Source organism: Pinus tabuliformis, chromosome 4_2, assembly GCF_031772625.1.
Source record: "Pinus tabuliformis cultivar Carrire ecotype Pingquan chromosome 4_2, CPIR1, whole genome shotgun sequence".
NCBI classification, from domain to species: domain Eukaryota; kingdom Viridiplantae; phylum Streptophyta; class Pinopsida; order Pinales; family Pinaceae; genus Pinus; species Pinus tabuliformis.
Window position 1 is genome coordinate 844,616,913 of NC_142304.1, and position 61,925 is coordinate 844,678,837.

Below are 61,925 nucleotides of genomic sequence, written 5' to 3' on the forward strand. Positions count from 1 at the left end.
GAAGATATGGAGGTCTCACCGCAAACACTAGAATCGACTCCGCCCCCGTCAGTTACGGAAGGAATATTGATTCCGGAAGTGTTATCGGGAAAACTAGTGTCTATTCAGAACTGCTAGTCCCACTAAGACGGGTAGCTATCTTAGAAACAAACAAACTAAAGTCACTTGTGTTTTCCTTTACGAGAAATAGATGAGAAAGAAGTAGAGAGTACCAACCTTAATCTTTTGCTTAGCTCCTTGCTTGTTTCCTTTCCCCTTTGACAAAATCTCGCCACTCCTTCCTTACTTGTCCCGCTTCAAAGAGAACCTGTAGAGTCAAAGCAGCATAATACCATCAAAGCATAGAGATCTATCACTGTAAACAACATAGGATCAGATATATATTGACCATACAAATGCATATAACAACACAATATTCAGAGATATACAAGAATATGGAGGAAAACTCAAATAGCTTTATTGATATAAGTAGTAGAAGAGAGAATTACAACCACTTGGTCTGACCCAGTGTCATTCTCCCAGCATGAAAGCCCTCTTCACCTCATACAAAGCAAGATCACCCAACAATGTCTTCAAAGAGAAACCAACAACACTTCCTTGCAAATTACAAAATTCCAGCCCCTGGATCTCTTGGATGAGGGATCCATATATAGATGTTTACAAGAGAGTGAGTCAACTTCTGGGATTTTTATTAGTGTCATTTCACTGATAGTTCTTGGTTCCACATGGAGATTTCAGATCTCTTACTCATCCCTGGGTGAACTTAGAGAGGCAAGTGTCAAATGAGCAGTTTCTAGAAGATTCTCTGGGTTTCCACCTAGCAAACTGCTTGTGCCATTTGTCTGCTCTCGCGCATCGCACCCTATAGAAGGGTTTTCCAGTATGCATCGCACTTTTTGCACGTGGCAGGTGAGATGCATCACACCTTTAGCACTGGGCAGCCTGTATGGTCCTGCTTTGACCAGTTTTGAGTAGTTTTTCATGGAGAACTTCTGGGATATGATGTAATCAACTGACCTTGCTCCTTTAGGTATGAAACAACACTTTTAGGGACTTAGAAGCCCTTGGTTTATGGACATGTATGATTGGGGTTGCAGTGCCCAAATATGTCTATAACAGTTGCCCCCTAAAGTATGAGGTCGTAAATCCTTTTTGATGTCGGGTGAAATGCTTTATAATGAGGATCCAAGGTTTTTCGAACTGGAAGGTGACCTGTAATAAGATACAATACAATACATTATCTTCATAATATTTTTCATGATCTAGCTGAGGCGGGCATTCCCATGCTCAGCTTTGATAAATTCATTTTCATGTACATAGGACAGACAATCGTCTGTGTGCAGACTGATGATTCTGGTAGAGCCATCATCCCTTAGTTTGGATGATTATCTGTGCAGCAATGATGTACATTTGATGTCTTTATTTTCCTGAATATATCGTAGCCTGGATGGATGAAACTAGATCCGGGGTCTTCAAAACTCGTTCAATCTTTGCCTGAAAGTACAAGTCGGTCCATGTGAAAAGATGTTCTGATGTCGAACATGGAAAGACATCGCCTGATTACCAGCCAATGATGTAAGCTATTAACAGGCGCGAGAGGAATCACCGATGATGATGATGACCCTCAAGGTACTGCAGTACAATTCACGTGGTGTGAATACATGAGTTGATGTCGAACACCACGCAAAATCTTTCGATCGAAGGCCATTAATGTAAACCTGTCGCCGGAAGTGAGAAACTTGCCATTGAGGCATGCAAGCTTCAAAGTACTGAAAGGGTTGTTCCTAGGTCGGCTTCTTGGATAATGAGTTGATGTCGACAAGAAGTGACCCGTCGTAGGAGGGCATTAATGAATCCCACATCTACGACACGGAACAGAGCAAATGATTTTGTAGAGGTGAAAACGGTCTGATGATACAAGGTTCAGGGTGGCGGTCATGAAAGAATGAAGCGTGAAGGTATTGCAGTGGATGAGACACAAACTGGGTAGGTGAATTCTCTGAGCGACTTCTCTTCAACATATCGGCGACACTGAAATGGATTGGTAGCATTAACCCCAAAAGTGGATGGTACGGTGGACCAATGGTGATATGACCGGTGAACGGATTAACCCAACCCGACTCAATCATGGTGATGGAGTGAAAGTGTCATGTTCAAGAGCGACCTGCTACCAATGAAGTTTCTTCGAGTTTTCTTCCCAATTTTCCCCAGTCATTTCTAACCAGTACCTCTTTATTTTTGTCAAGCTTGAGGAGGATAACATATGCTTGTTCTATAATTTGCCCTTCGAGCAAACCCGTCGCTATGTTTTAATGAGCCTAGCGACAGTGAAACTCGCTCTTATCTGAATGGACAAGTTTGTCGCTATTATTTTAACGAGTTTAATGACAAGGATAACTCGGTTCTTTTCAATTTTAGAGAGTCTGAAAACAGACGGAAAGGAGACTCCAATATTCCTTTTCGTAGTATAATCCCTTAAGTCCGAAAAAGTATAAAACAATGCGAAAGGGATGACTTTTCGATAGTTTTAACGAGCCGAACAAGACAAACGCTCGATCTTTTTGTGTAATAATCCCTCAGGTCCAAAAAGATTAAAATCTAGAGGAGGGATGGCACTTCCAATCACTTTAACGAGCTGGAGAGGCCAATTGCTCGGCAATCTTTTCATATTTTACGAGTCAGATGAAAAGAGCTTAAAGGAGACTCGTTTTTTGAGGAACGAGTGATGTTTTCAGATAGCAGCTAGTTCCAGGTAATGTTTGGAACTTTTCAATCACAACAGTGTAAAGAAGGTGGCTAATAGGATCACTCGTCGCAGTTGTTCCTCAAAAGGGGTAAACAATCAAATGGAGGCGTATGATCGGCTAAAAAAGAGTGGAGGTGATGGTAAGAACACGACCAAGGCTCAAAAGCTGATAACAATTCGATCTCAATGTTTATTTACCGGAGGTGGGTTCATTTTTTAATGAGCTTAAACTCTGGTGGAACATATGGTCAGTGCTAGGTTTAATTTTTAACGAGCTTGAACTTCACGTAAAACTACTCGTGCCAGTCGTATAATAAGGATGTCTCATTGATAGGTTCATTTTTTAGGGTGCTTGCCCCATTCGAAACTTTGCTCTGAAGCCTTTCGTATGCGAGCTAGGAACGACCAACTACTGTCCTAGGGGTTAAAGAACTACTAAGGTTAGGTAGGATAGCTTCTCGGTGGGAAACATCTCTTTTACTATGCCATTTCTGTTGGTCCTGGCAAAGGTGAATGGTTGATCAGACCAATCACCTAACTTAAGCAGTTGAAGTTATCAAAACTATGGGGTTAGATTTACGATGGTCGCTTTTCACTTGCGTACAAAAAAGTTTGCATGCCCCCAGGTATAGCGAAGTAGAGTTTCCCAGGTTACCCCTCAATTTGCAGACAAAATATTTGTTTTATCGAGAAAGGCCTATCTTTTCCAGGTTACCCTTCAATTTGCAAACAAAACATTTGTTCTATCGGGAAAGGCCTACCTTCTAACAGAGGTATCTTATTCCGGTCTAATCCCATTTTCCTAAATGGACGGGTGTGTCAGACCAATCATATATCCTCTGCGGAAACCTACCCTATACCTGAAGTTTTCCTGCCAAAGCAGACCAGGGTGCATGCCCCCTGGGTTTCAATCACAACCACCGAATCACTCGCGTTCATCAGGTGGACAGACTGGAGATTGATGAGACATTCCTTGCACAAAAAGACCTGTTAGGGATGGCATTTGACTATTAGCTATGTGTGAACCGGGGAATGAAAGCTGGTCTACGAGCTGGACCACTCTGCCTTCATGCGGAAAACACATTACTCGAAAGAGTGAGGAGACGATGGCTCCCATGCTATAAATGTAGTCACGCCCAAGGAGTAGATTGTAATCTAAAGGTCCTTGGACTACCATTACGTTCAGATAAACGGTTTTCCTTCTCAAAGTTATAGGAAAACTTGGAAGGATCCCTAATGGTCGACTGGTTCCTTTATCGAAGCCTGTCAGATATCACATCTCAGGCAAAAGCGATGGCGAACCAAGCACTTTCCAAGCAGTCGAGGAAAGGATACTCACAGAAGCCCCTTCATCTATGATGGTACCAACCATGACCATTCTGTAAGTTTGTACTATGATTCGGAACGGTACATTAGACGGTAAACGGGGTCTGCTTAGTAGGTTCCAATCAAAGGAGATGACTAGGTTGCTTGGAGGTGGGACCGAATAAATGGCCGTATACAACTCTGACGAACTTCGTTCCTGCGGTAAAGGAATGGGGAGATTGCCCCCATGTTCATCAGAGTTCGTGTTTATGTAAAATAATTTGAACGGTGTCGTCCTCATTCTTTATGGTGACTGTGTCATCTGAAGGTAACTCCTCTGAAGACAAGATGGGGTCAACTGCCATCTCGACCTATTGACTTTGGTCCGATGTGGACTCATAGGGTTCATCTTCAATGATAGGCACTTCGACCGACAACAAAGGTGTGTCAGTTGGATTTTCAACTAGCAATGGACTCGAGTTTCTTGTACCCAGGAGGAAGTCGCTGCGGCGACGCAGGATGATTATCCAAGACTCTTTTAGCTTCGTCCAGGAAGGGACAACGGTGGAGGGCATGATCGCCTTCACACAGTCTGTAGGGAAATTTAGATTTTCCTTTCTGTCCGGTGACTTCGTTTTCACTAGTTGACAGTGTACTCTCAACATGATCGTCAGAGGTTGACGACACCAGGTTGTGCAAGCGGGGAGACCAGTCCCTTAGGATCTGTGGGATGCAAGGACAATCTCAGTGATAGTGGTCTCCTTTGCAGATGACACATGGAGATTTAGGTTTGGACGGTGCAGTGTGTGGATTTTCGCTAGACGATGTACGGTTGCCCCTTTTTGCTGTTGGCTCCTTTTTCTTCTTCTCCTTCCCCTTCTTCTTCTTCTCAGTTACTTGGTTTTTAGTTTTACTATCTTCACCAAGCGAAGAGGAAGAAGGAGAGGGAGAGACAAACGAAGTAGAAGGTTGGGGGGGAACTCTAGTATCATCTAGTTGCTGATTTGATTGCTCAGGAATCACGGTGTTTTGAATGACAGAGGTCGAGAAAAGCCATACCGGCAAGCCAATTGTCAGTCCTGGAAGGGACAATGTGGCCATATGAGGTGCACCAACATCTCCCCAAGAGGAGAAAGGACTAGGATTTCCCCCAAGGGGAAATCCTTGGTTGGTGGACTCCATTTTCTCAACCCAAGATCAACAAGGGAACAGTGACGTTATTCCGTTTAAAATAAATTTTAGACGCTTTGACACAACTTGCTTTTTCACTTTTTAAGAGTCGAGAAAAAGCTAAAGATGACTCTAGTCGCCTTCGATTTTTAATGAGCCTGAAGTGACAAGTGCTCAGATGGACCTTTTCTTTTAAGGACTCTGAAAAGGAACGAAAGAGACTACTCTGGAAATCTAGACAGAGGGATTACCAAACCAATCGCAAAACTGCAGAATACTTTTTACGGTACGGCAGTCAATCTTCCCGAATGTTGTGTTCAGTGCATTACGATCGATAGGGCGACAGACACGGCTTCCTAAGGATAAAGGATATAGCATATTGTGGTCTCCCAATATATACTCGACGGTACCTGGGAGCACAAGTCCGTACTGGCACTTGTCGTCTCAAAGAGGAGGAATCACCCAACCTAGGATGAAAGCGACAGTTACCAGTCTTTACGACGCCGGAATACGTCTCTAGCCTAGACTTCTAGATGTTGTGCGTTAAGTTCCAAAGCGTTTTTATGTTCATTGAATTTATTTTATAGTTGATCTTTCTTAAGAAGTTTTCCTTTAAGGTTCACCACGTGATGTAGCTATACAACTCCTAAATATGCAATCTAAGATGATAAACAGTCGTTTACTCTTCTTTTTTGCAATGAAAATCCTGGCTACTAAGGAAAGAAAAACGAAATCCTTTCAACATAGAGCAGAGAGCACACACTAGATGCACTGTCCTAAATCACAATCAACAAGTAGTCTAAATGCAAATGCACATGCATGTATTTGTTTTCCGCTTTCTTAATGTGTGAATGACAAAAAGAATGCTAAATACAAATTTGAATTATCTCTTCTTTCAAAGCAACAGTACTAACGATTTTCTTTTCAAAAAACGACAGGAAGGCAAGACGACACTTTGCGATTTTGAATTGAAAACTGCTTTCGACACTTGAAATACTTATAAATTCAGATCAAATACAAGAGTAACAGTGTAATTGACTATCAAAAAGAGAAGTATTCTTTTCTTTGACTGAAAACGACACTTGCGACACTTTCAAATCAAAAGACGACAGTTCGATTAAGCTACTATTTTGTAAATGAGAACTATGAATGGCGAAAAATACATAAAAACATTCACAAATCTTTGTACAATGGAGGTTGGATGATGCAAAGAAAGGGGGTTTCAACAATGGTCTACTGATCATAGACAGCAAAACTCCTGAATAAAACTAAAGACAGTGAAGAAAAAACCAAAATCTAGAGGCAGATCTAGTCTTGCTGATCATCACACCTGTAACACAGGGAAATAGGGATGCATCTCACCTACTGCACATGGGAAGTGCGATGCATCCAGTCTGCCTAAAGGAGAGGGTGTGATGGACCAGGAACGAGGCTTTAGCTTGGTTTTTTTTCATAGTTTGCAGTTTAGTTCAGGGATTTAGGCCGAGAAAATGATAGTCAGTAACTACAAAGTATAGGGCTGATCTAATGAGGTTACTCAAGCTACCTCTAGGGCACTTAGGATGTTTGCAAGTCAATTGTTCAGTTCATAAACAAACCCGGAGATTGACTGAAGCAGCGTTGATCTACTTTGCACTTGCATAGCAAATGCAGTTCGAAGGCTAGCTGGCTTGACTTCAAGCTCCGTCTGTGGTTTATGAATCAAACAAATAGAGACAAGCAACCAAAATAATCGCTCCCCAGTGGAGTCGCCATTTTGTTATCGGGAAAACTAGTGTCTATTCAGAACTGCTAGTCCCACTAAGACGGGTAGCTATCTTAGAAACAAAAAAACTAAAGTCACTTGTGTTTTCCTTTATGAGAGATAGATGAGAAAGAAGCAAAGAGTACCAACCTCAATGTTTCGCTTAGCTCCTTGCTTGTTTCCTTTCCCCTTTGACATAATCTCGCCACTCTTTCCTTACTTTTCCCGCTTCAAAGAGAACCTGTAGAGTCAAAGCAACATAATACCATCAAAGCATAGAGATCTATCACTGTAAACAACATAGGATCAGATATATATTGACCATATAAATGCATATAACAACACAATATTCAGAGATATACAAGAATATGGAGGAAAACTCAAATAGCTTTATTGATATAAGTAGTAGAACAGAGAATTACAACCACTTGGTCTGACCCAACATCATTCTCCTAGCATGAAAGCCCTCTTCACCTCATACAAAGCAAGATCACCCAACAATGTCTTCAAAGAGAAACCGACAACACTTCCTTGCAAATTACAAAATTCCAGCCCCTGGATCTCTTGGATGAGGGATCCATATATAGATGTTTACAAGAGAGTGAGTCAGCTTCTGGGATTTTGATTAGTGTCATTTCACTGATAGTTCTTAGTTCCACATGGAGATTTCAGATCTCTTACTCATCCCTAGGCGAACTTAGAGAGGCAAGTGTCAAATGAGCAGTTTCTAGAAGATTCTCTGGGTTTCCACCTAGCAAACTGCTTGTGCCATTTGTCTGCTCTCTCTCATCGCACCCTATAGAAGGGCTTTCCAATATGCATCACAATTTTTACACGTGGCAGGTGAGATGCATCGCACCTTTACCACTGGGCAGCCTGCATGGTCCTGCTTTGACCAGTTCTAAGTAGTTTTTCATGGATAACTTCTGGGAGATGATGTAATCAGCTAACCTTGCTCCTTTAGGGTATGAAACAATACTTTTAGGGACTTAGAAGCCCTTGGCTTATGGACATGTATGATTGGGGTTGCAGTGCCCAAATATGTCTATAACAGGAAGAAGGCCCGGAGTTACCTTTCCTACCCATCCCCTCCCCGTCAGACCTGAATTCATGGTCGCAGGCCTTCCCGGCAGCAACAAATACCCAAGGCGGAGCGGGTGTTTCTGGAGTAGGACCGAGCAATTTGGGACAAACAGCACAAGGATTGCTGCCTGAACAAGTCGGAATCCTTGGGACTACCCCTTTTTATACAGCATTCCAACCAGTTGGCTCAGCCCCTCCTTTAGGATGCTTCATAGGCATTCCCGAACAGGATCAAGCTTCGGAAGGGAATCGGTCTGATTCTGAGGACATTGGCCTCGAAGAAGGAGAGCAAGCGGCCAAGGCGCGGCCAAAGCAACCAAAAAAATCAAGGAATTCAAAAATCAGAGAAAGGGACAGGAGGTTAATCTTTGGAGAAGGAATCTCAATGGCACAAGCGGCCCTCATGGAGAGCACGGTGTTAGTTGGAAGGGTGAGAGGCCGAAATTACTCCCCGATGCGCCTTCGAAAGTGGACAACAGAAATTTGGGGGAACCTTCTCATACAGCTTCTAGGAATCCTCTCGCTCTCCAGGGGTTGGTTTGCACTGATTTTTGCTCATCCGGACTAGGTAGACTGGGTTCTCATGCGCTATTGGCACATTGAGATGACACCAGTGCTATTGAAGCGATGGACGCCAATGTTTGACCTAGAAAAGGAAAACCATGGAGCAGGGCCAATCTGGGTCCGATTGCCTGCTCTCCCGTTACAATTTTGGGGGGAAGAGATCTTCAAGGTAATAGGAGATGATTTGGGTGTCTATCTAGATCATGATAGAACCTACCAAGACACAGGCTGCCTAGCATTGGCACGTATTCTAGTGCACCTAGATACCAGAGAAGGTCTGGTAGAGAGCTACCTGCTTCAGATGGGAGACATTACTCGGAGGCAAATATTAGATTATGAAGGCATTCCCTTCCGCTGCCGCAAATGTCATGAAGTGGGGCATTTATATAAAGATTGTCCAAGAATCTCTGGACAGAATCAGATCCAGGCCAAAGCGTTGGTCTCAGCCTCCACTCAAACTATGGATTCAGATTTCGTCTCTCCAGTGGAACTCCATGAAAGTTCGCCACCCTCTTACCAGACTCTGCAGCAGGCTGCAGCTCACCAATCTGCAAAGGCATCGGATCGTCCCCTTCCAGAACCTGGGACACGGCTTTCGCGGGTACTCCTCCTTCCACTCTTCCTCATATTTCTCATTCTATTGAAGGTTCAGTACATTTATCTTCTTCTTCATTGAACTGTGTAGTCTCTCAATCTGAAGTAAATAAATTATGTTCCTCGGTATGTCCTATTCCTGCTGCCCCCCCCTCACAGTCTTCCCCCATTCCCCAACCCTCTATGGATAGGACCACCTGCTCGCTCGATGATCGCCCGCTATCAAGTGGGCCGCACCGATATTTCCTCAGATCCCTCCCTGCTACACCCCCCTCGGTCCTAGGCCTGGACCTTGACCCCTCTCCTTCAATTACTCTCAAACCCCCGCGTGGCCGTCAATCAAAAATTTCTAAGGCTATTAAAAGGGCTAGTGCTGAAGTAGCCTCTAGGGTCCAATCCCCAATCGACTGGGTTCTTAGAGCAAAGAGCAACCCTCACTCCTCACCCCCATGATCTGTCTTTCCTTTAATTGTAGGGGTCTAGCCAACCCAAACAAAAAACTGGCTCTTAAGAGGCTCTGTCAATCTGAAAAGTTGGATGTTATTTTCCTTCAAGAAACTCTGGGGGATGGTCACCAGATAAATAAGCTTCTCTTAAGTTTTCTTCCAACTTGGGAATTCCATTTTCTGGATGTGAAGGGTCGTTCTGGTGGCTGCACTTTGGGGTTTAACACCCGTTCAACAAAAATTCTAAATGTTTGGGGAGGAGAAGGTCTACTTGGTGCAGATATCTTGTCTATGGAGCTCAGCAGACCATTTAGATTTATCAACATCTATGGCCCTTGCCAAAACAGAGAACTCTTTTGGAATAGAATCATGGAGGCTGATTTTATGAATCAAGATAATATAATTATTGGTGGAGATTTAAATTTCTCCCTCGGCACAATGGAATCTTGGGGTTTCAGGGGTCAAAGTGATCATCTCACAACCTTTTTTAAAAACTTGTTGGATGCTCACAACTTTCTAAATATTGACCCTGTCAAACTCAAGCCAACTTGGAGGAATCGTAGATTGGGGGTAGATGCCCTTGCTAGAAGATTGGACCGATTCTTGATCAAAGCCCCTCTGATGGCAAGTTTAAATCTCTTTCGTCAATGGGTGGGGAGTGGTGGAATCTCTGATCACTCTCCTATTTTTCTGGAGCTCAAGGGTAATCTTTCTAAACCCTCTTCACCCTTTAAATTCAATTCCTCTTGGTTGTTGGAGCTGAGTTTCAGGCCTCTTGGATCCATTGCTCTCAGAATGAAACTTCCTCTCCAGGGGAGCTCTTTGCAAAAAATCTAGCAATTCTAAAAGGCAAAACAATAACCTGGGCTAGATTAAAACAAAGAAAAGATGAAGAAGATCTACAAAGGATTGAAAAGGCTCTATTAGCATTCGAAGAATCAATTCCCACTAGATCGAACTCGGCTGAACAAAAGATGCAGCTAATTCAGCTGGAAACAGACAGAATTAAACTCCTTCATTTAAAAGAAGAAACCTGGAGGCTCAAGAGCAGAGCAATCTGGCTCAAAGCAGGTGATGAAAATTCAAAGTTCTTTCAACAATATGCAAGGGGTCGAAAAGCCATTAACACAATTTGGGAATTACAAGACTCGGAAGGAAGGAAAGCGGGCAATTTTGAGCAACTAGCTGACATGGGGATTAGACATTTCTCTAATATCTACAAAGCCCCCATTGGAATAACCCTCCCAAGTATCATTCGAACTGCCGAAGCACTGCCCAGATTTATTGAGCTGGAGGAATTTGAAGATTTAAACTCTCAGGTTACTAGAGAAGAGCTCGAAGTAGTGTTGAAGTGCTTTCAAAAGGATAAGAGCCCAGGTCCTGATGGGTGGCCGGTTGAATTCTTCAGTTCATTCCTTGATTTAATTGGCGATGATCTCATCCAGACCATTGAAGAAAGCCGAAAGTCTGGCAGAATCTTGGAGGCCTTCAACTCGACCTTCCTGGCCCTTATCCCCAAATCTGATAACCCTTCCTCCTTTGACGATTACAAACCCATATCCCTCTGCAATAGCATTTACAAAATCATCTCCAAAACAATAGCCCTCCGTATTAAGCCAGTTCTCTCCCGAATGATATCCAAGGAACAATTTTCCTTTCTCAGCCATCGCCAAATCCATGAAGCAATTGGTACAGCTCAGGAAGCCCTCCACTCGATCAAGAAGCTCCATAAAAATTCAGTCATCCTAAAAATTGATCTTTCCAAAGCCTTTGATCGTACCTGTTGGTCCTACCTCAGGATAACCCTCACTCACATTGATTTCCCATTGCTTTCATCAATTGGATCATGGGCTGCCTCTCTTCAGTCTCCTACAGCATTCTCATCAATGGAGCAGCTTCGGGTTTCTTTCATGTGGAACAAGGCCTTAGGCAGGGGTGTCCTCTCTCCCCGCTACTCTTTCTCCTCATCATGGAAGGTTTTAGCAGACTGATAAAAAAAGGCAGAGAGGAAGGCTCCTTGGTTGGAGTCAAGATCTCGGATATGTCCTCTATAACCCATCTCTTATTTGTAGATGATGTTCTGATTTTTTTAAATGGATCTTTTCAAGACTCATATGCTTTCAAGGCTATTCTTGATCTCTTTTGTAAAGCTACAGGCATGCAGCCAAATATTGCAAAATCAACTATTATCATAGTTTCCTGCCAGCTGAATGAAGCAAGATTAGCTAGCCAACTTTTTGAATATGAGCGTCATGACATGGATGAGGGGCTTAAATATCTGGGTTTCAGATTGAAACCAAATGGTTATCGTATAGCAGATTGGACTTGGCTTATTGCCAAGATTGAAAGCAGAATCAATATTTGGCAACAGAGATGGCTTTCTAGAGCAGGTAGGCTCACCCTCCTCAAGTCGGTCCTTCAAGCCATTCCGGTATACTGGATGTCGCTGGCCTGGATCCCCAAAGGCATTTTAAAAAGAATTCAACAATTATGTTGTCGCTTCCTTTGGCGTGGAAAAAATCCAGGGAGAACCTTTGCTTGGGTCCGTTGGGACAATATTGATAAGCCCAAAAAACTGGGGGGTTGGGGCATAAAAAATTTGCATCTTTTCGCTGAGGCTTTGGCTGCAAAATTGGGCTGGCAACTTATAAATTCCAGAAGTCTTTGGCAGGAAATCACTTATAATAAGTATATATATCCACTCTCAGTTCTGGAATGGATTCGTAGACCTTCAATTCCAACGTCTGGCGCCTCCATAATATGGAAAGCAATATCGCAATCTATCTCTCTGATCAAGCGAGGTCTGGCTTGGAAAGTTGGCAATGGAGATCAAGTGAGGATTGGTCTGGACGCGTGGAGTGGATGTGGGAATGGCCATATTCTTCCCCGTCCTCTTTGCAATTTCCTTCAAGTCTCAGGCATCACCCACTTATCACATATAGTAGTTGCTTGCCAGGACAATTGGCAAAACCAGAACTGGAAGGATCACATAACGCTCAATATTCCAGATATTTGGGTCGAAGATTGGCAGAGATTCATAGGTTCCTTAGAGGAGGCCAACGTGCGTATAAGCGACAATCAAGATGTCCTTATCTGGGCATTGGATCCCCATGGCAGATACACCCCCAAAACAGGTTATGCTTATGCATCGGCTGCCAGACACACTGGTGATTTCTCTTGGTGGTGGAATCATATTTGGAAATTAAAGGCCCCTCCCAAATCTAGGCTATTCATGTGGTGCATTTTAACAGACAAGGTTCCCACTGAATTAATGTTGAGGCGTCGTGCAAACTGCGGGCCTTCTAGATGTTGTCTGTGTACAATGCATGAGGAAGATACTTCTCATCTCTTCCTTAACTGTCCTATCTCGAAAGCCTTCTGGTTAAGGATCCTCACGTCACTAAATCTTCATATTGATTGGTCTGGACAAGATATCGAAGAGGCTTGGCAAAGATGGTGGATAAAAGCCAACTCACAGAAAACTAGATGCCTTCCACTATTAATCTGCTGGGGAATCTGGCTTAACAGGAACAAATCCATCTTTATGAATGACAAAATAGATTGGGATTCCTCCAGTATTTCGTTGTTGGCCATATTCAATTTGATCCCAGAGGACCAGGATACTCGACCCCCTCGGATCATCACTCAGGAATTCATAGACATAAACTCCCCCTGGGGTTATTTTGATGGCTCGGCACAAGCTGAAGGTTGTGGTGGTGGGGTGGTGCTGCATATGGATAATATAGTGTCTTATAGAATCAAGGTCGGCCTAGGCAGAGGCACAAACAACTATGTGGAATTGAGCAGCCTAAAATACCTTCTCCTTTTTGCAAAAGAACAAAATTGCCAACAACTTCAGATATTCGGAGACTCACAGCTTATAATTAACTGGACAAATGAAGTTAATCATTGTCACTTGCACACACTTAGAGATATTCTAACTGATATCCTTTCTCTAAAGTCTCAATTTGATTCATTTGCATGCTCACATATATACAGGGAAAGGAATGAGATCGTTGATCGTTTATCCAAAGAGGCAGCGCAGCTGAACAGAGGTCAGTGGCAGATACAGGAATACAGGGGCGACATTTTCTACAGTTACTACCATCGTCCTTTCATGGACATGATTGGTTCTTTTCCGAATGATCGCTAGATCATTCATCAGTTTTTGCTATTACTTTCTCCTTCTATGTATATAACTTGTCTAGTTTTCAGCTTATTTTTTGACAAAACACTTATATCAGAAACTTACTGGACTTCTCTGAAGTTTATTATCAGTAAGCATCATAATAGTTTTTGTAAAGCTTATAATAGCTCTAAACAGTACTCTCTTATTGCTGACAGCAGTTCATATATGCAGTTTCATACAACATGTAATTTTCTTATCTTTTTAATGAAAATTACACTTTTTCCAAGGAAAAAAAAAAGGATGCACAAAATGGAGATTGCCAACTCAATTACCCAAACAAAAAAATATGAAGCTCTATTGCAGAAACTCCACACCAATAATTTTACTAGTTGGTTAAAACAATAGGTAACAATATTATTTATATTATATGGGAATATTGTCATGTAGGAAATTAAATATTTTTTCAGAGGTTGAATGTATGAATTCTAACTACATTTAAAAATCTAAAACTATACAGGTGGAAGGAGATGGAAAGGTGTCTGATACACTTAAATGGCTAGTGCGTGGCCCCAGGAAATTCGTGAATAAGTACAAGGGATTCCTAATCAATGGTTATAGATTCCATACAAAAAGCATAGAGAATGAGAGAACCACCCAAAATAGTGGCGTGTGTATGGAAGCTCAAACAATGATGAGGTCAAGTTCCAAAGATGCAAACCTTGTACTTCAAAAGAAAACATTTTATGGAGTGGTAGAAGAAATAATTACATTGGACTATTTTTGTATGGAGTACACATTGTTCAAATGTAATTGGATTGATGTATAAAATAAGAGAGGGATCAAAATCGATGATTTGGAATTTACAATTGTGAATATAAAGAAATGCTTAAGTCAAAATCATTGGCAAGATGATCCATTTATTCTAGCATCGCAAGCTAAACAAGTATTCTATGTACAAGATCCAGTTGAGACTGATTGGTATGTAGTGTTAACATGTCCTCCAAAAGGATTGAGAAATAATACATCATATGAACCCGAGTATGCAGATTTGTCACAGGTTGTAGACTTTCAAGAAACAAAATGTGTAAGTGAAGAACATATCGATGATGTCGATGTCAACGTTGACGTGAATGTGGATTATGTTCGTTCAGATTGTGAAGGAATATGGTTGAATATTAAGAAATAAAAGATATCGATTTTGCTATTTTGTTTCGAGAACTCCAAAATTGATATTTGGTTATGAAGAGAGATTCCTTTGTGTCTTATCTATAAAATGTTTTAGACCCATTTAGTAGATCTATTTTTAGTCCCTGCCTATGACAAAGACTATTGTTTTTGTCTTGCACCATTAATCTTGTCAAATTGAACACATAAAAATTTGATATGTGCGAAGTTTCTGTAACTTTTATATTTTTATATATTTTTAAGATTGAAATGAGAATTTTCTATATTATTATTGGACCAAAGCCCTAAAATTTACTCGCTTAAAAGAACCCAGAAAATACAAATTTCTTGGGTACATGCAATTTGTTTAGCCTTCTTCTGTGACTGTTGGTTGCAAAACAAACTATGCAGCTGTGGGTTGCAAAACAAACTATGCAAAAAGGTTTGTTTACTAGTTGGCTGATGATTTAATTCTTCAGACATAGATGATTATTATGCTTAATATGCCTTCAACAGAAAGGTTTCTTGAACTTGCTGACTCTTGTGCTCTAAATTATTTTGAAATTGCTTACAAAGTTGTGGTTTATACAAGTTGTTTCAAGACTTTATGGGCTTCTAATTGGTTGATTGTGGTCCTGCATGACATGTTTGGTCTTGTTTCTTGCAGATGTTGTGGAAAAATTGCGCAGTCAAAGGCAAATGGATGCTTTATTGTTTGTCTTTGCATTTGGACTTGTAGAAAAATTTCCACTTGTGCCTTTGTTGAAGGCATATCTCAAGCATCAAAGGAAAGCATCAGAAGAAATAGAAAAAAAAGGAAGAGATCATGTTGGGTCACTGGTATGTTTATTCTTATTGGTGTGGTTCATGCTCCCTTTTTTTTTTCCATGGAAAAATCGTAATTTTATTCATATTGAGTAAAATTACATGTTGTAGATGCTGAATCAGCATATGCTTTATCAAAACTTGTCCTGTGCTTCAGGATCTAAAATGATTTTCAGTCTAAAACTATGCTTTTCTACCTTTCTTTTTTTCCACTTTCCGCCAACCCTCATTGTTGGGTGTGGCTATTACAATTGCCATTTGTGCTTCGTTTGTAATTTCTTTTTCAGAATCTGAGCTTTCTGTAGAGTGTGCTCACTTGTTGCCTCTGATTTCTTGTTCTGGGTTGTATTTCTCGCTTTGCTGCTGTGGATTGATTTGCACTAATGCAGACCCCATCTGTTTTTCATCATTCTGTGGGCTGTGTTCTGTATTATTTCCTGTATATTCTGCTTCTTGGGCTATGCTGATATCTTCTGTGTTTTCTTCTTCTTCTATGCCATCTGTGGCTGAAAACTGCCATCCTTTCGGCCTTGGTGGTTGTCTTCTTTTCTTGTCTTTTTTGTTTTGAGGGCACATACTTTGTAGATGGCTAGTTTGACGGCATATGTGGCATCTAAAGGCTGTGTTTTCATAATCAAGCGGCTGTGCCCATTGCTTTCCGTTGTGTAGTAAGAGGATGTGGTTTGGCAATCCTTGGCTGAGCTCCACCTCCACACAGATCCTAGCAAATGTGTAGATGTCCTTGGAGAGGAGTTCATTATCTGCTTTTAAAAATTTCCCTAATGCGTTGCCAATGTCTGCTAATACTTTGAAATGCCAAAAGTGAAGGGGTAGGTTGTATAATTTTACCCACACGGGCATTTTGGAGACCACCATAGTGTTAGGGTCAAATTCCGGGAACCAAGGTGTCAAAAATAGTCCAGCATTGTCCCAGAACCATGGTCCCTCGTTCAATGCATATTCTTTGTCATTTACCATATCAAATTTGACAATAAAGAAACCTTTAGAACAGAGATGGATGTCGCAGTTTACTGTCCATATGGAGTATATCCATTGACGAAGGGCTTCCGGATTGGGCCAAAACCCATTGAACCTGCATATCACAGCTTTGGTTAAATAATCCTCATGTATTTCATTTACCTCAGGTGTAGAGATTTCTATTGCAGGGTTTTGTGCTGTATGCTCGACGATGTAGGGTCTGGGGATTATAACTTGCTGATATGTATGTGCTTGTGTTTCCTTCTTCCCTTTCACTGCATCTTTGAAGGAAACAGGTCCTTTTGAGCTCGTGCTTGGACTTCCTCCACGGAGTCTTGTGCTGAGGTAAATGGTTGAGTCTTTGCCTAAGCCGTATTTGCTTAGTTTGTGCTCCTCCTGCAATATTTTCCCTGTGTAGTTCAGGATTTGTTTGCATGGTGGTATGCCTGTCCTTTCCTGTATCCTTTTTTTGAGCATTTTTATCGCCTCCCAGCTCCCTATCCTGATACATATTGTGTTCCCTTCCATGGATCTGATAAAGAGGTTGCTTTGATTCTCCTTGGGTGCTTCAGGAGCAGATGCTTCCAGATCTGGCGTGTCAAGAGCGTGTCCCCATGTCAGATTTGCGATCTGGGACTGAGATCCTATGCGAGAGGGAGCATTTGTGCATATATGCCTCCAGATCTGAGCTTGATGAGGGCTATTCTCTCTGTTTTGCACCAGATCTATTTGTTCAGTAGCAGATCGGTGATTAATATACCCTCCCGAGGTGTGGGGGGTCGATCCGGGCCCATGAATGACAGGTATTCCTCATTGGGGGGAGAAAAACCTTTCAGTACCCATGCATTTTCAGGCAGCCTTCGATCTAGACCATGGTGTCGATTTCCCCCGCAATTGATCAACTCTGAGGTTCGATATGTATTAAGGTTAAGTTTGCGCATCCTTACCTCTGGATTATGGTCCCTGTGAGCTTCTTGTCCTTGGATCTAAGCCAGCGTGAAACTGAATGCCTTTGGAGACGCCAATACAAAGAGATCTGGGCGTCTATCCAAGATTTCGTCAACGCTGCAACCCCAGGGAGCCAGAACTATTGGGTTTGCAGCAGATTAGGAAGGGGATGTGATCTGAAGAACGGCGTCAGTTCTCCTGTGCGCACCAAAATCTTGATCCCTGGTTCATGCTCCCTTGTTAGTATAAACTACAAAATATTAACTTGTCATTAGACATATTCTTTGAACACTTCCATGTCTTATTGCAGAATTCAACAACCTCAAATGAAATTCATTCATTGAACAATGTAATCAAGTACATTGAAGTGCTTCACATCTATAAAATTTACCAGAGCTGTTATTGAGTCTTTGGATGTGGTTACCTTTTCAAATAACACATGTATAATAAGACGAGAAATAATATGCCTGCCTAATTTCAAGTTATCTTTCTATGAATAGGGTGTTCCCTTCCATAAACCTGATGACTTGCTCTACTTCTTTCTAGTGAACAAATTTGGGACTTTTCATCAATTGTGAGACAATTCCAACCCCATGACTATTAGTTTCTTATTTAAAGTTATACCCACTAGATTAGAACCCGCACAAGGAGAATTCCATTCCCGTTTCAAAAAAACCTGCAATTGACTTATACATTGCTATTTAATATTTTATGTATTTCTTCGCATCCTTGGCATGTGACATAAAGACGCAACATTCTACCTTGCATTTTCTATACTAACACTCCTACAAAATAATAAAGCATGCCCAAATATGTCATTTCAAATGATCTACGTAGCTCGCCTTTTCGTTTTTCAATTATCGAAGTTGTTACCTATATTGATGAGATCATCTACAGCCGAGGCTACAGTGACAATATCTATTAGAGTTTTATCCGTGTTGCACTAAAGGTGTTTTTTCTTCAGCAACACTACAATACATTACAATTTCCATTCAGCGGAGAAGTGTACCCAGTAGCAGCCTTGGTCTGTGTGCAAATGGGTTGAATTCATAGTAGGCTTTATCTATTGTTTTTAAGGTGTTTCTCCTTCAAGTACTTCATCTCAGTAGATCCTTTCAATCTACACCTTCAACAAATGCATACAGCCTTGGGGTACATGCTACAGATTCCAGTTTTTCTGTGAGGGTATAGAAACGATGAAAGAAGCACATCGATTTTAGGCATCTTATGGTTGTTGTATGCAAGCATGCTTGTCTAGTGTTTCCCAAACTTATATAGAGCCGGATTTAGTATACTTTTATAGTTTTGACTTAGATGCTCACTTTTCTTAATTTAGGTGATTTTCTTAGTACTATTTTATGCACAGATTTATCTTTAAGAAAAGTGCACAGTAGAGAAGGGTTCTATATTTTGAGCAGGGGACACTCTTCTAGGTAAGAGGTACTCTATTCTAGGGAGCTTCTGTCATGCATGTTAGGTGCTTTATCCTAGATAGAGTTCCAAGTCCCTGCCTCCTTAACAAAGTCCTTGCCAGACAAGACACCGATGGACAAAGTTCCAAGTCCCTAAATTTTCCAAAAACCCACCTGAGCCTAGCTATCTAGCCTAAAATCCTTTACATTCCAGTCATCTCTTGGCTATGATTTCATAGAGAGAGCCCTCTATGGTTTGGTAGGGTTAGCTACCAAACTAAAATATTGGTCTGTGGTTACCTCCGTCGATCTCCTCATCAGCCTGGGACATTGTGGAGGATAACAGAGGGCATAACAACTAGGGAGTGCCAAGGTGTTCTAGTGAATGTAAGGTTCCCAAGTCATGAAAAAATGTAATGCTAGTTGTGAGGTCATGACTTCCAAGGTGTGTTAGGGAATGCTAGGGCATGTTAACATGTGCCAGATAGTACAAAGACATGTCAAACAAGCTAAGATGTGCCAAGTGCTAAGGCATGCCAAGATGTTCAAGGGTTCCAAGTCCCTGCCTCCTCTTCTTCCATATGCTATCCACTTATGACATTTCCTTTGCAATATTTGGTGCATTTGCTAGTTATAGGTCATTTATAGGTTATAAATGTCTTCAGAGTTTCACTTCTAATTGAGTATTCAACTGAACATATTGATTCTCTTATACATAACTATTTTTCCCTCCACCCACTTTTCATAACTTCAATAACCATTAGGTAGGGACCTACAACTTCGATGTTGCTTTGCTTGTTTAGTAAAATATTTCCGAGACTTTAATTTATTGAAAATTGTAGAATTTACAATTTATGAAGTTTCAAGGTATAATTTTTAAAAGTATAATTCTTTAAAGGGTGCTAGCTCAATGGAAGAGCACCTGCTTTACAAGCAGGAGGTTGGTGGTTCGATTCCAATGTGCCCTGACATCTATATGGAATGGCGACGATCAGCCTTTGGTGACGGAGGCACTTTTGACCATCACCAATGAGCTTTGGTGACATTTTTCGACCCTCGCCAAAAATATGAAATGGTGACAGTCAATGAATGGCACCATATATACGCATCAATAGTGACACCTTCAAAGGTCTGTAACCATAAATCGTTGTTGTTGATATGAAATGGTGATGGTCGTTGTCCGTCATTATAGTCATTATTCGTGACAGACCTTGAATGTCACCACAACACCTATACTTCTGGCAATGCGGCTTTTGGTGATGGTCAACGAACGTCACCATATATATGCACCAATAGTGACGGCCATTAAAGATCCATCACAATAAATCATTGTTGTTTATATGAAATGGTGACGGTCACTATCTATCATTATAAACCATATTCGTGATGGACCTTGAATGTCACCATAACACCTTTGGTAATGTTCAGTTTTCGGTGATGGAGGCTATGGTCCATCACCATTTCTCATATGCAATGGTGACGGTCATTATCCATCATTATAAATCATTATTGGTGATGAACTTTGAATGTCACTACAACACCTATACTTTTGGCGGCGCCAACTTTTGTGGCGTTTAGTTTTTGGTGACAGAGGCTATGGTCCATCAACATTGCTCATATGAAATGTTGACGGTCGCTATCCGTCATTATAAATCATTATTGATGACGGACTTTGTATGTCACTACAACACCTATACTTTTGGCGATGCCACTTTTGGTGACATTTAGTTTTTGGTGACGAAGGCTATGGTTCGTCACCATTGCTCATATGAAATGGTGACGGTCGCTATCTGTCATTATAAATCATTATTGGTGACGGACTTTGTAGGTCACTACAACACTTATAATTTTGGTGACGCCACCTTTGGTGACGTTCAGTTTTTGGTGACGATTTCTCTTTTGACCGTCACCAATGAGCTTATGGTGACATTTTTCGCCCCTCACCAATGTCCTTTTTTCTTGTAGTGGAGAACTGTTGTGGGGAAAAGTGCCTATGCAGGACGACCCTATCCACCTAAGGTGTGATAGTGCCTTAGCAACAAACGGAAACAACTATTCTAGTATTCTTCCTTTATGAATTAAGAATGAAGAGATATGGGATGGACTAACCGGTGTCTTTCGTTTGTCCTTCGATCCGGTTTCTCTTCTCTTTGAGAGCTCCCAACTACTTGCCTTCTCGCTCGCCCAGCTTCACCAAGTTCCTGCAAGATCACAAAAGGGGAGAACTACACAAAGACAGATTCATATTCATAACTAGCTCAGGATTAGAAATAAGCTAAACATACTAATGCAATCATACATCAAAGACACATCAGCATGTAGGAGAAACTCAAATAGTTTTTATTGATGAAATAACAAGGTTCAGGAGGAGATACAAGAAAGTGAGTTCCAATCCAGCATCTACCTCCCAGCGAATGAAATCCCTTCTTCACCTCCCTTCAAAGCATAAAGCACCCAATGATCTCAATCTCAAACCAACAGCAATTCTTTGCAATATCAAAATTCCCGCCTCCCGGATCTCTTGGATGAGGGATCCATATATAGATGTTTGGAGAGAGGATGAGTCAGCTTGTCATCTGACTAGTGTCCTCTCCCTCTGTCAGTTCTTGCTTCCACTTGGAGGCTGAGAGCCTCTTACTCATCACTTGGTCGAACTCAGTGAGGCAAGTGTCATGGAGGAAGATTCTGGAAGCTTCCATAGTCTTTACACCTCGCAGAATGGCACTGCCATTTGTCATTTCCCGCTCAGCGCACCCTGGTAGTGCATTTGGGTGCGTTGCAACGCACCTAGCTAGTGTACTGGGGTGCTTTGCAACGCAGGTGGCTAGTGGAGCCACTGAAATGATCCTGATTTGACTGTTTCTGAGCAGTTTCTGGTGGAGAACTTCTGAGAAAAGCTGTGGTTTGCTGACCTTGTTCCTTTAGGGGCAGGAACAACACTTTTAGGGACTTTGGATCCCTTGGTTTATGGACATTTCATGCTCAGTGCTGTAAGGCACAAAAATGTCTATAACAGTTGCCCCCTAAAGTATGAGGTCGTTTATCGGGTGAAATGCTTTATTAGGAGGATCCGAAGTTCTTTCAATGCTGGGAGGAGACCTGTAATAAGATATAATACAATACATTATTTTCATACTGTTTTCATGATCTAGCTGAGGCAGGCATTCCCATGCTCAACTTTATAAATTCATTTTCATGTACATAGAACAGACAATCGTCTGATGGTAGACTGATGATTCTGCTAGAGCCATCATCCTTTTGGTAGGATGATTATCTGTGCTGCAAAGTTGTACATTTCCATGTCTTTATTTTCTGAATATATATCGCAGCCCGGATGGATGAAACTAGATCCGGGGTCTTCAATCTCGTCCGATCTTCACTCTAAGTACAAGTCGATCCATGTGAGAAATGCTTCGAAGTCGAACATGGAAAGACATCGCTTGATTACCAGTCAATGATGTAAATTGTTAACAAGCGTGAGAGGAATCACCGATAATGATGATGACCCTCAAGGTACTGCAGTACAATTCACGTGGTGTGAATAGAGGACTTGGCGTCGAACACCACGCAAAATCTTTCGGTCGAAGGTCATTGATGTATACCTGTCGCCGGAAGTGAGAAACTTGCCATTGAGGCATGCAAGCTTCAAAGTACTGAAGGGGGTGTTCCTAGAACAACTTCTTGGATAATGAGCTGATGCTGACAAGAAGCGATCCGTCAAAGGAGGGCCTTAATGAATCCCACATCAATGACACGGAACGGAGCAAATGATTTTGATGGAGGTGAAAATGATCTGATGATATATGATTTAGGGTGGCAGTCATGAAAGAGTATAATGTATGGTAGTGGATGGGACACAGGTGACTTCTCTGAACGACTTCTCTTGAACATGTGGCGACACTTATGCGATGGATTGGTAGCATTTACCCCAAATTTGGATGGTATGACGAGACCATGGTGATGTGACCGGTGAATGAAGCAACCCAACCCGATTATGGTACGGAGGAGAAGTTTCATGTTCAAGAGCGACTTGCTACCAATAAAGTTTCTTTGAGTTTTTCCCAATTTTCCCCAGTCATTGCTGACCAGTACCTCTTTATTTTTGTCAAGCTTGAGGAGGATAACATATGCTTGTTCTATAATTTGCCCTTCGGGCAAACCCATCGCTATGTTTTAACGAGCCTAGTGATAGTGAAACTCGTTCTCGTCTAAAGACAAGTTTGTCGCTATTTAATGAATTTAACGAGTCTAACGACAAGGATAACTCGGTCCTTTTCATTTTTAGAGAGTCTGAAAAGGTACATAAAGTTAACTCCGAAAGTCCTTTTTCGTTATCTAATCCCTTAAGTCCGAAAAAGTATAAAACAATACAGAAGGGATGAGTTTTCGATAGTTTTAACGAGCCGAATAAAACAAGCGCTCGATCTTTCTATGCAATAATCCCTCAGGTCCAAAAAGATTAAAATCTAGGGGAGGGATAGCTCTTCTGGTCGCTTTAACGAGCTGGAAGGCCAAAACTCGGCAATCTTTTCATATTTTACGAGTCAGATGAAAAGAGCTTAAAGAAGACTCGTCTTTTTAGGAACGAGTGATAAAATGGGTAGCAGCTGATTCCAGGTAAGGTTTGGAATTTCCAAATCACGGCAGTGTCACAAGGATGGCTAATGAAATCACTCTTCGCAGCTCTTCCTCAAAATGGGTAAACAATCAAATGGAGGTGAATGATCGGCCAATGGAAAAGTGGAGGCGATGGGCAAACACGACCAAGCCTTTAATGGCTGATAATGGTGCATTCATGGTGGTTATTTACCGGAGGATAGTTCATTTTTTAACGAGCTTAAACGCGGATTGAAACATTTGCTCGATCTTATGTTTATTTTTTAACGAGCATGAACTATACGCTAAAACTGCTCGGATCTTGCGTTTATTTTTTAACGAGCATGAACTATGTGCTAAAACTGCTTGATTAGATGGTCTTGTCTTGATTTTTTACCATAAATAGCTTTGTTCTTTCAAAGATAGTACTGTATTTTCGACTGCTTCATCAAACAAGTTAGAAATAAACAATATTTTCTTGAAAATGAGATTGAAACACTAATATTTTACTTTGAACTACGTGAAAAGCAATTAAAAAGTGTTTTTACCTCTCATTTTACCATTTCATTTGCACTTGGTTTGTTGGAGCTTTGGAGGTGCCTTTCCCCCTTCGATTTTCATCAGCTGATTTCGGGAGATTCTGTGGACGATTCTCGGCGCCGTCTGGACCAGGTAGGAGCTAAACTTGAGCTCTTTCATTTCATGGTTTCCTTTCTGCATTCTGTGCTTCTTTTCCTGCTTTCCTGAGCCCCTGGGGTTTGATGGGCTTGTTCTGCCATCAACGCACCCTGTGCCTATCAAAACCTGCGCTGAATATTGGCCATTATGAAGGCAGTTTGACATTCAACACAGGTGGAACACTACTGCAGGTGCGTTGAGCGCAGAAAGGGAATTTGTTGCACAGTTTTTGATGAAAATTTTGCCTGTTTCTCATCAAAATCAGGGTCTTACTCCTTCTCTTGTTTGTTTTTGCAGGGATCTTGGAGCAAAATGACCCTTACATGGTGAGAACGAGAACATGAAGAAGAGGACATGATTGCCCTACATGATCCAGTTACAGTGAACGCGCTGCGGAACTGTGGCTTGCTGAAGTTCTTCCGCATTTCTAGCATGAGACAGCAGATCAACCTACTGCAATATTTGCTCGATGCTTGGGATCCTAACAACCAAGCTTTCCAGATTAGGGGCAAATCTATCCCCTTGACAGCAGTGGACATCTATTTCTTGACTGGTTTGTCGAGGCGAGGTGCCCCCATCTCTTTGTCAGGTTCGGTCCGGGGGAGCGATTCTGTGAGAGATTATGTCCGCCAGTATTGTAGGGAAGGATCTCAGCCGAGTAAAGACGGCAAGATCATCATCCGTGATGTCACTGATAGGCCCCTTAGGGCTATCCTGTTTACTTTTGGTAGGATGGCCGGTAGTGTGTCTCTTCATGTAGCCAACAGGTCCTATATGCAGCATGCCTTGGAATGCCTCCAACCGAAATTGTTCAACTGGTGTGATGCAGTACTTCTGGTGATGAAAGAACAGTTGACCAAGATAAAGAACGGGAGACTGAAGAACTTTGGGTTTGGTTCTATTTTGACCGCCTTTGCCTTGGAGAAGATACCACTGATGCAGCCTCAGTACATTGCACTTGACTTGCCTTCTCCTACTGAACCACGTATGCAGAGATGGGTTGACCACATGTCTAGGCATGCCGGCCAGTCTCAGATTTCGTTTTCTGATACCTTCTTCAGGTGGTTCGATCGTCAGGAGATGGCTTATGCCGAGTATCCATATGCTGGCATGGATTTCCGGGGTGACCCAGATTTAGTACTGCCGGCTGGCGAGCAGTGGGGTGCTATTGGTAAAATCTCTGACCATATCACTGTTTATTGTTTTTTCTTATAATGTTCTTGTGCTTTATTCTATCAAGACTTTAATCAAACTCATGTGTACATGCAGATGTTGGTCCTGTTGGCCCAGTAGTCCGCCCGAGAGTGCCAGTTGTCGCCCCAGCAGGAGAGGCTGCCGGGAGAGTTATTCTTCGCGATCTCGATGTGGCTGAGACTCTTTCAGCTGTGCAGGAGCAGGTTGAGAGCCTTACTCTCGGTATTCCAAATGTGCGGATTGACGAGCTGCCTTTGCAGTTACAGCGGCATACTACTGGTGTACCCAGACGATGAATCGTCTCTTACGCATGATCGCACAGGCTGTGACTTGCTATCACGAGCATCATTAGACTAGGGTGCCCCCTAGCATTTTGAGTTTTTGGGTCATGTGACCAATTTTTGTCTTGGTTACAGAACATTATGTGTAAACCATAAACAGCTATATACATTTTTTATTTTCGGAGTTTTATTTTGGTTTATATGATCCACATGTGAAACTTTAATGATGTGTTTCTTTTTATAAATTTTGCAAATGTTTATCTAACACATAGTTTGCTAATGAGTCGATTAATGTGTTTAAGTTTCTGGAAATGTGTTGATATTGAATAAGATCAAATTTTCTTTCCAAAATCTTAACCCTTAGGAACATGCGATAAATTGCTGGATTTCGAACCGAATAGATACCCGTGAGTTGTAGTATTACAAGTTGTGAGTCTAGCCTGACGATTAGTCGGCGTATACCATGGGTGATGGCATCAGAGAGTAGTTCTATCAACGCACTATACTCAGCGATGTTATTCGTTGATTGACCAATACATACACCTCTGAAACTTACTAACTCGCCACTTGGATCAAAAATGGCCCAGGTTGCGGAGGATAGGTTCCGCGAACTACGACTTGCTCCGTCGGCATATCCAACACATGGTTCCAATGGATTTGACATCTGCAATAAATGTAAAAAGTGGATTACTTGACCAAAATAAACACTTTAGCGAAAACAAAAATATAACAAAAGCATACAGGTTACTATTAGGCATAGTAACGCTTGAGGTACAACCCGTTACGAGGTTGCGCTAGTGGAATTCCATCATAATCCATTAACTCGTAGGCTCCTTTTTCTAATACCCTTTTAACAATATAGGGGCCCATCCATAAAGACTTAAATTTACCAACTCCCAATTTATCGGATTCTTGGTCGTAAAGCAAGACCAAGTCACCTTCTGAGAAGACACGGGGTTTGACATTTTTGTCGAACTGCGCCTTGACTCGTTTCTTATGGGCTTCATTAGCCAAAGCGGCGTCACGACGGGTTTCATCCAATTGGATTAACTCCAAGAAACGAGCCTCTTCTTCTGAAGTTCCGGGGAGGAGATCAATTGCGAGTTTAAGAGACGAGATTTCACACTGGATTGGTAGGACTGCTTCCAGGCCATACACCAGTTGGAAAGGTGTGAATCCGGTTTCATTCCTTACCGATGTTCGGTAGGCCCACAAAGCTGAGTACAGGATTAGGTGCCATCTTCTTTTGTGAACCCCAATCATCCTTTGCAGCATGCGCTTCAGGACTTTGTTGATTGCTTCAACTTGTCTGTTGGCTTGTGGATAATATGGGGTAGAGCTGTCGTGAGACAACCCTAGTTTGGCAGCTAATTTGACCATCATGTGATTGCGAAAATGCGATCCATGATCTGTAACTATGGCCTGTGGTACGCCGAATCTGGCGACTACATGATTGAAAAAGAATAGGGCAGTTGTTTCACCAGTATTATCTAATGTAGGCATCGCCTCGGCCCATTTGGTAAAATAGTCAACTGCGACTATGATATACCCATGTCCCCCGGTCGAGGTGGGGTTACATGTCATGAAATCGATGCCCCATTTGGCGAAAGGCCCAACAGCTACTATTGGCTGTAGCGGAGCGGGTGGTCTTCTGGTTTTGCTATCAAAAATTTGACAAGCATGGCAACTTCTGACTGCGGTTATGCAATCTTTGAACATTGTTGGCCAGAAGTATCCTGCTCGTAAGATTTTTTGTGCTGTAGCATATCCAGATTGATGCCCCCTACAGGCGCCTGAATGACACTCATTCAGGGCTTTTTCGGCTTCCTCATGGGTGAGGCACCTTCTCAGAATTGTATCGACACCACGACGGTAAAGTGTATCACCGACGATCATGTAGTCTTTTGCTTGGTATCGAATACGTTTTTGTTCGGAGTGGGAGGTGTTTGTCCGAAATTTTTGGGTTTGGAGATAAACAATTATATCTCCATACCACTCATCGCTTGTGGATATCAGAAACAAACTTTCGTCCACGATTGATTCTTGGGATGTTTCATCGTTGGACGACGATGGGAGATCGCATAATAATTCTGCGAAAACCAAAGCTTTCTTTGATTTGGATTTTACAAATTCCAGATCAAACTCTTGAAGAATCGCTATCCATTTTGAATATTTGCCCCCCAGCAACTGTCGCGACAATATATAAGTCATGGGGTTGCAATCTGATAGAATGGTAGTTTTCCGAAAGAGGATATAATGTCGAAATCTCTGTATCGCTTGAACAGCAGCGAGTGCTAGCTTTTCAACGTAAGAATATTTGCTTTCTGTATCATTTAAGTTTTTACTTAAATAATATATAGGATGTTCTATTCCATCGACTTCTTGAACTAAAACCATCGCAATGGTCGTATCTGCTGCAGCCAGATACAGGTTAAAGTATTTTTGATAGTCAGGGGCATACATTAATGATGCTTTTACTAGGGAATCTTTCAGAGCATCAAAGGAAGCTTGCGCAACCTGATCCCAGACAAAAGGTACTTCCTTTTTCAAAAGACGTGTATAACCTTTAGCAAGTTCTGCGTAATTTGGAATGAACCTCCTCAGAAAGTTTGCTTTCCCTTGGAGTTTCTGAATCTGAAGCAAATTTGAAGGTGGAGGCAAATTTATGATTGCTTGAACCTTACAGGGGTCGAGACGAATCCCGTCCTTGGAGACTACAAAGCCAAGTAAATGACCAGAGCTGACGCAAAATACACATTTGTGTGGATTGAGTCGTATCTTGTAGTGTCGGAAACGTAGAAATATCTCTCTCAAATGCTGTGGATGATCAGTCCGCTTTTGCGAATGAGCCGGAAGGTCGTCGAGGTATGGTTGAACGATGTTCTTGATGTCATGGAAGGCATAATTCATTGCCCTCTGAAACGTCACCCCAACGTTCTTTAAACCAAAGGGTAATTTTCGATATGCGAATGTGCCCCATGGGCAAATGAATGCAGTCTTTGACTGGTCCTGTGGGAGGATATTTATTTGATTATACCCGGAGAATCCATCCTTAAATGAAAAGATCTCACATCCGGCGCATTCATCAATTATCTGGTCAATAAAGGGTGTAGGGTAGTTGTCCTTTGGACAAGCTTGATTTACATCCCTATAATCGACGCACACTCTAATCGTTCCTTGTTTTTTCATAACAGGGACAATATTCGATACCCAATCGGTTAGAGGAACCGGGTAGATGAAACCAGCATGGAGAAGTTTTTCAACTTCTGCCTTAATGGCAGCGGCTTTCTTGGGGTGCACCTGCCTTAGCCGTTGTCTTACCGGTTTGACATCAGGATACATCTTAATTTCGTGTTCAACGATACTCGAGTCGATGCCTGGCATTTCATCATATGACCAAGCAAAGACATCTCTAAATTCACAAAAAAGAGCGTTATATATTTCCAGTTCTGAAGGAGAACAACATTTGCTAACATAAATATTTTCTACAACATCTGTTTTGGTCGAGATATTTATGGCTATAGTTTCTTCAATATGGATAGGTTTCGCTCAGAATCCACCGTATTTACAATGTTTGATAGGAATTCAAAAACTGAAGGATGATAAAGGTCATCTTGAGTATCTTCTTCATAATCTGGAAGAAGGGAACGATGGTGGCTATCATTCCATGATGCCCCTTCAATCAACATTGATTGAATAATTCCTTCATCGGTTCCATGCACTCGCAACCAAGGATCTAATGGGGTACCATATTCTCTAGACCTATCTATCCAAACGCATGATGAGCGTTGACCTGGGTTTGCCTCCCATGCTAGGAACATTGATTGCTACAATATCTTCGTTGGGCTTGGGGGCAAAACCATTGCATGATCCATGTCAATATCGTTTTCTGAAATCTTTCGCGTTGAAGATATCATGTTGCAGGTTCCTACCAACGCTACTTCTCCTATATAGATTGGAGGTGGAAGTGCGAAAGTTCCCATTAATATGGGGTCTTTCAGTAGGCCTACTCCGATATTTTGAAGCGGATGGGTGCTTCCATGGATCATTGGAATGCTTCCCGTAACTTGAGAACCGTTAGGGAGGAAGTTTTGCTGGTCGACGATCGTAATCCCTCCTTGGAAAGGGAATGCGATCTTTCTGAAGTAGGTCGACACGACAGCTGCCACGGCATATATCCATGGTCTTCCTAGTAGGATGTTGTAGTCAAGGTTCCCATCAATGACTTCGACATCTATTTCTATCGTTTTCCCTCCTAGTTCAACTTTCAAGTTATTCAGTATACCATATGGGGTATACGATCGTCCATCAAATGCTTTTAATGTTGTTGAAGATCGCGACAAGGTTGGAGATCCTAAGGTTTTCCAGCAACTCATCGACATAATACATGTGGATGCCCCCTCATCAATAATCGTTCTATGAACAGTTTTGTTGAGGGCTTTCACTTGAATAAGGAAAGCTAATTGAGCTGGTAACTGAGGATCGTATCCTTTATGATCGAAGGATACAAGATTGGAATCCCTTGGGTCAACCCCACCAATAGCTGATAACAAAGCCTGCCTTTGGGATGGGCAATTTTGTAGTACTTCAAGAGTCGACATAGCGGATGGCGATTGGGCCAAATCTTCCACTATGTTATAATGCTGCGCTGCCCTAGCGCGAGGATTAAATGTCGACTTGTGTACTACTCCCTTTGGCGGTTTTATTGTTAATTCAGGTATTATTGGTGGCGTTACAACTACTGTCGAAGTTGTTGTCGAACTACTTGGTTGATCTTTATCCTTGTTGTTCGACAGCTGTGGGTTCCCGTAATCTTTGTTCCTTGTTGAAATCAAAGCATCATTCTGCTGTTTTGAAACCGACAACATTAGCACTTGAGACGGGGAAGCATCTCCACTATCAACCAGATTTGTTCCTGGATTCGGAAACGGATTAGTTAACACTGCTGAGGTTTTCGAACTCTTAAAGAATTTCTTAAGCTCAGCTTTGTATGGACATTTGCTTGTCCAATGACGCTCGTCACATATCTGACACCCTGAAGTAGGGGGTTTCCTATTTCCAGGAGGGTTTGAAGAAGGTTTTTCAGGTGATGACTCATCCTGTTTCTTCTTCTTCCCTTTGTTTTGTTTCTTCTTGCTTCCTGGTTGTTTGGTTTCTTTGCCTTTATCTGTCGATACGACATTTACTTCCGAAGCAAGAATTTCGTCTTTTGCATTTTGATCTGAAATCTTACGGGCTTTCTTGGATGTAGCCTTTGTCGATTTCGCGTTTGTCGTGCCAATCACGCCATCGCCGGCATGAGAGTCATTGTTTGATTTAGGAGGAGGAGGAATTGAGAATTCCGGTCTAGGGGCGTCAGGTATTTTGTCGTAGAGCGTGCCAGACTGAGTATAGACCAAGTCTAGATATTGCGCACGAGCGATAACTTGCTCTTCTGTTACGACTCCCCCCTTGGCCACATCTTCCGTGATGGCTGGAAGTAATGACTTGATAAACCATTCAGCTAATAGCTGATCGGGGACGTATGTTTTTACCATCCTACGACGACGTCGCCACTCATGTATATGATCAGATATGTGAGTGGCCGTTGTCTGTTTGAAGTTGGTAAGGATTTCCGTTCCCGTTTCATACCTTATTGGTAATTGAAAATGGGTTAAAAAGGTTGTGGCTAAGGTACTGAAGTTGTCGAACGAAGCTCTAGGTAATTCAATATACCATTTAGCCGCTGGACCCGTTAACGTCCTCTGAAAGAGGCGAAGCCTTATCGAATCATCATTTAAGGTGTTTGACGAACACCATAGATGAAATGTCATCACGTGATTCAATGGATCTTCACCCGGATTTCCATTAAACTTAGGAATATCTGATGGAAGTTTGTGTGGAATCGCTGGCCACCAAGGGGCGTAAGCAATTGGATCGTTTGTTAACCGGTGTAAATCAGGTAACTCTAGAGTTGCCACGAATGGTAACTGTTGATTCAGGTTAGGTGAAGCATACCCAGGATACGATGGAATCGCCTGAGCAGTTGGTCTTTGCGTGCCAGCATAATGCATTTGATGCTGGTATGACTGGTAAGGTTGGTGGACATAACCATTGTAAAATGGTTGGTTTTGACCGTTTTGAATGTACGGCTGTCCACTGTTCGCAAAGATTTGCTGCTCAGAACCTTGGTATACTTGTTGGAATTGTGGTTGTTGGTATTGCACCAGCCATGGTTGTGAAGCCATGTGCTGTTGCGCTATACTAACCGTTGGACCAAGGTGTGGGGTAATTGTACCCGTTTGGACCTGTGTCGCCCCACTAGTTGGCGATTGTGGTTGAGTCACAGGGTCAAGGGGCTGTTGCATTACAACCTGAGAAATCTGAGGTTGGCATACAACAGGCAGCGTTTGAACTTGCGACACCGTCACAATAGCTGGTGTAGTTGAGATGTTCGACATAGGTACACATTGTTGCATTGAATACACAACCCTTGGTTGTTGAGGTAGCATAGGTACCCAACCACTTGAAGTAATTCCAGCGTAACCTGAATATTGTTGTGAACTCCCGTATGGATATCCTCTCGGAGGAGGTAATGAAAGGGCATACTGCCCCCCATACGGTGGTAATCCGGAACTCAAGGGGATTGTCTGCCCTTGGGGATTGGATTGCCCAAATTGACCTCCAAATGGATCAATTTGTTGAGACTCAACATAAGAGTTGCCGGGTATTATTCCGGAGGAACAAACAGGAACCAACCATAGTGTCGTAATAGCCCCTGAATGGGCTCCTTCCAGCGGTTGAGAGCTAGTTGGGACAGATGGTATGCCGGCGAACATTGTCGGAGTGACGGCAGGGAGTTCTGTTGTCGCTGTGTCAGGTGCCACAGTCCTAGATGTTGACGATTGTTCAGACATTTTTAGTCTATCCAAGAGATTCCCTAGCGATTCTACAGGAACTTCCGCTGGTGGTAGACTAACTTCTGAAGAAGGATATAGAGTGACCCCGACTCCAAAGTGAGTTGGAGTACTTGTTGGAGGGTCTTCTACAATTTCTTCAATCGCAATCAGACCAGGTGGAAGAGGAAGACCGTCAGGTCCGTAAAATATTTCTGGTGCCGAAGAAGGGGTGGAATCGACAGCGACAGATGTTTGAAGAGCAAGACTCTCCGGACCGGTTACTGATGGAACTGGTTCGGTAACACAAGTGTTTACTCTCAAACTAGGATCAGTATCACTGTCCCTCTGTGGCTGTTGAACTTCTTCTGTAGAGGCAGGGGTTCCAGAAATGTTTGGAGTAACCAGAATCTCTGTTGTCGTCGGAACACTTGTTCTAACTTTAAGAGGAGATTTGGAACTGGTTAAACGAGTTTGCTTTGTCCGTATTGGTTTCGATTCCGGAGACAAAGACGGTTGACTCGTAAGCCTCCGCGAACGACGGGGTTTCAATTGACTTTCTTCCACGATTGCGGATTACTCGATCAACTAAAATAAAAGGGGAAGTATGTTTCCGAATTGAATGAATTTTAGACGCTTTTAGACACAACTTGTTTTTTCAGTTTTAAAGAGTCGAGAAAAAACAAAAGATGACTCTAGTCGCCTTCGATGTTTTAACGAGCCCGAAGTGACAAATGCTCGGATGGATTTTTTCCGTTATAGAGTCTGAAAAAGGCCAAAAGGAACTGCTCTGGAGATCTAGGTAGAGGGTGTGCCACACCAATCACAAAAATGCAGAATAGGTTTTACGGTACGGCAGTCAATCTTCCCGAATGCTGTGTTCGGTGCATTACGATCAGTAGGGCGGTCGACACGGCTTCCTATGGATAAATTTTTTTAAGCCTATAGGGCTCTCCCAATATATACTCGACGGTACGTGGGAGCACAATCCGTACTGGCACTTTTGGTCTCTCAGGAGGAATCACCCAACCATCAGTGAGGCCAACAGATACCAGGTTTTACGACGCCGGAACACATCTCTAGCCTAGACCTCTATGTTGTGCGTTAAGTTACAAAGCGTTGTTAGGTTCATTCAGTTTATTTTAAGTTGATCTTTCTTAGAAGTTTGCCTTTTGAGGTTCACCACGAGATGTAGATATAATTCCTAAATGCAATCTAAAAGATGATAAGCAAATCTTTATCTCTTTTTCAACAATGAAAATCCTAGCTACAAAGGGAAAAGAAAGACACCATCTTTTCTCAAAGAGCAAACAGCACACTATAAATGCACTTTTCCTAAATCAAACCATACAAACTATCAATATGCAAATGCACAAATGCAAGTGTTTGTTTTTCTCTTTCTTAATATTGATGCCTAAAAAGAAAGTTTTTGTACAACTTTGAATTTGCTTTTAAATGACAAATACAAACAAGCTTACTTTTTCGAAATCAAAAAGATAGAGGAGATTACGACACTTTACGATTTTCGAAATAAACACTTGTTTCGACACTTAAAAGAGACAAACTCAAACCAAAAGCAAAAGTAAATGTATAATCAACTGTCAACAGCCAATGAACTTTCTCCTAAGACCAAAATCGACAGATCTTAAATCAAGGGCTACAGTATGACTATTTCACTCTTGCAATGGAAAACTGTAAATGATGCCACAAACACATAAAAACACTCACAGTCTTTTTGTACAAAGGAGGCAGAATTAAGGCAGAGAAAAGGGGTTTTCAGACAGGTACCTATGCTGGTTACAGGCTGCAAAAATCAGAGATCAAAACTGGGCAAAACAGAGCAAAGAACCTCAGCTGCACAAGGCATAAGCTGATCAGCGCACCTGTATAACAGAGAAACTGAATTGCAGCGCAGGTAGCCCTCTCGGGACCTGCGTTGAAATGCAGAGTCTCTTCACAGAGCCTGCGCTGGAGCAGAAATGAAAGTTCTCTCCGGGTTATGGGTCACGGTTTGCAGTTTAATCTACGGTTTCAGGCCAAATAAAAGCAACAAGCAAGGTACAATCAAAGGGATGATTTGAAAGAGGGCTAAGAGCTATCACAAAGGGTTATCAAATCATTTGTGAGTCCACTGTTCAGATCATAGACAAATCCAGTGATTGGATCAAAGCAGCAGTTGTCTACTTTGCATCTGAAAATGGCAGATGCAGTTCGATTGCTGCTCTTGAGTCTATGAAACAAACAGTAATAGAAACACAAATAAAATGAATAGACAGATCTCCCCAGCGGAGTCGCCAATTTGTTGTGGGGAAAAGTGCCTATGCAGGACGACCCTATCCACCTAAGGTGTGATAGTGCCTTAGCAACAAACAGAAACAACTATTCTAGTATTCTTCCTTTATGAATTAAGAATGAAGAGATATGGGATGGACTAACCGGTGTCTTCCGTTTGTCCTTCGATCCGGTTTCTCTTCTCTTTGAGAGCTCCCAGCTACTTGCCTTCTCGCTCGCCCAGCTTCACCAAGTTCCTGCAAGATCACAAAAGGGGAGAACTACACAAAGACATAGATTCATATTCATAACTAGCTCAGGATTAGAAATAAGCTAAACATACTAATGCAATCATACATCAAAGACACATCAGCATGTAGGAGAAACTCAAATAGTTTTTATTGATGAAATAACAAGGTTCAGGAGGAGATACAAGCAAGTGAGTTCCAATCTAGCATCTACCTCCCAGCGAATGAAATCCCTTCACCTCCCTTCAAAGCATAATGCACCCAATGATCTCAATCTCAAACCAACAGCAATTCTTTGCAATATCAAAATTCCCGCCTCCCGGATCTCTTGGATGAGGGATCCATATATAGATGTTTGGAGAGAGGATGAGTCAGCTTGTCATCTGACTAGTGTCCTCTCCCTCTGTCAGTTCTTGCTTCCACTTGGAGGCTGAGAGCCTCTTACTCATCGCTTGGTCGAACTCAGTGAGCCAAGTGTCATGGAGGAAGATTCTGGAAGCTTCCATAGTCTTTACACCTCGCGGAATGGCACTGCCATTTGTCATTTCCCGCTCAGCGCACCCTGGTAGTGCATTTGGGTGCGTTGCAACGCACCTAGCTAGTGTACTGGGGTGCTTTGCAACGCAGGTGGCTAGTGGAGCCACTGAAATGATCATGATTTGACTGTTTCTGAGAAGTTTCTGGTGGAGAACTTCTGAGAAAAGCTGTGGTTTGCTGACCTTGTTCCTTTAGGGGCTGGAACAACACTTTTAGGGACTTTGGATCCCTTGGTTTATGGACATTTCATGCTCAGTGCTGTAAGGCACAAAAATGTCTATAACAAGACCTCAATATCATAATGAATATAGGATGCATGGGAGAGTAATAAGGGTTCCTTCACTGGTTACTTGGTCATATGTTTTAGTTACTCATATTCTAGGTGCTTTTGATGATCAAATATTACCTCTAAGACATGTGACCTCTGTCTTTTAAAGAATGCACGATATTAGAATTTGTCTGTCAAGCAATATATTATGTAAACATTATGGGAATGCTCCTATTTTTTTTTCTTCCTACAGGTGATATGCTATTGTGTAATATGTCGAGGTTAATCCATAAAATAGAACAAAAGATGGGAGAATAGAAGACTAGTTATAATTCCTATTTTTGTTGCTTGTTCCCATAGTTGGGTTATTTGGGACTTCAACTGCAACTTTTGGACCAGAAGCTGCATATTGTTTTCAATGGTAATTGGTGAACAATCTATGTGGATCTCGTGCATCTCTAGTCTCTACTCTAGTCTTTGATCCAGTCTTTGCTCTAGTCTCTGCTTCAATGGATGAATGATATTAACAATAACAACAACAAAAGTAAAAAAATGAAAAAAACAAAATCAACATGATAACACTATTCAACAAAATTAAACCCGATAACATTGTGCACACGCTCTGATTGTATGTCTCCAGCAACTAATGAAAATAATGAATGTAACATTGTGCACACACTCTGATTGTATGTCTCCAACAACTAATGAGTAGAATGAATGTTTCAAATGAAATTAAGTAAGGGTTGAGGTTGTTTTATAATTTTTTGATGTAGAATTTGATTAGTAGGGAATATTGGCATGGATTTCCATCTCCCAAATTCAAATATGTGTTCTGGATTGATTTGTACATGATCCAATGGTTGATAAACTTTCATGATTGATCCTTGTGCTTTCCTATTTTTAATTCCTGAATTAAAAGGGTTGGTGTATGATCCAGACTTATGCAAGAACACAACAAAATATGGATATACACATAAACACAAAGATGCATCAGAAATAAAATTCCTTTAATTAATATCAAAGAACTGAAATATGCTTACATACAGAAATGGAAACAAACTAGCTCGGGCGATAGTATCTTATCTCTGAGAAGAGATGTGGGAGCGACATGCCTCTTAAATATGTTACAATGAGGCTCAAAGACCTATTTATTATTTAGAAACAATGGAAAATCCTAAACATCCAAAAACCTAACACTAGGAGATGAAGCGCCAAAATTGTGATCCCCATTTGGGTAAATTGTTACATCAACTTCCCGGGGTCGTAACTTTGGCATACGATCTTCGTTTGGCTATCATAATACCTCGTTTTGAAGATCTCAAAGAGGAGACCGCATTAGAGGAAACTTCAGCTTAAAAGTGGCCACCTAAGGAAAAATATAAAATAATAGTTAAAATAATAAAATAAGAGTTATGAATTTTGGAGGGAAAAGAAGAAAACTATTTTTTTTAATTATATTTTTGGCTTATCTCCTTATAAGTTTATTCAATTTTCAAGTGTAGACACTCGTTGGATGCAAAATTAAATTCTACATCCAACAATTACCGATTATGCATACTTTTGAGAAGACCCACATTGATAAAAAAAATTAAGATACATCAAAAAAGCATGTTCAACGTTGTTTTTCAATGTATCTTCAATTTTTATCAATGTGGGTCTTATCAAAAGTATGCATAATGGGTACTCGTTGGATGTGGAATTTAATTTTGCATCCAACAAGTGTCTACACTTGAAATTTGAGTAAACCTATAAGAAGATAAGCCAAAAATACAATTAAAAAAAAATAGTTTTTCTTCTTTTTCCTCCAAAATATTTACATGTACCTCTTTTTAAATTTAAAGGATTTTGATTGTTTTACATATTATGACATGGAAATTACATGAAAATTTCATGGGCACTTTTAAAATAAAATTTATTCTAATGAAAACATACTGGTAAACCGGTTTGAGGCTTTTCTAGTCTCTCCGTTTTCCCTAAAAATGTCTTTTAGTCCCTCAAAATGGCTTCAGAATTTTAGGACCTGAAAAACTACCAAAAATAGTAAGTTGTGCTACAATTAAGGAAACTGAAAAGAAACAACAGTGGGGGTCCAAGTGGAATAGGCAGGTGGCCACCAATATCCACTTGGATCAGTTCTCCCCCCTTAGGAAGCAATGGTCCCCATTGTGTTGAGTGCCTCCATGAGATGGGGAAAATTCTACTGAACTTGGTCCCTAGCAAGCCACTTGCCTTGGTGCAGGAGTTGGATAAATTTGACAACCCGATACAGTTGGATCTTCTGTTGGCGAGTGTTCTTGATCTGCATGTCCATGATTTGATCAGTTGTTAGGCCCCTATAATACTGGTGCATTCCCTCATTGTTATTGTTAGTGTAGCCCCTTTATTGTTATTTTTGTGCCCAGGTAGCCCCCTTATTATTATTGTGCCCCATAGAAGCCCACTGTTGTTATTATTATGTCCGCTCTAATTATATTGTGACCCTTATACTCTTATATATAGAAAGGAGGTTTTGTCATTTGAATCATCCAAGAATTGTTCCTTTATGTAATGTAAAGGAGGTTTCCCCCTCGAAGATCATAATTTTGAAGTCATTGATCTATCTCTTCTTCTATTTTGTGAGTTGGTTGCATAACATTTGGTATCAGAGCTTTGGATTCTAGGGTTTCGTTTCTTCAAACATACCATCTTGGAATTTTAGCTATAATTTTTTTTATACGAGGCTTAAAAAGCTAAATATTTTACCACGTTGAGCCTAAATCTCATAGAACTTCATGTAAAAATTTCAGATCTTAGTTCACTATATTTTCAGAGGTATGCTCTGACGAAGTTAGGGTTTTTCAGGCTCCAGAATTCTTCTCAAACAGGTGACCTAGGGAAAATCGTCCTAACGTTTTTTCTACAAGGCTTTAGAAGCTGAAATTTTTACCACGTGGAGCAATTTGGCGCCCTCTTAAAGTCTCATTAATTTCTTTTAGGGAATGCAAGATGAGAGCCAACTCCGGGGAAGGTAATGGGTTATTTGTAGGAGGTCCTTGTGATGACCCTCCTTGACCTTGATTTCTTCGCATCTCACCATTTTGAATTGTTCAAATATTTGTTCCATATGCAAGGCTTATTAACGAAGCTCAGGGCTTTTGTGAATTCTTACTCGACTTATGCATGTTTTGCAAAATGATAGGTGTAAGTTTTTCTTTTGATATGTTCATAAACAAGTGTTACTAATATTGAGAAGTTCATCGTGGATCTACTAAATGCTTTCCCATCATTGGCTAAGAAACGTTGCGACACACTACTAGTCATCCTCAAATATCTTTAGATATGTGTAACCAATCATCCTAAATCCATCTTATATATTTTGAGCATTCACATAAATACTAAATTACCATTTTTTTTCACATTATTATAACTAGGTGTCCTCTTCAAATCCCATCAATAATGCTAGATTGCCATTTTTATTATATATATATATATATAATCCTTGTGTTTTCAAAGTAGGTGTCTAATGGCCTCAATCAACTCAACAATGATATTATTGTTAGGTATTTACTATCCCATTGATATATATAAAATGGCTAGTGCTACATGTTTTAATATTTCAATATTATATATTGTCTTAAAGGAGGTTCTAATGTGCTAATCAATTGGTGTTCACCTTTGACACTTAATGTGAATATGTTGGATTTTCGTTTTATAAACATATGCAGATTAATACTATGACAATATCTAATATAACAAAAGGTCAACATAGATAAAAAATTCTCCTTTCCTTCTTCGCACATGTGGATGAATCACCTTCATGTTTCAGATCATATGTGATGAATGGATTAGATGATATGACGCCAAATGAGGGTCAATGAGCTCTTATTTATATGTGATCTTGGAGGAGGGTTTGACCTTGGGGTCAAAACCATTAATCAAGTGGGGTTGATTGTACACTTCACACCAACTTGGACATCATACAAAATATAATTTTTCTCCTTTGTTTTGCTAATGAAAATACCGACTACAACTTCCAATTTTCAACAAATTCGCCCAATAAATGTTGAACTTGATATGTTTACAATGAGTAGTCATTATGAAATAGTTAGAATAAATGCTACTAAGCATTGAATAGATGTTAATAGTTTAACCAAACCATAATTATTTTTTTAATGTCGGGTGTGGAGCCCTCTGCATCTCAATTAATATCAGTCATTGTAGTTTCCAGCAATAATAATAATAAAAATTGAATAAAAACACATAATGTACGACAACTTTTATTATTTTGATTATCGAAACTTTGTAGTTATATGCTTTAATTTTTTTAATTGAGTTAATTTCAATATGCAGAGTGTGGAGGTGTGGAGGAAGCTTTCGTTGTGCGGAGAAAGCACAACGAAATTGATATATTAATTTTGTGCGACTTAAATGTCTGGCTATGCACTTACTTCATATATAATATTTCTAAGTGTTTGCCCCACCTCCATTTTATCCAGCTGCTTAATTCTCTATATCTTTAGCGATTTGAGGAAATTGTTATAATGATTGCAAAATGTGCATATCTCAGAGTTTAGTTTTCAGTGTGTAGAGGTGCAGAGGTACGAAAGAAGCTTTCATTGTGAGCAGTACAGAATTATGGCTTGCGAAAACGATTATGTTACACCATGTTGTTCGCCAACTCTAAAAGATACATTATGAATTCATGTCGAAAATGAATAACTAAGCCTCAAGTCACTAGTGCGTTGTACTGCCATATGTCACTTATTTTGGCAACATAAGCATCTTGCCACGTTTGCTTGTTTTGAGCATAGGTATGATTGCAAAGTGTGCATATCTCAGGGTTTAGCTTTCATTGTGAGGATGTGCGAGTGTACTGAAGAAGCTTTCATTGTCATTTTCATTTTTTTAATAAAATTGATTAATTAAAAAATGTCATACGAAATGAGTTATGATTTTTTTGGAAATGTAGTGTTAATAAGCCATGGTATTGGCCATTGTAACAAACTAGATTTACAACTTAATAATCTCCATGATAAAGTGATGATAAATCTCTAAGATTAAAAATCTTGTTACATGTTTTTTGTTATTGTTTAAATGTAAATATATTTAATTGATATATTTATTTATTTTTATAATTAATAAAATTAATAATAATTTAAAATAAAATTATAATTTAGTTAATTTTAATGATTTTCAAAAAAAATTGATAATGTAAACTAATTTTTTTGTTACTTATAATTTATTGTTGCCTATCAAAACTTATTAACCATATAATTGCATTAATAATAATATTAAATTAATCTTTCATAAAATTATAATAAATAATAATATTAAAAAAAAATTCGATAATACATTAACATCTTACTTTTTAAAATATTACTGTAATAATTTTTTTTATTTAATATATATTATTAATTTTTTAAATATTCAAAAACATTAATAAATACAATGAACTTTTTATCTAATATAAGTGGATGCGGTGTGGTTGTATCAATGATGTAATAATTTTTTTTATTTAATATATATTATTAATTTTTTAAATATTCAAAAACATTAATAAATACAATCAACTTTTTATCTAATATAGGTGGATGCGGTGTGGTTGTATCAATGATGGAATACATATAAAATTATTTATTGAAAAAGGAAACTTTGAATAAGGAACGAAACAGAGCAGCAAAAACAAAAATATAACCCATCAACAACGATAAGAAACGAGATACACGGCGGAAATAAAAATCTAACCCATCAATCACGATGTTCGGTGGATGCCATCGGGTAGTAATAATGATGGAATACAAACATTAAAAAATAATGTTTTTGGTAATTCATGGTTAGTTGGATATATAGATGGACATAAAGCATCTGCATCAATACACAGAGCATCAAAATTTATACAATAGAATGCGATTGGCAGAAACACTTTTATTTTTATAGTTGTGAGTGGTAGGTTTCTTTTTTTTCATAATTTTGTTTTCAATTTTTTTTGTCAACTTAAATGAATTCTCTTGGTCCCTATCAAATTCCATGGTGTTCGGCAAATCCTCCTTTTGTTGGTTGTTTTCAAGTATATCCTCCATGCTATCATCCTTTTCCTTCTCTGTAGGGTTGTCCTCCAGTATCTGGTTCACTTTATCGTGCTCCTCTTCTTCTTCTAATACCTTAAACCTATTATGACTAAGCTACTTTTCCTCGTTGATTTTCTTCTAGTTCTTTCTCCCTCCTTTACCTCTGCTCCCCACTTTGTTAAAGCTTTCAGTTTCTTTCCCTGAGGTTGCTTTAATTTTGCTCTCCATTTTGTTTAAGGGGCAGTCTCTGAAGAGATGCCCGTGTTCATGGCATTTGCGGCATCTGAAAGGAACATGCTCATAGTCCACCGCTTGCACCCATTCTTCATCATATACTTCTAGAATTATTTCATCCGGTAGAGCTCCAGAAAGGTCCATCTCTACGCATATTTGGGCAAAGGAGGTATATTTTCCTCGCATTGTGGCCTCTGATATTTTTAAAAAATGCCCTAGTTTATTGCCTATGGCTTTTAATGATTCTGGCTGCCAATAATCTAGAGGTAGGGAATAGAGCCTTATCCATACCGGCACCGAAGTGAATGTCTCTTGCTCCGGGACAAAATTCATCACCCATGGCCGCATATAGAGGCTTGCAGCAGCATAGAAGTATGGTCCTCCTTCAAACACCCTGTCTTTATCCTCTATGTTTGTAAAGACAACTGTGAAGAAACCCTTGGATCCAAAGTGCAGATCTATATCTCCCTTAGGTTTCCAATGATTCTTTATCCATGCATGTAAAGCCTTCTCCGTTGGCCATAATCCCATGAATTTACATATCACTACATAAGTCACGATGTGCTCCCTATGCGCCTGTAGCGCTGGATCACTAAACACCACTCGGGGTGTAATGGTTTCCCTAGGCTCACATGGTCCAGTCCGATTTCTGGGGTCAACTTTCTGATTATATCCTCCTATTCGCTTCTCTCGTCTGACTTCTTCTTGCGTATCTGCCTGCCCCTTTGAGCTTATGTTTTCCTGTTTCCCTCTTCCTAAAACTCCGGTTTCAGCTTCCTATGGTCTCTTGAATCGATTGGATACTACCTGACTGTAGGAGGGAGTGGAACTCCCCCCCTATCGCCTCTCCATGGTGCCCAACACTGTTCTCCTGCTGCAAACCCTAGCTCTGCATGTTTTTCTTTAGCTTGGAATCGCTCCTCTCTAGAAGATCGCATCTGAACTTTACTTTTTATCAAGCACAACAACAAGATGAATTTTTTTGAAAGCTTTTGACATTAATTAATTCTCCTTTGTTCATTTTGTAAGAACATGAAAATATATAAGAGTTATGTTAAGAACAAAAAATAGGCCTAAAGGATGCATTGTTGAAAGCTATACTATGGAGGAATCAACAAAGTTTTGTTGAGGATACTTGAAAGGTATGGAAGCTATTGGATCCACACATGGTAAAAATGAAGTGTGGGATGAGGAAGTTGAAGAAGTTATCCTTGATGGAAAGCCATTATCTGTTCCAATTCCTTCAGAATTGGATGACATTAGTTGGGAACAAGCCCATAGGTGGTTTCTATTTCACACAAACGAATTTGATCCATGGATAGAGTAAGTAACATATTTGGCATATAATTTTTTGTTTGTTTGTTTGTATATGGTTTAACAAAACATAGATCCATGGATAGATTAACATATTTGACCTTTAAAAAAAATTATTCATATTTTATCAAAACACATTAACCACCATATCTATTGTCCATAATTGTTGAATTAGGATGCACAAAATGGAGATTGCCAACTCAATTACCCAAACAAAAAAAGATGAAGCTCTATTGCAGAAACTCCACACCCATAATTTTACTAGTTGGTTAAAACAACAAGTAACAATATTATTTATATTATAAGTGTACTTAAAAATCAGTATATGGGAATATTGTCATGTAGGAAATTAAATATTTTTTTCAGAGGTTGAATGTATGAATTCTAACTACATTTAAAAATCTAAAACTATATAGGTGGAAGGAGATGGAAAGGTGTCTAATACACTTAAATGGCTAGCGCATGGCCCCAGGAAATTCGTGAATAAGTACAAGGGATTCCTAATCAATGGCTATAGATTCCATACAAAAAGCATAGAGAATGAGAGAACCACCCAAAATAGTGGTGTATGTATGGAAGCTCAAACAATGATGAGGTCAAGTTCCAAAGATGCAAACCTTGTACTTCAAAAGAAAACATTTTATGGAGTGGTAGAAGAAATAATTACATTGGACTATTTTTGTATGGAGTACACATTGTTCAAATGTAATTGGATTGATGTATACAATAAGAGAGGGATCAAAACTGATGATTTGGGTTTTACAATGGTGAATATAAAGAAATGCTTAAGTCAAAATCATTGGCAAGATGATCCATTTATTCTAGCATCACAAGCTAAACAAGTATTCTATGTACAAGATCCAGTTGAGACTGACTGGTATGTAGTGTTAACATGTCCTCCAAAAGGATTGAGAAATAATACATCATATGAACCCGAGTATGCAGATTTGTCACAGGTTGTAGACTTTCAAGAAACAAAATGTGTAAGTGAAGAACATATCGATGATGTCAATGTCAATGTTGACGTGAATGTGGATTATGTCCGTTCAGATTGTGAAGGAATATGGTTGAATATTAAGAAATAAAAGATATCGATTTTGCTATTTTGTTTCGAGAACTCCAAAATTGATATTTGGTTATGAAGAGAGATTCCTTTGTGTTTTATCTATAAAATGTTTTAGACCCATTTAGTAGATCTATTTTTAGTCCCTGCCTACGACAGAGACTATTGTTTTTGTCTTGCACCATTAATCTTGTCAAATTGAACACATAAAAATTTGATATGTGCGAAGTTTCTGTAACTTTTATATTTTTATATATTTTTAAGATTGAAATGAGAATTTTCTATATTATTATTGGACCAAAGCCCTAAAATTTACTCGCTTGAAAGAATCCAGAAAATACAAATTTCTTGGGTACATGCAATTTGTTTAGCCTTCTTCTGTGACTATTGGTTGCAAAACAAACTATGCAGTTGTGGGTTGCAAAACAAACTATGCAGAAAGGTTTGTTTACTACTTGGCTGATGATTTAATTCTTCATACATAGATGATTATTATGCTTAATATGCCTTCATCAAAAAGGTTTCTTGAACTTGCTGACTCTTGTGCTCTAAATTATTTTGAAATTTCTTACAAAGTTGTGGTTTATACAAATTGTTTCAAGACTTTATGGGCTTCTAATTGGTTGATTGTGGTCCTGCATAACATGTTTGGTCTTGTTTCTTGCAGATGTTGTGGAAAAATTGCACAGTCAAAGGCAAATGGATGCTTTATTGTTTGTCTTTGCATTTGGACTTGTAGAAAAATTTCCACTTGTGCCTTTGTTGAAGGAATATCTCAAGCATCAAAGGAAAGCATCAGAAGAAATAGCAAAAAAAGGAAGAGATCATGCTAGGTCACTGGTATGTTTATTCTTATTGGTGTGGTTCATGCTCCCTTGTCAGTATAAACTATCAAAATATTAACTTGTCATTAGACATATTCTCTGAACACTTCCATGTCTTATTGCAAAATTCAACAACCTCAAATTCATTCATTCATTGAACAATGTAATAAAGTGCATTGAAGTGCTTCACATCTATAAAATTTACCAGAGTTGTTATTGAGTCTTTGGATGTGGTTATCTTTTCAAAGAACACATGTATAAGAAGACGAGAAATAATATGCCTACCTAATTTCAAGTTATCTTCCTGTGAATAGGGTGTTCCCTTCCATAAACTTGACGACTTGCTCTGCTTCTTTCTAGTGAACAAATTTGGGACTTTTCATCAATTGTGAGACAATTCCAACCCCATGACTATCAGTTTCTTATTTAAAGTTATACCCACTAGATTAGAACCCGCACAAGGAGAATTCCATTCCCGTTTCAAAAAAACCTGCAATCGACTTATACCATGCTATTTAATATTTTATGTATTTCTTCGCATCCTTGGCATGTGACATAAAGACGCAACATGCTACCTTGCATTTTCTATACTAACACTCCTAAAAAATAATAAAGTATGCCCAAATATGTCATTTCAAATGATCTATGCAGCTCACCTTTTGGTTTTTCAATTATCGAAGTTGTTACCTATATTGATGAGATCATCTACAACCGAGGCCACAGTGACAATATCTGTTAGAGTTTTATCCATGTTGCACTAAAGGTGTTTTTTCTTCAGCAACACTACAATACATTGCAGTTTCCATTCAGTGGAGAAGTGTACCCAGTAGCAGCCTTGGTCTGTGTGCAAATGGGTTGAATTCACAGTAGACTTTATCTATTTTTTTGAAGGTGTTTCTCCTTCAATAGTACTTCATCTCAGTAGATCCTTTCAATCTACACCTTCAACAAATGCATACAGCCTTGGGGTACATGCTACAGATTCCAGTTTTTCTGTGAGGGTATAGAAACGATGAAAAAAGCACACTAATTTTAGGCATCTTATGGTTGTTATATGCAAGCATGCTTGTCTAGTGTTTCCCAAACTTATATAAAGCCATATTTAGTATACTTTTATAGTTTGACTTAGATGCTTACTTTTCTTAATTTAGGTGTTTTTCTTAGTACTATTTTATGCACAGATTTATCTTTAAGAAAAGTGCATAGTAGAGAAGGGTTCTATATTTTGAGCAGGGGACACTCTTCTAGGTAAGAGGTACTCTATTCTAGGGAGCTTCTGTCATGCATGTTAGGTTCTTTATCCTATACAGAGTTCCAAGTCCCTGCCTCCTTGACAAATTCCTTGCCAGACAAGACACCGGTGGACAAAGTTCCAAGTCCTTAAATTTTCCAAAAACCCACCTGAGCCTAGCTATCTAGCCTAAAATCCTTTACATTCCAGTCATCTCTTGGCTATGATTTCATAGGGAGAGCCCTCTATGGTTTGGTAGGGCTAGCTACCAAACTAAAATCTTGGTTTTTGGTTACCTTCGTCGATGTCCTCATTAGCCTGGGACATTGTGGAGGATAACAAAGGGCATAACAACTAGGGAGTGCCAAGGTGTTCTAGTGAATGTAAGGTTCCCAAGTCATGAAAAAATGTAATGCTAGTTGTGAGGTCATGACTGCCAAGGTGTGTTAGGGAATGATAGGGCATGCTAACATGTGCTAGATAGTACGAAGACATGTCAAACAAGCTAAGATGTGCCATGCGTTAAGGCATGCCAATATGTTCAAGGGTTCCAAGTCCCTACATCCTCTTTTTCCATATGAAATCCACTTATGACATTTCCTTTGAAATATTTGGTGCATTTGCTAGTTATAGGTCATTTATAGGTTATAAATGTCTTCAGAGTTTCACTTCTAATTGAGTATTCAACTGAACATATTGATTCTCTTATACATAACTATTTTTCCCTCCACCCACTTTTCATAACTTCAATAACCATTAGGTAGGGACCTGCAGCTTCGATGTTGCTTTGCTTGTTTAGTAAAATATTTCTGAGACTTTAATTTATTGAAAGTTGTAGAATTTACAATTTATGAAGTTTCAAGGTATAATTTTTAAAAGTATAATTCTTTAAAGGGTGCTAGCTCAATGGAAGAGCACCTGTTTTATAAGAAGGAGGTTGGTGGTTCGATTCCATCGTGCCCTAACATCCATATGGAATGGCGACGATCAATTTTTGGTGACAGAGGCACTTTTGACCATCACCAATGAGCTTTGGTGACATTTTTCGACCCTCACCAAAAATATGAAATGGTGATGGTCAACGAACGCCACCATATATACGCATCAATAGTGACGACCCTCAAAGGTCCGTAACCATAAATCGTTGTTGTTGATATGAAATGGTGACGGTCGTTGTCCGTCATTATAGTCATTATTCGTGACAGACCTTGAATGTCACCACAACACCTATACTTTTGGCAATGCAGCTTTTGGTGACGGTCAACGAACATCACCATATATATGCACCAATAATGACAGCCATTAAAGATCCATCACAATAAATCATTGTTGTTTATATGAAATGGTGACGGTCACTATCTGTCATTATAAACAATATTCGTGACGGACCTTGAATGTCACCATAACACCTTTGGTGATGTTCAGTTTTCGGTGACAGAGGCTATGGTCCGTCACCATTTCTCATATGCAATGGTGACATCGCTATCCGTCATTATAAATCATTATTGGTGACGAACTTTGAATGTCACTACAACACCTATACTTTTGGCAACGCCACCTTTGATGAGATTCAGTGTTTGGTGACGGAGGCTATGGTCCGTCACCGTTGCTCATATGAAATGGTGACGGTCGCTATCCGTCATTATAAATCATTATTGGTGACGGACTTTGTATGTCACTACAACGCCTATACTTTTGGCGATGCCACTTTTGATGACATTCAGTTTTTGGTGACGGAGGCTATGGTCCGTCACCATTACTCATATGAAATGGTGACGGTCACTATCCGTCATTATAAATAATTATTGGTGACGGACTTTGTAGGTCACTACAACACCTATACTTTTGGCGAAGCCACCTTTGGTGACGTTCAATTTTTGGTGACGATTGCTCTTTTGACCGTCACCAATGAGCTTATGGTGACATTTTTCGCCCCTCACCAATGTCCTTTTTTCTTTTAGTGGAGGCCTTAATATCATAATGAATATAGGAAGCATGGGAGAGTAATAAGGGTTCCTGGGTTCACTGGTTGCTTGGTTATGTGTTTTAGCTACTCATATTCTAGGTGCTTTTGTTGATCAAATATCACCTCTAAGACATGTGACCTTTGTCTTTTAAAGAATGCATGATATTAGAATTTGTCTGTCAAGCAATATATTATGTAAACATTATTGGAATGCTCCTATTTTTTTTTTCTTCCTAGAAGTGATATACTATTGTGTAATATGTCAAGGTTAATCCATAAAATAGAACAAAAGATGGGAGAATAGAAGACTAGTTATAATTCCTATTTTTGTTGCATGTTCCCATAGTTGGGTTATTTGGGACTTCAATTGCAACTTTTGGACCTGGAGCTGCATATTGTTTTCAATGGTAATTGGTGAACAATCTATGTGGATCTCGTGCATCTCCAGTCTCTACTCTAGTCTTTGATCCAGTCTTTGCTCTAGTCTCTGCTTCAATGGATGAATGATATTAACAATAACAACAACAAAAGTAAAAAAAATGAAAAAAACAAAATCAACATGATAACACTATTTAACAAAATTAAACCTGATAACATTGTGCACACACTTTGATTGTATGTCTCCAGTAGCTAATGAATAGAATGAATGTAACATTGTGCACACACTCTGATTGTATGTCTCCAACAACTGATGAGTAGAATGAATGTTTCAAATGAAAATAAGTAAGGGTTGAGGTTGTTTTATAATTTTTTGATGTAGAATTTGATTAGTAGGGAATATTGGCATGGATTTCCATCTCCCAAATTCAAATGTGTGTTCTGGATTGATTTGTACATGATCCAATGGTTGATAAACTTTCATGATTGATCCTTGTGTTTTCCTATTTTAATCCCTGAATTAAAAGGGTTGGTGTATGATCCAGAGTTATGCAAGAACAAAACAAAATATGGGTATACACATAAACACAAAGATGCAGCAGAAATAAAAATTCCTTTCATTAATATCAAAGAACTGAAATATGCTTACATACAGAAATGGAAACAAACTAGCTCGGGCGATAGTATCTTATCTCTGAGAAGAGATGTGGCGGCTACATGTCTCTTAAATATGTTACAATGAGGCTCGAAGACTTATTTATTATTTAGAAACAATGGAAAATCCTAAACATCCAAAAACCTAACCCTAGGAGATGAAGCGCCAAAATTGTGATCCCCATTTGGGTAAATTGTTACGTCAACTTCCCGGGGTCATAACTTTGGCATATGATCTTCGTTTGGCTATCATAATACCTCGTTTTGAAGATCTCAGAGAGGAGACCACATTAGAGGAAACTTCAGCCTAAAAGTGGCCATCTAAGGAAAAGTAATAAAATAAGAGTTATGAATTTTGGAGGGAAAAGAAGAAAACTATTTTTTTTAATTGTATTTTTGGCTTATCTCCTTATAAGTTTATTCAAATTTTCAGGTGTAGACACTTGTTGGATGCAGAATTAAATTCCACATCCAAAAATTACCCATTATGCATATTTTTGAGAAGAACCACATTGATTAAAAAAATTAAGATACATCAAAAAAGCATGTTCAACGCGGTTTTTTAATGTATCTTCAATTTTTATCAATGTGGGTCTTATCAAAAGTATGCATAATTAGTACTCGTTGGATGTGGAGTTTAATTTTGCATCCAACAAGTGTCTAGACTTGAAATTTGAGTAAACCTATAAGAAGATAAGCCAAAAATATAATTAAAAAAAATAGCTTTTCTTCTTTTTCCTCCAAAATATTTACATGTACCTCTTTTTAAATTTAAATAATTTTGATTGTTTTACATATTATGACATGGAAATTACATGAAAATTTCATGGGCATTTTTAAAATAAAATTTATTCTAATGAAAACATACTGGTAAACTGGTTTGAGGCTTTTCTAGTCTCTCCAGTGTCCCTAAAAATGTCTTTTAGTCCCTCAAAACGGCTTCGGAATTTTAGGACTCAAAAAACTACCAAAAATAGTAAGTTGTGCTACAATTAAAGAAACTGAAAAGAAATAGCAGTGGGGGTCTAAGTGGAATAGGTAGGTGGCCACCAATATCCATTTGGATCAGTTCTCGCCCCTTAGGAAGCAATGATCCCCATTGTGTTGAGTGCCTCCATGAGATGGGGAAAATTCTACTGAACTTGGTCCCTGGCGAGCCACTTGCCTTGGTGTAGGAGTTGGCCAAATTTGACAACCTGATACAGTTGGATCTTCTGTTGGCGAGTGTTCTTGATCTACATGTCCATGATCTGATAAGTTGTTAGGCCCCTATAATATTGGTGCATTCCCTCATTGTTATTGTTTTTTTTTTTATCGTTAAAAGACTATCTAGACTATTGCATTATATTTACAAGTAAACTTTACAAACAATGAGACAGGCTTTCCAGGGCCAGCAGTTGCACCTTGGATAGCTTAACTTTGAAACAAAAAGCTCCCTCGCAGGGGCAGCACCTACAGAACGTCCAAAATCACCTTCCAGACTGACAGAGTCCCTCCAAAATCTAATTGCTGCTAGAGGCCCAAAAGACGTGAGAATCAGCGTGCTAAGGGGCCTCATTGCGTTGATCAGACCCATGACTGCCCACGCAGGGGCTTTCGACATACATAAACCAGACAGACAATAGAGAATTGAAAATAGACCCGACATACTTAGACCAGACAGACAGACGCATACATTGCCAGCCAACAAGCATAGTGAAATCCGGAATCGACATACCCGCAGAAGCTTTAATCCTGGTTTCGGGCTGGGAGAGGAGGACATGCGTTGAGTCGGGGTTCAGTGTCCTGGTCCTCGCAGAGGATTTTGTCTTCCACCACGTAGCACCACCCCCATCCCTCTGGAACTCCTTCCCACATCGCCTTCCACTTTTCCTCATCAATGCCCTGAGGTGCCGGCCCCAATGGGTGTGAGGTGCCATGCACTGTCTCCTTCCCCGAATTGCCTGCCTCGTTCGGTGGCAACACCTCAGAGCTTTCCTTATCAGGGCTGTCCTTACCAGAGCTTCCTGGAGGCTTCTCCAGCGCGTCCTCACCATAGCCTTCTGGAGGTTTCTCCGACGTGCCCAGAGGATTTCCGGCTCCAAATTCTTCAGGGATTTTGGTAAAAATAACTGAAATGTGGGCATTGACTCCTGCATTGTCCATTGAGCTACCCAGAGTGAACACCACGGAGCCGAATGCCGGAAGCAATGGTCCTCCCTCGCTAGAGCTACCGACCTCCACGAATTGCCCGACTGGGAGTTGTGTGGCTCTTGCTCGCCTATGACAGTAGCAGCAACAACAATGGTGGTGTTCATCTGCTGCAGGGGTTCTAGAAGAGGAACCTCTCCCTGGTCCTCGTCTGCTAGGCTGTCGCTCCCGTAATTTAGCCATGTCTTCTTCGCTGCCACCTGCGTATGCCTGAGAGAATAGGTAGGAATAGGCACTGTGCAGATTTTGCCCCAATCCCCACACTGGTGAGACGATTTCTGAGCACCCTCCTCCTGCACTAGAGTTAAGACTTCTCGCCTCCAATTGAACCAGAAATCCCTCGAATTGCCCCCCCTTCCTACATCTACGGCTTGAATTGCAGCAGCAAGAGGCCGCAACATCCACCGTCTCGCAGTTTCTCTGCTCTTGCACCCTTCGAATCTCAATATGCCAATGCACCCACATCCTTCGTTGATATCGTGTTCCATTCCTTCTCTGCAGTCGAGCATTAACTGCATTCTGCGCCACCATCGAGAACCTCTGCCTTGCATTGAATACCCAACGCTTCGCTGCTGAGCCATTAAACCTTGACGGCGGTTTAACTAGGCGTATTAAGGTTACCACGGGGCGGCACATGCTGGGCATGTGGCACGCCCTCCCTTGACAAGTCATCACCCGCATCCGGGGCCCTCATTGTTATTGTTAGTGTAGCCCCCTTATTGTTATTTTTGTGCCCATGTAGTCCCCATATTATTATTATTGTGCCCCATAGAAGCCCACTGTTGTTATTGTTGTGTCCTGACATTATTATTGTTATGTCGGCTCTGATTATATTGTGACCCTTATACTCTTATATATAGAAAGGAGGTTTTGTCATTTGAATCATCCAATAATTGTTCATTTATGTAATGTAAAGGAGGTTTCCCCCTCAAAGAGGATAATTTTGAAGTCATTGATCTATCTCTTCTTCTATTTTGTGGGTTGGTTGCATAACGTTTGGTATCAGAGCTTTGGATTCTAGGGTTTCGTTTCTTCAAACATACCATCTTGGAATTTTAGCTATAATTTTTTTTTATACGAGGCTTAAAAAGCTAAATATTTTACCACGTTGAGCCTAAATCTCATAGAACTTCATGTAAAAATTTCATATCTTAGTTCGCTATATTTTCAGAGGTATGCTCTAACGAAGTTAGGGTTTTTCAAGCTCAAGAATTCTTCTCAAACAGGTGACCTAGGGAAAATCGTCCTAACGTTTTTTCTATGAGGCTTTAGATGCTGAAATTTTTACCACGTGGAACAATTTGGCGCCCTCTTAAAGTCTCATTAATTTCTTCTAGGGAACACAAGATGAGAGCCAACTCCGGGGAAGGTAATGGGTTATTTGTAGGAGGTCGTTGTGATGACCCTCCTTGATCTTGATTTCTTCGCATTCTCACCATTTTGAATTGTTCAAATATTTGTTCCATATGCAAGGCTTATTAAAGAAGCTTAGGAATTTTGTGAATTCTTACTCGACTTATGCATGTTTTGCAAAATGATAGGTGTAAGTTTTTCTTTTGATATGTTCATAAACAAGTGTTACTAATACTGAGAAGTTCATCATGGATCTACTAAATGCTCTCCCATCATTGGCTAAGCAACGTTGCGACACACTACTAGTCATCCTCAAATATCTTTAGATATGTGTAACCAATCATCCTAAATCCATCTTATATATTTTGAGCATTCACATATATACTAAATTACCATTTTTATTATTATTATTTTCTTTTCACATTATTAAAACTAGGTGTCCTCTTCAAATCCCATCAATAATGCTAGATTGCCATTTTTATTTTATATATATATATATATATATATATATATAATCCTTGTGTTTTCAAAGTAGGTGTCTAATGGCCTCAATCAACTCAACAATGATATTATTGTTAGGTATTTACTATCCCATTGATATATATAAAATGGCTAGTGCTACATGTTTTAATATTTTAATATTATATATTGTCTTAAAGGAGGTTCTAATGTGCTAATCAATTGGTGTTCACCTTTAACACTTTAATGTGAATATGTTGGATTTTCGTTTTCGTTTTATAAACATATGCAGATTAATACTATGACAATATCTAATATAACAAATGGTCAACATAGATAAAAAATTCTCCTTTCGTTCTCCGCACATGTGGATGAATCACCTTCATGTTTCATATCATATGTGATGAATGGATTGGATGATATGACGCCAAATGAGGGTCAATGAGCTCTTATTTATATGTGATCTTGGAGGAGGGTTTGAACTTGGGGTCAAAACCATTAATCAAGTGGGGTTGATTGTACACTTTACACCAACTTGGTCATCATACAAAATATAATTTTTCTCCTTTGTTTTGCTAATGAAAATACCGACTACAACTACCAATTTTCAACAAATTCACCCAATAAATGTCGAACATATGTTTACAATGAGTAATCATTATGCAATAGTTAGAATAAATGCTACTAAGCGTTGAATAGATGTTAATAGTTTAACCAAGCCATTATTAATTTTTTAATGTCTAGTGTGGAGCCCTCTGCATCTCAATTAATATCAGTCGTTGTAGTTTCCAGCAATAATAATAATAAAAAATTGAATAAAAACACATAATGTACGACAAATTTTATTATTTTGATTATTGAAACTTTGTAGTTATATGCTTTAATTTTTTTAATTGAGTTAATTTCAATATGCAGAGTGTGGAGGTGTGGAGGAAGCTTTTGTTGTGCGGAGAAAGCACAACGAAATTGATATATTAGTTTTGTGCGACTTAAATGTCTGGCTGTGCACTTACTTCATATATAATATTTCTAAGTGTTTGTCTCACCTCCATTTTATCCAGCTGCTTAATTCTCTATATCTTTAGTGATTTGGGGAAATTGTTATAATGATTGCAAAATGTGCATATCTCAGAGTTTAGTTTTCAGTGTGTAGAGGTGCAGAGGTACGAAAGAAGCTTTCATTGTGAGCAGTACGAAATTACGGCTTGCGAAAACGATTATGTTACACCATGTTGTTCGCCAACTCTAAAAGATACATTATGAATTCATGTCGAAAATATATAACTAAGCCTCATGTCACTAGTGTGTTGTATTGCCACATGTCACTTATTTTGGCAACATAAGCATCTTGCCATGTTTGCTTGTTTTGAGCATAGGTATGATTACAAAGTGTGCATATCTCAGGGTTTAGCTTTCATTGTGAGGATGTGTGGGGGTATTAGCTTTCATTGTAAGGATGTGCAGGGTACTGAAGAAGCTTTCATTCTCATTTTCACTTTTTTAATAAAATTGATTAATTAAAAAATTTCATATGAAATGAGTTATGGCTTTTTTGGAAATGTAGTGTTGATAAGCCATGGTATTGGCCATTGTAACAAACTTGATTTACAAGTTAAGAATCTCCATGATAAAGTGAAGATAAATCTCCAAGATTAAGAATCTTGTTACATGTTTTTTTTGTTTAAATGTAAATATATTTAATTGATATATTTATTTATTTTTATAATTAATAAAAATTTAAAATAAAATTATAATTTAGTTAATTTTTCTGATTTTTAAAATTTTTGATAATGTAAATCAATTTTTTGTCACTTATAATTTATTGTTTTCTATCAAAATTTATTAACCATATAATTGCATTAATAATAATATTAAACTAATCTTTCATAAAATTATAATAAATAATAATATTAAACAAAATTTCGATAATACATTAACATCTTACTTTTTTAAATATTACAATAATATTCTTTTATTTAATATATATTACTAATTTTTGAAATATTCAAAAACATTAATAACTAAATTTATTATTAATTTTTAAAATATTCAAAAACAAAGCGGCAGAATACATATAAAAGTATTTATTGAAAAAGGAAACTTTGAATAAGGAACGAAACAGAGCAGCAGAAAGAAAAATGTAACCCATCAACAACGATAGGTGGGTGCGGTGTGGTTGTATCAATGATGGAATACATATAAAAGTATTTATTGAAAAAGGAAACTTTGAAACAGAGCAGCAGAAAGAAAAATGTAACCCATCAACAACGATAGGTGGGTGCGGTGTGGTTGTATCAATGATGGAATACATATAAAAGTATTTATTGAAAAAGGAAACTTTGAAACAGAGCAGCAGAAACAAAAATGTAACCCATCAACAACGATACGTGGGTGCGGTGTGGTTGTATCAATGATGGAATACATATAAAACAAACTTTGAATAAGGAACGAAACAGAGCAGCAGAAACAAAAATGTAACCCATCAACAACGATACGTGGGTGCCGTGTGGTTGTGCTCAACCGAGCCAGCGGATGAGATACTCGTGTCATTGAAGGATTCCAGGGGGCGCAACCATCAGGGAGAAAGGTCTCATGAAATTTCTTATAAATACGCAGCGCCTCTGAGGGTTCGATCACATTTTGATTTTTCCCTTGTCCATTCCTTACTGGGACATTTTCGGAGAGCCGATCTGTCTATGGCTGGGCAACATACTAGTTCTCTGTCTATGGCTGGGCAGCATGCTACTTCTCTGATTTCTGAAATTGTTAGTGGTCGTTTATTTATTTAAGTATATGTTGGCTTTTGGCGTTTATTAGATTTTGGGCTTTCGTTTGGCGTTTATTAAAGCCGTAATCTAACGGGGTGATTCAAACACTGCTTTGAAACTTTTTGATTCAAACACTGCTTTGAAATTTTTTTATCCGAATTTCAGCCTTCCGGGCAATTCGAATTCCTCCGCCTCAGTAGAGGATTCTTTTATTAAATATTAAATATAATAATGCGGTGTAGAGGTTTTTCTTTCACAGATTTTCACACAGGTTTTTTCTTTTCTCAGGCGACTGTGGCACCTCCAAGGGACTTCAATGTGGGTTCTTCAAGGGGCTACAAAAAGTCATTGATGTGGCGGATTTTTGGTTTTCTTTTTGGTAAGATTTTAATTTTTGTGCTCTGGAACCCCTATATTCTGTCGATTATGATTTTTGAGGGGTATCTGCGATTTCAGCATCACAATTGTAGTGGTCGATTTGCAGATCTAGAAATGGCCATTATGGGCCTGGAATTTTTGCGCAAACGTCTTCACCCCGGGTCGTTTCTGCCCTTTCCCCTGATCGACAGCTTCTGGGAGTTCCATGAATCTGACAGTATATTTTTATGTTGTGTTTTTTATACTTATCTCGATCGTTTCTTTCACGTCGCTCTTTTTTTATGTTGGTTGATATAATTGAGTTCTTTGAAAGCTTGAGATTATATAAACTTTTCTTGCGGGCGATGACACGTTGTAAAGACACTCGATTTCCTTTGAGTTTGTTGACAGCTTTTCTCTGTCATTCTCGCTACTCTGTGGTTTCAATATGACAATCGTAATTGTTGATTTGCAGGTTCATTTTTCCTGATCCAATCATGGTTCTATTTTGTTGACTTCCTTGACAGCAAGGCCAAGATCCAGGAGATCAAGGCCAAGATCCAAGACAAGGTAAGCATTACCCCCTGACTAGCGTCGAGGTTGCTCCTGTGGTCTGTAAAATTTATCTTAATTATGTTGTTTTGTCTATTGTTTCTCGCTCTGTTTTTTGAAATGTGACCCTTTTACACCTGTAACTCTGTGATTTCAGTTTAATTACAATGGGAATTGTAATGTCAAGATCGGCATTATCCCGGAGGTATATCTCGGGGTCTCTAAAATTGTGTGCTTTTAATCTATGTGCAATTTTCTGAGGGTTACCTCTCTGTTCTGGTCTTCTAAAGCCCCTTGTATTTTGACTTTCAGACGCGTGTCTCTCTGTTACTTTATGGTATTTTTAGTGAAATGATAATTGTTGATTTGTATTACTCCTTCGTTTTGACTCTTTTATTACTGTTACTTTATGGTATTTCCATTGTTACAATGTTAATTGTTGGTTTGCAGCGGTCCGGTACACCGTTTTTAACGATGGGTGTACTCCGGCCGACTCCAATGGTCCAGAAAGTAAATTCTACACAGTTGGTGCTGCGTCTAACTGGGGCCAAGCATATGTTTGTTAGCCTGCCACTTTTCTCTCTATTTCAGATTTTTGAATATTTCTGGAATTTGATTTAAGAAATCTGGTTGATAAGATTTTGGAATATTTCTAAAAATCTGATGCATCCTGTCCATCAGATCCCGGGAATATGACATTACTTCCATTGTATCTAAGCTCTCAACTTCTGAAGTTATCGTCTTGCCACGCGGGTTTTGACAAAGATCTGCATGCTCCCTCTCAGACGGACCGACACACCCAGAATCCACTTTCTGGATGTTGTAGTCGGCCAGTGTGCGTCTGTTTTTAAATGGCTTATCTGGGATTTTATATACTACAACCTCTGCTGGTCAGGTGGGATACACGCCTCGTAAGATTCTTAAACCTTCACATCATCAATTGTGTCTGATCTCTGGTTTTCTGGTTGCAGCAAGGGATTCAACGAAGATCTGCATGCCATCTCTCAGAACAAGTTCTCGACATCTGACCACGAACCGCATGCCAACCTCTTAGACAAAGCACACGGTGCGAGGTCGATTCCGATTCTGTAAACGGCAAATGTCCCGCGCCCAGCAATGCTCTGGCTGTAAGCAATGGAGGGTAGGTGGCTTAGCAGTCCAGTGAGGAAATACGGTCAGGCTGTCTATCTTCACTGTTAAAATTATATATATCCTCACTGTTAAATTGATACAGTTGGGATATATGTATAAATTTACAGCGAGGATATATATAAATTTAACAGTGAAGATAGACAGCCTGACCACATTTAATTAATAAATATGCCATCGACTTGTACATAAGCTCTGATGGTTAAATTTGATGATCGTGTTTTCCATGATCCTGAGATGGCTAGTTTGAGAACCCACTTTAGTAAAGAAGATTTGTTTCAAGCTGTAAAAAGAGATTTGTTTTAATTCGAGCTCGTTAATACAAACTCTCGTGTTAACTTTTCTCCAAAGTGCTTTTGTTGTTGCTCGTATTGTGGAATTAATTGTAATGAAAGGGTAAACAGGACAGATTTAATAAGCTATTCAGTAATTAATTAGTAGACTCGTTCCGATCTATACAAGGGAGGAACTATTCGTTTGCATACAAAATTACAATATAATGGTAATACTTGTTAGTGGAGATGTTTTTTTTACAAACAATTACAACACAATGAGAATATTAAAAAACTTTACAAACCATTATAATATAATTGAATATTAAAAAACTTTACAAACCATTATAATATAATTGTAATACTCGCTTTTAAACAATTATTACATTACAAGTGCAAGTGATAATTCTTTTATTTTGATAAAAATAAAAATAGTTTAATAAGAAATTTTATATTATTATTAAACAATTTTTTTCCCTCCGTGTTAAGAAAGTTTTTGAAATTCATATTATTGTTTTATTTTTGATAAAATTTCAAATTTATATTATTATTAAAACAATTTTTATTTTGGATTAAAAAATTTAATAAAATTCATATTAGTATATTTAATTTGTTTTAAAATTTGAACTAAATGAAGGTAAAGAATTTTATGAAATCATTATTGTTCATATGGAACAACATGGCAACAACACCACTTAATTAAAATAGTAAAATGAATTAAATTAGTATTAAAAGAATTATTTTTCTCAATTAAGAAATTGTATCAAATTTATATTATTGTTTTATTTTTATTTAAATTTAAATTAAATGAAAATGATGAATTTTATGATTTCACAATTGTTTATACAATATAATTAAAATAATAAAATAAGATTATTATATGAGTAGGGTTTTATTTGACAGATTAGGATAAAAGGATTATAAATAAGATTATTATATGAGTAGGGATTTATTTGTTGGATTAGGATAAAAGGATAGTTAGGCTTTGTAGAATTGGGTTGAAGTATTTAGGGGTGATTAGACATTAAAGGTTTGTGAGTTACAGGATCAAGGTCAAGGATGAATTATAGTGTTAAAGTTTGAGAATTGTGGTTACCTTTGATAGTAGCGGATAGTGTTTTGGGGATATAAATTGACGAGTTTTTGGTGATACTTGTAGCAATCAATTATAATATTGACAGTTAGGGGATCGAGGTTAGGGATGAATTATGGTGTGAAAGTTTGAGAATTATAGTAGCGGATAGTGTTTTGGAGATGTAAATTGATGAGTTTTAAGTTACTTGTAGAAATTAATCATAATATTGATAGTAGTCAAGGTTTAGGGTTAGAAGATGTGAAGGTTAGGTTTTCATGGGTTGATAAATAACAATGACTTAAGATTCTCAATTTATATTAAGCTTTCTCATAACTATAGGATGTTGATGGTGATGACTTGAGATTACAGCGTGGTAACTTGTATTTGAGAATTATTCATAATTGGGATAATGATAACAATTACTTGTATGTGTCTTTGAGGCTTGTTCATAATTGGGTAATGATAACAGTGACTTATGTATAAGGGACTAGCGGTTGCAGGGTTTGAACTTGACAAGGATTCGGTTTAGGATTACAATGTAAAGAGGATGTAAACTTGGTTGGGTTTAGGGTTATGATGCAAAGAGGATGTAAACTTAAAGGAGAAAAATATAATGTAAAAAATTGACATGCCTAAGCCCAAAAACAGTTACTGGGTTTGAGCATTATAGTGATGCTTTGCTATCTCATATTATGGTAGTGTTATTAAAGGTTAATTAGAAGTTCGGGGTTCTAATGATTTGGGGTTGATATTTGATAGGGGTTATAAATTGTTAGGTTTATGTATGTGGGGATATTTGATAAGGGTTTGAAATTACAAGGTTTGTGTGTGTGTTGGGTATTATATAGATATGTAGTGATGGGTGGTAAGGATTTCATGGGGATATTAATAAGTCATGTTGGGGGTTAAAGCTATGTATAGGTGTTTGAAATAATTTTTTATTTTATATATATGACTTGTCAACTTTATATTAAATATAAAAGAGATTATACATCTTCTTCAAATTAAGTTGTAATATTAATATTAATTTAAATACTATGTGTCAAATCCATATTGATTAATGAAGAAATTACATATCTCCCTCATATATATATATATATATATATATATATATATATATATATATATATATATATATATACTTTATCTCTTTATATAATCTTATTAAAAAATTGAAATTTTATTTTCTTTCTATTATTTTATCTAATTAAAATTAATATACATATATATATATATACACTGTAATTAATTTTTACTATTGATATTAAATATTATTTATTATTTTTAAATATAACATTGACAATATCTTCATGTGCAAAACACATCACCGTACAAATTATAAAAAAATATAATAATACAATTTTAATTAAAATTTTCATTTTAGCATTTGCAATTAACGTTGTTGTCTAATACAAATGTTTCATACCCAACTGAATGAACCATTGTTTTTTAGGCTAGGGATGTGATGTCATTGGAAGCTTATCTAATTTTTTGTCCACTCCTACGGAAATTGGATTATTTTAAGTTAAAGGTGGTAAAAATAAAGCTTACACAATTTTATGGTGAAAATTTACAAATTTTTAACTTACAACACTAGATTAACAACTCTTTTGTTCATTAGATTAACAACTCTTTTGTTGGATTAGCATCACATTAAGTTTTTCAAAGTATTTATTATACTTTCGACAAGTCATATACTTTTAAAAGGCACAAAGTATATAGTGATCTATATATCAATAAATGTATATAAGATCAATGTTTATTTATTTTTTAAATGTAAATATTACTGTGAGTTTTATATTCTTCGTTAGATTAACAATCAATAGTCTTCGTTAGATTAACAACTGTATCATTGGATTAGCATCACATTCAGTTTTTCAAGTTTTTTATTATACTTTCGAGAAGGCATTTACTTTTAGAAGGCACAATATATCAATAAATGTATATAAGATCCATGTTTATTTATTTTTAAATGTAAATATT

The 61,925-nt window shown here is 38.9% G+C and overlaps 1 protein-coding gene across 3 annotated transcripts; it reads left to right on the forward strand.

Annotated features, from left to right (window-relative positions):
• The first annotated feature begins 56,328 nt into the window (after positions 1-56,328).
• LOC149172312 (uncharacterized) lies at positions 56,329-58,945 on the forward strand. Of its 3 annotated transcripts, none has more exons than XM_089424301.1 (8): positions 56,329-56,534; positions 56,826-56,916; positions 57,022-57,144; positions 57,370-57,464; positions 57,604-57,651; positions 57,897-58,007; positions 58,128-58,341; positions 58,418-58,945. In XM_089424301.1, exons 1-7 carry the CDS (start codon positions 56,466-56,468, stop codon positions 58,140-58,142), a joined length of 552 nt encoding a protein of 183 aa, XP_089280427.1. In that variant the 5' UTR covers positions 56,329-56,465; the 3' UTR covers positions 58,143-58,341; positions 58,418-58,945. The 3 variants fall into 3 exon arrangements, with proteins under 3 accessions (XP_089280427.1, XP_089280426.1, XP_089280425.1); XM_089424300.1 differs by having other exon boundaries at positions 56,344-56,534; positions 57,897-58,003; positions 58,128-58,336; XM_089424299.1 differs by having other exon boundaries at positions 56,345-56,534; positions 57,897-58,003.
• The last annotated feature ends 2,980 nt before the right edge of the window (positions 58,946-61,925 follow it).

Coding starts and splice junctions, on each gene's coding strand:
- LOC149172312 (XM_089424300.1), top strand. CDS start 56,466: ATGGCTGGGCAACATACTAGTTCTCTGTCTATGGCTGGGCAGCATGCT. Junction 57,652..57,896: donor AGATCGGCATTATCCCGGAG/GTATATCTCGGG, acceptor GTTGGTTTGCAG/CGGTCCGGTACACCGTTTTT. Junction 58,004..58,127: donor CTAACTGGGGCCAAGCATAT/GTTTGTTAGCCT, acceptor CCTGTCCATCAG/ATCCCGGGAATATGACATTA.